At 39.7% G+C, this 71,678-nt stretch overlaps 1 protein-coding gene across 4 annotated transcripts; it reads left to right on the forward strand.

Annotated features, from left to right (window-relative positions):
• The first annotated feature begins 9,986 nt into the window (after positions 1 to 9,986).
• LOC108270339 (G patch domain-containing protein 2-like) lies at positions 9,987 to 43,440 on the forward strand. Of its 4 annotated transcripts, none has more exons than XR_006983079.2 (10): positions 9,987 to 10,039; positions 13,174 to 13,926; positions 20,340 to 20,401; positions 22,110 to 22,286; positions 24,780 to 24,859; positions 25,019 to 25,083; positions 25,166 to 25,205; positions 25,323 to 25,405; positions 31,097 to 31,178; positions 39,975 to 40,110. XR_006983079.2 is itself a non-coding variant. In XM_017476916.3 (10 exons), exons 2-10 carry the CDS (start codon positions 13,187 to 13,189, stop codon positions 40,145 to 40,147), a joined length of 1,506 nt encoding a protein of 501 aa, XP_017332405.1. In that variant the 5' UTR covers positions 9,987 to 10,039; positions 13,174 to 13,186; the 3' UTR covers positions 40,148 to 43,440. The 4 variants fall into 4 exon arrangements, 2 of the variants coding, with proteins under 2 accessions (XP_017332405.1, XP_047013746.1); XR_006983080.2 differs by lacking the exon at positions 39,975 to 40,110 and adding an exon at positions 32,760 to 32,887; XM_017476916.3 differs by having other exon boundaries at positions 31,093 to 31,178; positions 39,975 to 43,440.
• The last annotated feature ends 28,238 nt before the right edge of the window (positions 43,441 to 71,678 follow it).

The following is a 71,678-nucleotide window of genomic DNA, read 5'->3' on the forward strand; positions in this document are numbered from 1 at the left end:
ACAGACCATCAAATGGAAGAGCATGTAAATGTAGCCGCTGATAAGGATTATACAAACTGCAGCAGCGATACTGTTTAGTAACAGTTTATTTGAAGATTACCCATACAGGGCTTTTATAACGCATTCATAAGCATTTAAACCATTTAAAAAGCAATGTTGCAGAATTTATGAAAGGCATAAGTCAAAACTCGTGAGGTGACATGAAACAGAGTTAAGAGTTCTCTCTCAATTATCAATTATTTCAACTGATCTAGATTGTTAGTCTAATTTTTGTCCTTATCTTACGTTAGTTGTTTTCACTAACTGCACATTCATAACGCTTTGAAAAAGTTGTAGAAGGCATACATAGTGCTTCCATAAAAGTGTTAAAAAGGGCATTCATATGATTTATTTGGCCAGTGTACGGGCTTCATAGATGACTATCACACCAATATGTGCTTGTTGAACATCACATTCCACATTTAATCCCCCTTATTGCTGTTTTAATAACTTTCACTTTTCTGGAAAGGCTTTCCACTAGATTTTGGAGCGTGGCTGTGGGCATTTGTCCATTCAGCCACAAGAGCATTAGTGAGGTCAGGCAGTGATGCCAGGCGAGAAGGCCTGGGGTGCAGTCAGTGTTCCAGTTCATCTCAAAGGTGTTCAGTGGCGTTGAGGTCAGGGCTGTGTGCAGGCCACTCGAGTTTTTCCTCTCCAACCTTGGCAAACCATGCCTTTATGGATCTTGCTTTGTGCACAGGGGCATTTTCATGCTGGAACAGATTTGGACCCTGCTACAGCATCCAAATGTTACAGCATCCAAAGACATTCTAGTCAATTGTGTTCTTCCACCTTTGTGGCATCAGTTTACGGAAGACCCTGATATGAGTGTCCACAAACTTTTGATCATATAACATAAGTGAAGTGTTACAGTAATGCTTCATAATTCAAATGTCTTAATTATTAACAGCACATTCAAGAAATATTGATGAACTAATAAAGAAGAATTATTATGAAGCAGAAGCTTAATACTTCCCAGACAGTAGGCCACATAAATGGATGATTTTGACGATCTCAAACAAAAGTAGTAACCAAAATTGCATTTATAATTTTGTTACAAAGGACTATGTCTTCAACTTCTACAACTTTCTTAAAGTGTCAGGAATGTACTTTTAGTAACTCAAATGAATGGCAAGATGAGCATAAAAATACAGTAACTCATAATAATAATTGAGGCATCTTCTCTCTCAAGCAAAGACGAGGCAATATACTCCAAAATACTTTGTCACATCAAGGGTTTTGACATAAGCCTTACATCCTTCAGTGATGCTTAATTAAATATTTATGTAGTACATATGAAGGTGTTATGTAGGCCCAATAAAGGTACACTGATATTAAAGTGTAGTCCTGATATTTACATTTGTTCTTAAACCAATGTGTTACACTGTATTGTATGGTATTTATTTAAACTGGTTTAATAGACTTACCAATTTTTGCTAGATGTCCCTTACATATACATATTTATCTTCTAAGTAGTAAATAAGTACAGTGAAAAGTCGCACTTGTTCAAGAGCCACTACTTTTTTTTTTTTTTTTTTTGCTTTCATATGATCATATTTGTCTTTTTTCTTAAAAGCAATGACTTGTATTTAATTCAGCAGAACTGTGAGAGTGGAAGCTCTATGTAGAGCGCATGCGTCCAGCCGATGTCGGGCCCTTAGCACTGTGGCAGAGGGCTGCTTGGCCAGGGTGCTGTGTTGTTTGATTTGTTGTGAGGGTTAGAGCAGCAGGATGGAGACGCTTCCAGGCTTTTCCCAGCATGCCCATGGAGAGTGATACTTCCTCTGTCATCTCAGACTCGTGGTGAAGCTGTGCCAGCAAAAGCAGACAACACCCCACCGTCTACCGTGACCAACCCTGCCTACCGTGCAGCTCTACAGGAACACACACCACTTGCATCTGCCTCTTTGTGCATGTGTGTCTCTGTGTGTACTGAGCATGCTCAGTAATGTCTGTGTGTATGATGTGTATAGTTACTGGACTGATTTCATAATAAATGAGCTTTTTTACACAGGGAATGTCACGTGTTAATGAATCTATTAACTCCTCTTAATACATGATAGTATTTTACAGCAGACGATCACAGTCAGAACATTATATAGACAGTCAGTGCTAGAACTATTGGCACCCTTATATAAAATCAGTTACATGTACACACTGTGTGTGATAGAAAATTTTGTACTAAATATGCTGTATAGTTTACATTTGGCGGTCATACTTATCCAGACTTACAGAAGTGAAAAAAGATACATTTGACATTGATCATTAAATTTATTTATTTATTTATTTTTACTACTACTGAGCAGTTGAGGGTTAAGGGACTTGCTTAAGGGCCCAGCAGCAGCAGCTTGATGGTGCTGGGATTTGAACTCACAACCTGCCAATCAGTAGTCCAATGCCTTAACAACTGAGCTGACACTAAGACTACTAGTTTTGTTTGAATATGATTTTCAATCATCTCTTCATTTAAAAAATTACAAATAATAATTAGAGCAGTTTTTATCTAAAACACTGATTTCAGAATCCTTATTTGTTGATGCCTCCTCTGAAGTTATTTAGACTTGGATTCTTCTTTGCCTCCCTCACTATTCTCATCAAATTTCCACCTTCTCTGTACTTCAGGAACTTTTTATTATGTCCTTGATTGTAAATAATGATATTTTTTAAAAACTTCTAATTTCTATCAACTACCTGACAACAGATTATATATATATATATATATATATATATATATATATATATATATATATATATATATATATATAAAAAGAATAATCTTATTTTTAAAAATTGGTAATACAAAAAGTTCAAAGTTGCCTAATCATTCTAAATCTGTATATAAGGTATAAAACATCATAAATACATTAATGGATGAAGGCAGTATAGTACATGAGAGGAGCTAGCTGCTTTTCTTCTGCCATTTTGATCTCTGCTTCTATTTTTTGAAGGTCTCTTTACCTCTTATAGATAAAATCGTCCCCGGAGCATTGGATCTAACTGTCCAGCACTAAACGCCAGTGATTGGAAAATGACAGGGGTTTTTGTCAGGCACTTTGTGCATCTCTTATAGACGGCCATCTGTTAGAGCTGAAGAGTATTGACAGAGACTGTGTTGTAATATTAAGAACACAGGAACAGTGCAATGATTGTCTTCAATCACTTGAGAGGATCTGTGGTCATCACACACTGGGAAAACTTCCAGGCAAGGAGATTAGTGCAGATCTCCTCTACCTTCTTTAAAATGAACTTGGCCTTTTTAAATGATATATTCCATGGAAACACATGATCGTTACATTTCAATATGTTTTATTACTAAACTTGGTTTCTGGTTCATTTTGATCTCCCGAGATAGCAGTGAACTCCAGCAGGTCTGTGGCTAAAAATACCTGTTGCTAGTTGGAGTGATGATAATGACTGTGATCTCCTGTAGGCTACTCTCATGAAGGGCTGGAGAGCCACAGATTCTCTGTGTGTGATTGCGATTAGGAGGGTCAAAACAGAGAGACAAGGGCCTCAGCTCCTTAAGCACTGATGACTGATGTCAATTAAGCCTTGATTGGCCTTTTAGGTTCTCTCTCTCTCTCTCTCTCTCTCTCTCTCTCTCTCTCTCTCTCTCTCTCTCGCTCTCTGTATATGTGTGTATATTTGATGGTGAGATGGAGCAAAATATAAAAAAAAGGGCTGGGTGAATGTGTCAGTGGTTGGTCTATAAAAGTTTTTTTTTCCCTACATGTTGTATATGCAGGTATATGTGCCTCATATGTGTGATGTGTATATGTGTGAAAGATGGTCTCCACAGCTGAGCTACTGAAGGTATAATCACAGCTGTGATCACAGACAGGGAGCTCCACTCCCACCCTACCCCTCCTCCTCCCCTTTTCCACATCTTTCCCTTTAGCGCTCTGCCTTTCTCTGCCTCCCACCCTCTATCCCACCCGTGGCCCTGTGCCCGCTCTTCCGCTAACCCCTATGTTCGCAAATCACTTCTTCTCATGTCAGCAGGTAAATTGTTTTGTCCTCCCATTCCCTGCTTTCATTACTTTGTGTAAATTAAGCGATATGTCGTCCACCGGTGCGAGCCACGGGTCTCGGTGCCGCCACGCCAAAAGCATGAGATTTGGCATAATAAATGAAGACAAACTGGTGCCAGCACTGCTCCTTCTTTGCGCCGACTCGCTTTCATTATTCGCTTAACTTGCCGGAGAAAATGACTTAACCCTGACCCACACATTACGTCCCACATTCACTCCAGATAAAAGCCTTTTTACAGCAGGCCCCCCACAATTTATATTCCACCAAGGAGGCTGCTTCTCTCTGTCACTTTTCCAATCTCGGGCACCCTCAACACACGTCATTAAACTTGTCGTGCCTTCCTGTATTTGTCCATCAGTCCTTCCTTTTACATAAAAGCTGGCAGCATTATTCTTAGCTTTGATGGCGCCAACTCATTTTTCCCTTACGGAATGTTTGATTGGAAGAAATATAGCCACGCTGCAGGCCCTATCTCCTCTTCCCCTCTACTCTGGAATCATGCTCTTGATGAAATAGTGTTCCCCCAGCAAGAATAATAAAAACAGACTTGTGCATTACGGGCCGCTCTCAATCTGCCAGGCTGGGCCGAGCTGAAGCAAGGGAGAGCTGACCGAGTTTTATAGGTATATGGGCAGATAAATGGAAAGTGGTGAGCAGCTGGGATGGAGGCCGCAGCCAAGCTCAGTACGGGGTGAAGGCAGGGCCATCATAGCCTGGGTGAGTGCTCACACATGGAGTTTAAGGAAAATGGGATTCTCCATCATGTCCTTATGAGCTTCCTCTCAGCACTATGCCTATAGAAAATAGCAGTGAAATTAATCTTAGACATTTAGCACATCAGAATTTTTAGCATTTTAGCTGAATCATAAACATTGTGCTATATAGTGTTCTGTATGAACTTAACAATGAACTTCTGCTCGATTTTTCTTTCTTTGATATAAAGTGTGTAAGGATCAGCTTTATGAAAGTATCACTGCTCTCATAGCGTCAACCAAACAAGCTACTTATGTTTCATTGTGGGTCAGTCTTGTTTGCTGATAATGTTGCTCGGGTCCACAGGGAGCGTTTGAGCTTTGTGTCTTGAATCTGAATGACAGACCACACTAGGATGCATTTTTTCCCCCTCATTGATTTCATTTCTTAAGGCTTTATCTATCCACCAAAATCTTAGTTATGTAACTAATTAATGTCTAATGAGTTCTAGATTTAAAGCATGGAGTCATAATTTTCTATATTACACAAGGGGGACAAGTTCAAATGTAGGGTTCTATATGGATCTGTTTTAATATAGAAGCCCCTTTGGCTCTCTGATTCCTTAGGGTTTTGTGCGGTGGGTCCTATCTCTTCTTAACCTAGTGCAGAAATAGGTTTAAACATTATTAAATAGTTTAAGTGCTGGCACATACGTCCAAAAATGAGGTGATATATTTTAAGATATATACACATCATGTGTACTGCTTCTTTATTACACACCATATTCTTAATTCTATGCCACATGAGATTCTCTGGGCCCAGCACTATGGTTATGGAGTCTACGGTTGGGAAACTGGCCCTAAGACTAATTCTAATTCTGGATCTGAAATTCATGCTGTGACATGTGAAATGCACTAATGCTCAGCATGACAAGCATAACTTATACAACTGCAACTTTTAGCTCGGAATTTAGCCTTTAATGACATTTAGATGACATTTAGAGCATTTTCTTGCACCCCAAGCTAAAAATGAGTTATTTCAGTTACCACCTGAGAAAGCATACTGTAGCTCAGCTTTTTAAAGAACTCTCAAGCCTACTCGGCTATCATAGCAGGCATTGTCCTGGGCAAAGGGTCGATAAGGGATAAGTGGATTTTATCAAAATATTTTGGTTGAAATCATATGTTTTGTCTGTATCTACCACAATAAAAATGAGCTAGTGAAGTAACAGGAATGAAAAAAAAGACAACTGTGAAGACACTGTTCCATTTTTTACAGTACAAAAGTTTGGCAAGGTCGTTCATGTCACGTCGTTACCCAACATCTGCATACAAATACATTCACTTGTTCGAAGAGTCATGACACGGTGCCTCTTAAAATGATCATTATTACCATTCAAATAGACAGATCTATTTAACAACTTGCTTTTTATCGCATAACAGTGTTATAATAGTGTTGTGCGTTTGAAAGGGATTGAAATGCAGCTCCCCCCTTCTTGCTACGGGAACGTCTTCGCTTCGATAAAGGCTCGGAGCAATAGATGGAGCAAGGCTGACATCTTCTTAAGAGATGATAGGAGAGCCAAATCAAATAGGATGGAGCAGTCACTCTGTGTGCAGATAGGTAGTTCATTTCACCGGCTCTGTGTTTGCATCCCCAGTGACTCCCTGCCCGGGGAAGATAGCTTACTTGGACTTCATTCATTATTCCAACCCTAGCCCTTTCAGTGTCTCTAAATGCTTGCCTTTTGTTCTAAGCTAAGATGTATTTCCTCACTCTGATGAGAATCTCGAAATTTAGGTTTCCAAACTAATGCACATTATCACTGCCTTCTTTTTTATGTAAGAGAGTGAAAATCAATTATTTTTTCTGTGAGACATAATTGGGTGCAAATGAATGAGTTGAGTCTTTTGAAACAATGGATCCTTGGTTATTCTCATTAAATGTTTTTATTGCCCCCTGAGGTACAATGTGTGGGGAGGATTTTTAAACAGTTTCAAAGGAATAACTTTGTTAACACTTGTAAGTTGGATAAGTTGTGCTGCAGAATTCTCTCAAGAGCTTTCATTGATTAAATATATGTCAGTTTACTGATGCCTATTACCACAGTTTAAAGGCACAAAACCAGTTATCAAGTCATGTGACTGAAGATTCAGCTGACGTTCAGATCAAGACAGATATTCAGAAATATCTCACCGCATTTCTGTTTTTGCCGTGTGATTACAATTTTAATGCAAACATACCTCACAGTTACTCATACTGCTCTAGTGTAAACGTGTAACGTGTGATATTAGGTATCATTATTATACAATTTGTAGCAGGACTGATATTACTATATAATTTGTAGCTGGACTGATTCTCCTGGGTAGTAGCACCTAATCCAACTATTGCTTTTAGTTGCTTCTCCATTTGTTCTTCCTACTATTGTTTTGTTCTTGGTTTTGTTTCTGGTGGTGTATAAGTTTTGGATTAAAATTCTTCTCAGATAAATATAAAATAATGTGCCAAATAATATATAAATTTGTATAAAAATATGAAATGTGGCCTAATGTAAAAAACAACAACAACAAAACATATTTAATTAAGGGGTGAAATTTCATACAAACATTTTAAAAGAAATATTATACATGATAAAGGAAATACATCATGGTCCATAGCTATTTAGCAAAATTAGTGAACCTTCAAGAATTTTAATCAACATGTATGTTAATCTTTCTAAATATAATGTTTTCACTTACTTTATTTATTTATTTATTTATTTATTTTTACCTTGTATTTACGTTTGGTCTCAGGCTCATAACAGATGCTCTGGGAACTCCTCATACAAAACCATTGCTTGTATAGACCTTATTAAGCAGAGGAATTACAAAGACAATGAATGTGGAAAAAATGATCACCTGCCTCTGCCTGGTTGATGTAATGACAAGAAATTATTAAGTGGGAAGAGATAATGAATATTAAACACCTTGTGAAGCAAGCTCTGACCTGATGGGTTAAATTGAAACTGTGTATCCTGAGGGGGAAAGCTTCCTAAATTGCTAATTATTAGTCCTAAAAGGGACGTGTTTGTGATCTGTAGGCCTGTGAAACAGTAGATGTTGAATAAAGCAGCAGTGGAGGCCTCTCTATGTCTTTAGGCAGGTTTCTCCCTAGATGCTCTGGCTCGTCTTAAACAATGAGGGCCCATGAGCGTGTTGGTCCCGGGGGCCCTGCTGAGCTGAGGCCTGGGGGCTGGGTACTGAGGGAGCCACTCTCCACCACTAAATGTGGAAGGGACAGATAAGGGCTTAGCCGCTCACTGAGGCCCTCTCCCAGGAGCCCAGGGGAAAATTTGCAGTTATTAAGAGGAAGATGATAGCGATTAAATGGTCTTTGTGCTCTTGTTCACTGAGTTTCCTTTCCCATTTTATCCCCTTCTCTTATTTAGTGGGTGTATATGTGAGGGGAGTGTGGAGTTTAGCTTCATCTGAAAACCGAAAGTAGTTATTACTGCTACAGTACAAATGACTTTTTTTTCCCTGATACTTTGCTTCTATAGATACACATGTTCAAGGCAAATCTCATGAGTGTACCACAGTATGTGTAGGCTAATTTCTAGTTTCTTATTAATGAGATACACTAGTCCCTCAAGACTGTTCAGTATGAAAGGCTGTTCTACCTCTCCTACCGTATTACTTATTCTTTCAGATTATCTAACTAAAAAAATCAGCACTGGATTTGATTACTGACTGTTATTATTTGTGAGTAGCACCAATCAATTATACCAGGATTTCTTTTATGGTGGGTTGCAATTAGATGCATTACAACTGCTAGATAAACAATGATATGTTGATGTAGCTTTTAATTTATGTTGCACATGTTAAATTTGAATATTGCTTAACAAATCAACAATGAAAACCTTCACTTCTGACTAAAATGTGACCTAGTTTCATTCTTGTTACTTCCGAAACTGTACGCTATTAACTACATAGTGAGTTTTGGCTGTTTGACCATTTTGTAGCTATCAGTGAAAGCAAAATGAAGAATATTCAGTGTGTTCATGAAATCTCACAATGCATTGCTGCAGGTTAGTGTCCAGATGATGTACAGGAGAGGGTAAAAAAAAAAAAGTCAATGTGCTTTAACATGTGTAGGGTAAAGAGAATAAGTCACAATTATGGACACGGGGGATGATTTTCTATAGTTTTGGATTCACCAATAGTAACAGTGATATTCTTGAGACCTATCATTATCAATATGTTATTCCCTTTCTATTTAAGTGAAAATGCAACCTTTTATAGTTTTTATTTATTTATTTGTTTTTATAGAAGTATTATAGATCTTTGATCAGCATTTGAAATGCCCCTGCTGAAAAAAAAAAAAAAAAACCAAAACAATAGAAACCCTCATAGAATTTGTAATGGTTATAATGGGTATTGGATTTAATGGAAACTGTAATGGTCCCTGTGGGTCTCTACTGGTTATTTGTTGCCTTCTGTTAGTGGAATGTTATGTCTAGGGGATACCATTAAGCCATTAAGTAATGGTAAGGGTTTTAATGGTTAGCTGATGGTTTGTAATTGTATTTGTAGTGGAAATCATTTTAATTTCTGTGATGGTTTCTATAGTTTTTTTCTCCAGCAGAGTCTAAAGGTAATTTTTACACTTCTGCACTTGTGATTCACTTTCTGCTGCTATGGATAATGCCCAAGATTCAGGGTTTCTTCAGTGGATACTCTCCACTGCATTGTTTATTGCAGAATTACTGTACTTTTATTTACTAATTTAACACATTTATTACAGTTTGTCTTTATCGTATACAGCTGGAAAAGAGTAACGACACTATCCAGTGTCACCCAAGGATGGGTTCCATTTTAATTCCTCTCAAAGATTCTTCCTCATGTCATCTCAGGGGTTCTTCCTTGACATTGTTGCCTCTGGTTTGCTTATTAAGGATCTAAATGTGCATGCAGATTTCTGTAAAGCTGCTTTTTGACAATGTCAATTGTTAAAAGCTCTACATAAATGAAACTAAACTGAATTGAAAAGAGAAAACTTAGAGGCATAAAAATGCATGTTCTTGACGTCTTTAAAAAAAAAAAAAAAAAAGTATTTATCATTTGAGGCAATACCGTAATCTAAAGAGGTTTAAGTTTTCCTAAATACATTTTCATTATAAACATAGCACTCGATGGAGCTCTTTTGAAATGGAATGAGGCGGAAGTGACATCATCCGCGGGGCGGAAGCGCTCTCCGTGCTCTCAGCTGTCAAAACAAAAAAGCAGGAACTGCGACGGTGAGTGATAAATAACGCAGTGCTTTACCTTTTGAAAATCTCTAAAGGATAGTTTTATAATTATTTTTTAATAGTATAGTAGCGTATTAGTATAATAGCGTTAGTGGTTGACTGTTGACAGCTGATGAATTTGTTTCAACTCAGTGTTTGTAACCTTTTTAGTGTTGGACAGTGGTATTTATAAAAGATAACGTTTTATTGTTGTTGTTGTTATTATTATTATTATTATTATTATTATTATTATTATTAATACTGACGCAGCTTCTGATGGTGTAAACTGAAACACTGTCCTGCAGCATCGAGCATTTTTTTTTTTGTCTGATTCTGATGAAAAGAAAGAGGGTAGAAATGCGAGCAAATGAACCGCTCACGTTTCTCCCATTTTGTTGTTCCCGCGGATCTAAAGCGAGATAAATTACTTTGCGGTCTGTCGTAAACACGGAAGCTAATACAGTATGCAGTTGTCATATATTTTTGGCGTTTTTTAAGCGATCCGCGCTGAAGGGCATCAGTGTTATGTAATCTATATGCGGCGTGCTTTTGTTTTGCTCGTTCGCTGAGGACGCATGACGTCATAGCCAACGTCACTGATGCATGGTGCAGCGCAGAGCTCCGCATGCAGCATCTCTGTCTGTGTAGAAACAGTTTATGGGATACAGCAATGAGACTGAAGTGCAAACGTGTCTAAAAACTGTCCCAAACCTTTCCCTATATTCTTATGGCATTGGTGTGCAAAAATAAGGTTATATAATCATCCATTCGTCATATCATTTGTGCCAGACTTTATTTATTTATTTGTGCCTTTTAGTATGAATATGTTTGCCTTAAGGTTATCTATAAGCTATTATTCTCCAAAACAATGACAAAATTTGCTTTTAGAAGATATATGCATTAAAAATTTACAGTCTCACTCTACCACCAATACTGATCAACTACTCTGATGACATCATTCTGCACTTCAGCTTCTCATCAGATTTTCTGTCCAATCAAATGCTCTCTTGAATCTAAAGTGTCCCGCCCCCAACAGTTGTAGGTTTCCTGGCTTTGAGGTAAGCTAAACGCTACTGGCTATTTAAAAAGGGGGAGGGGCCACATGATATGTCCGTCCCTGACTTCCTGTTTCAGTGTAAATTACGTTAACACATTGAATAACGCTATGTGTTTCAAGCCACTTCATGGCGACTTTAGATGACACCTATCTTAAATTTCAAATTTCACTTGAATGTAGTCAATTTTCATATTATATTGAGAATGTGATCGACAAACAGCTATGAGATCATTTTTTTTGTCTACTTCATGTGACATTTTAGCAAACTTGCATGAATGAAAGTAACTGATTGCCAGAAACCCCTACACATACTATGTGGCCAGAAGTATGTGGACACTTGACCATCACACCCATTTGTGGGCCTTCCCAAAACTGTTGCCACAAAGCTGGAAGCACACAATTATATAAAATGTCTTTGTATGCTGTAGCATTACAATTATTGTAATACTGGCTGCGCACCAGGCCTTCTCACCTGACATCAGTGCCCAACCTCACTAATGCTCTTTTGGATTATTGGGTACAAATCCACACAGCCATGTGCCAAGACCTACTGGAAAGCCTCCCCAGAAGAGTGGAGGTTATTATAACATAAATGGAGGTCCAACTGCATGTCAATGCTCATGGTTTTGGAATGGGCACATATGTTTAAGATGGTCAGGTGTCCATATACTTTTTGTTATATAGTGTAAGAGAAAAGAGCTAAGAGCTCTTAGTGTGAAATCGCAGCAGATCAAACCACTGTACAAAATTAGGTAAATATTAAAGCGCCTTTATTATGCTTTTTCAGATATTACCATTCATGTAGTGTGTTATATGGCTGTTTGTGAATGTAAAACATCTGCAAAGTTTCAAAAATCAAAGAGCACGACAAACAGAGTTATTGACTCCCAAAAGAAAGAACGGATTCTGAACAGCTGAAACGAGTCGTCAGTAATTCCAGACTTACTTCCTGTACAAACCTACGTAGGTTTGTAACAAAAAACCTCACCTCTGGTCTTCATTGGCTGCTCCCGAACAGAAAAACCACTTTGCATGGACTCTCAAAGGTTGAGGATGTAAAGCGTCAGTAGTTAGAATTAATTTTTAAAATGATACCACAGCAGTTCAACTCCGACCTTCGTTTGTGTTCCCGTCATTTCACCGACGACTGCTTCTCAAATCTAGCTGAAGTCAATGCGGGATTTACGAAACGATTATTCGTTAAAGATGGGGCCGTACCCACTTTAGTTGTACTATCTTGTGCCTCTGGATCACAACCTGTAAGTATGATTAATTATTTATGTATATATTTTCTACAGAGTGTTCCAAATGCGTGGATTTGTTGTATACGTATACAGCCAGTGCACAGCTGTTAGCCTGTTAGCTTGTTAGCTGTCAGCCTCTGCTAATTGCCCATTCAGATGTGGTATTGGGCGTTTCCTTTCCAACACGTGCTGTAAGTAGTAGACCAATCACAACAGACCGGGACACCTGACTAATCAGAGTAGAGTCGTTTGTGACACGGAGAAAAAGAGTTGATGCTGCTATGTAAATTATGAGAAAATCGAAGTGTTTTTTTCCACCTTGGATGCATGTTAATCTATTGTATGAGACGGCTAAAATAAAATTAGGTACCTTTATATAGCATAATAAGGTCTCTTTAACTTATCTTATGATGCATAGCCCACCCATGAAAGTGAGGCTGAGTGTCACTTTCAACAAGACAAAAGAAAAACATTATGTGGATCACCAACAACCAAGCAAGTCGGATGACTCAGACTCTGCTTCATTCGTGTGTTTGGGGGTGTGACTTGCAGGGAACATTGAAGAGAGCGGCTGTTTGGTCACTATTTGACCAGAACATCTGTGAAGCTAACTACACTTATTCAACTGTAAAAACAGTGTTTTAGTAGTGTTCCACTAGTGTTCTAGTGTTTCAGGCAGAAGGCTAGAGCATAATTCAAACAACCCTTGCCATACTTCAATGTGTGGAGAATAATGCTTTGTTAAATATACTGTGCTTCTTAGCAATAATTCCAGGTGTAAAAACATCTCATTGAGGGATGTGTAAACTGAGTATAGCAGTAACACTGATTTGTTTTCCCAGTATCGTTACAGATATGGAGGAGCTGGTGCAGGATCTGGTGTCTGCATTGGAGCAGACCTCGGAGCAGGTTGAGCTGGATGATCTGTGGCAGGAGATGGTGCTCAGGCCACTGCAGCACCGGCGCCAGGTTCGCAGGCGGAGGGGCCGCAAACGACGCTGTGATTTTGAGCACAGCCTCTGCCTCAGTGAAGCATCTGAGTCCAGCCTGGATGAAGCCTTTGTGAGAGAACAGAGACACGGGGCTGCAGGAGCTGTGGCCATAGCAGCAGGTCCTGTGCTGGCTGCTAACCACAGTGATTCCGATGACACGCTGATTGTCAAGCGCTGGACTCCATCATCACTGTCCTTCCGTACCAGACAGCATTCTTGGCCAGAGTCAGACTCATTCACAGAGAACACACCAGGAAGACCTCTGCGCAGACGCCGCAAAGTCAAACGCATGCCACCAAACGTGAATGTAAACGTGCAGCAGAGATTTAGAGTGTGTGGATTGGAGAGAGGTGAACAAACCCATCGTCATTGTCACCACCACCATTATCATCATCATCAACATCATCATCATCATCATCATCAGAGGTCCTATAAGAAGCAGAGACTGAGCCGGCTAAAAAAGCGCTCTGGGGGCTGGTCTAAGCAGGACAACGGCTCTGTGGGGGCTGGAGTGGGAGGCTTGTCTCAGGAATGCTGGAAGGACAAGATCCTGCGCCAGGCCAAGGAGAAGAAAGAGGCGTCTGATGAGAACATGTCAGAATGGTATTTTGAAAATCTTCCAAAATTCAAATTAGATTGCTAGAAAACAAGAATAACCATGAATACACTGAAGCAAAGAGTGTAAACAAAAATAGTCTGCATCATCTGCAGTGCTGTGATCCTGACCAGGATGAAGCAGTTACTGCAGATGAATAAAAAAATGAATAAATATTGATGGAAATATCAAAAATGTACTATTAAGTGCAGTAAACAGTTAAATGAAAAAAACAAACCCTGATTAGCAGCTATAAAAGGAAATCGACTGGTAGGCTGTTCAAACATGGAGATTTGAGCTGTCTCACCTTTTTAACATTTTCAATCTGAAAATTGGTCTATTACTTAATATGTAAAATTTTTTAACAACATGCAACAATTCTTACAATGGGTTTTTTTTTTTTTTTTTAGGAAAATATAAGCTTGCAAATCTGCACTGGTCACTGTAATGCAAAATACATGAAAGAAACACGTCAACATTTTATATAAAACCTTGTAGTGACTTTTGCACAGTACTATATATATATATATATATATATATATATATATATATATATATATATATATATATATATATATGTATATATGTATCCATCTATCTATCTATCTATCTATCTATCTATCTATATATATATATATATATATATATATATATATATATATATATATATATATATATTGAGACTTGGTACCCTTTTACACAGCAGAACTGCCCCCCCCCCCCCCCCCCCCATTCATTTTAGTAATTAAGCTTGATAACAACTCTGGCAGTGATCATAAAAGTGAAGACATTCAAAACAATCTAGAAGCTCCCCTAAATCTCAATGTCAATAGTCAGTGTGGCCTCATTGCACCATCATTCATACAGGCATCAATTCATCAACTGGATAGGTATTAAAAATGAAGGCCATAAGGCATGTAGTCCTCTGTTGCTGTGGTGATCAGTCGAGGGAATTTGCTGTTGCTTGTTGCCTCTTAGCTACAATTAGCTTAGGATGCCTCCTTTCTAAAAAAAAAAAAATACAAATAAGATGTTTGGTATTGTATTGATCAGTGAGAAATGAAGTTTTAATAGAATCCTAGTTAATTAAATTTGAGGTGAAGTGGATAGCTCTCCCACCTCCCACCTGCACTGGATCCTCTCCAGTGTATCACACAAATGTCTGACGATTGACTTTGACTCAGTGAATTACTTCGGTGTCAATGGAGACCCTCAATTTACTTAACTCATTCTGTTAGAAACGTCAGAGGTGAATGAAGCGCAATCTCTTACTGAAGGAGTGACATGCGATATCATGTCTAGGACTGCAATGAAGTGCGTTTCTCTTGGAAACCTATTGAGTAATAAGCATAACAGAATCTAAGCACTATTGTATGTTTTCGTTTTTTTAAATGTATTTTTAAAAAACTTATTATTATTTTTTATGTTTTTTGCTGCTTTTCCCATAAGCATGCAACATTAGACCATATATCTCACTACTTCTTCTTCCTTCTATCCCACACTCAGACCCCTGCTCCATCTGTAGCCCTTCCTCAGATCCATGATGATGTAATTATCTGTGGGTTGGTTTAAAGGAGAGAGTGAGGCGTCAGCAGCAGCCAATAATAGGCCGACAGCCGGCTTTACATCTTCTAGTTTAATTTGAGCTGACCCCGCATGGCCTCTCGATAGTGCTTGTTTTCTTATTTTATGGAAAAATCAATACTCCTCATGACAGAAAACAGCTCCGGAGAAGAAATAAATGGGAACACTGTGTTGCCCTGTCAATCATTTCTCACTTACACTTGTGCCCCTCGTGCCTGATGGCCGTGCGCTTGGATTGGATGGGAGCGTTTCAAAGAAGTGCTTGTGTGATGTTGGAATTTAAAGCTAAGCTCGTCCAAATCACAATCAGAACTGGACACGGATGGATGTTTTGAAAGTCACAGGGCTGAAGTTGAGCAGGATAGCCAATGCATTTTAAAATGCAAATATCCCACTACCTTTAGGGTCATCACACACACACACACATACCCACACACACACACACTGCGAGGCCAGATGTTAGTTTTAAGCATGTGGTGTATGTGAGTTACAGCTCATCTTCCCTCTTGGCCCTAGCGCACAGACATTGTCCAGACTTTCCTTAAACCAATCCAAGTGTGCGTGAAGCAGCTGTTGGCAGCTCCAGCTGGGCTGAACATCCTTGATTAGACCGGCTTTGGGCTCAGTGCATGGTGCACCACCTGGTGTTCATTTTGGCCTGGCCGGAAGGCCTCACCTTTGGGTACGCACACCCTCACCGGCACTGCAACTCTGGCTCAGAGTGACCCCACCTTAATTTCAGAGAACCAGACAACTATGAATCAGCATCCTTTTAGTTACAGCTAAATTTCAATATGAATTGTCATCATTAAGGTATGTGTTTGTATGTGATGGACTGGTAGCGTGGATTGCTAGTGTTGCTAGGATAGGCTCTGTATCCACTGGGGCCCCTGACACAGGATAAAGTCGTTACTAAAGATTAATGAATGAATTCATTTATTTATTAAGCAAAATTTATCTACGACAAAGATTGTGAATTTTTTCCCTTAATAAAATTGCACTAGTTACATAGTTTTGGTTTTTCATCTGAAAATTGTGGTTTTGTTAATTTGTTGACTTTTTAAAAAAATATTTTCCTGGAGTCTGCACCGTATATGGTGGCAGCCATGTGGTTATTAAAATGAGACACACTACTGCTTCAGATTTCCCAAGCACTGAAAACTGATTCCGGTTTTCAGGTTGAGGTTGGATGGACTGGTCTAGGGTTATTTATTTATTTAGATATTTATTTATTTACAGGTTTTATTTTTTTTTAATTATTGGTTGTTTTGCTTAGGTAGATAAATGTTCAGCTTGTCCAATTAAAATTAAGCCTAAAAAAAGCAAGTATAACATATCCATTATTTATTTATTTATTCTTTCAATCATTTATTCAATCATTTATTCAGTCGTTCTTTTAGAGCCAAAGCTTCCAGATTCGTGAGTTAGACGTTAATATGTGTTGTGTTATTAACTTTCCGTAGCTACTTCCACTTGTCATTACTTTGGTAATTTTGATTTGGGAAAGTAGGCAAGGAGTTTGGGATTGTATTCCAACTTGCCCAAGTTCGTTTTCACAAATCCCTGAGACTAATCCAATTATCTATGCTGAAAGAGGCTGGAAGACCCTTTTTAATCAGACACTTTTAGAAGAGGGCATGGTGTCGGAATGGGTCTCTGTGTTATCAGCGAGACACCCCTCCTAGTTTTCCGTCTTTGTTCTGGAGTGCAGAATAAGCCAGTGCTCAGTGACTTGCCAATGCACAGTAATCTCACCCCAAACTGGCCTATTGGTCTCAAGAGGCTGGGATTATATCCTATTGATTACACCCTGTCTCGGAAGTGTGTTTTGGGCTCACCTCCCCTGGATATATGTAGACAATGAGACAAGAAGGGGAAGAGATTAGCTCATTTAAGGCAAGCTGCTAGTGAGACGTCTTCCTAGAGGTCCTGGGCTGTGTGGAGGAATTTTGATGATGAATCAAATGTCAGCATGAGCGTTGTTTGAGCATGTATTATTCATCTCTATATTTATTGATGCATAGTTCTACTTAACACAAGGCAAGACAGAGACAGATAAACTCGGTTGAAAAGTTCTCCTACTGAAGGTCATGTTAGAGGGGGAAGGGAGGCTCCTACACGCCGAAAGAAAAATGTTATTTTCAATAATGCATGGCATTAATTAGCTACTACTTAATGGAAACCGTTTCATATTGGCAGCGAGCCTCTCAAGGCAACATCACATTACACCTTTAATAATGTTTAATACTTAATGCGCGGTCCTAATTAATTGTTTATATTGCACCTATCATTCTTCTTCAAAACGAGCTCACTTCTTCCTCTTCTTTGACATCCAAGCACGTAAGCAGAGATTCAAGTTCACTTCGAATTTCTAAAGATACACTTGTCACTTAAATGTGCTTGTATCCAAAACAGTTTGATTTCTTCCACATATCTGCTGTTAATCACTCGTGAACCTATGTCAAAAACGAAACCATTAGTACTGTATAGTAGACAGTAGACAGAGAAGCTGGTTTACTTTACATTTTCAAACCCAAAGTCACCTGACTATTCGTTTCAACCAAAAATGGAGCACTGTTATGAATTAATAAAACAGCCTCTGTAATGCTATACATGTTTCTGGGTGTGACCAGACCAGCAGTTCGCCATGAGGAAAGCAGTTGTTCTCCATGCTGCTGTCTTCACAGGGCGATTAACTCTCATTATGAATCTCACAATGCCAGGATGAGCACTGGCTGTCTTCCTCTTGCTGTAAGCAAGATGTAAGCACTGCAATGCTGCTCAGCCTCACTTCCAGAGGCAAACAGTCAGCTGAGGATCGAGTGTGTGTGTGTGTGTGTGTTTGTGGCCATGCACATGTGTGTGCTTATCCAGGAGTGCTGGGCTAAGCCTGTGTTATTCCCTTAAGACCATGACCCCCCTCCCACATCTGCTTCTTGGGTGTGCGAGGGTGCAGCAGTGTGGAGGCCATCTGCTTCTAGTGATGCATGGTGTGCCGGTACGCTGGGCCGCCCGGCGCCCAATATGGTGAAGTCCTGCATCAGCAAGTGTGTGACCCACACCAACCTCTCTCCTCATGGTCAAGGTCAATTCTGATAAGCACGTGGCAAACTGCGGAGCAGATGCGTCTGTCAGCTCCACCCAAGACTTACGGCTCACCCGCTATGTCTTAGATGATACGGAGTGCGATGCATTAATTGACCAAAGTTCTTGTATATAAGTTTTGGGCTGTCAGAATTAATACTAATTTATCTTGATCTTATCATCTTTGGTATAGACATAATTGACTGGTAAAAAGAAAACAAACAACAAAAAAAACTACAGGTTAATCTTTCATTCTTTGAGATTTCTGGATAAATTGCATCAGTAATCGGTTTCAAACTATAGTACTAAAAATGTAATATACAACAGAAGTATATTTATTTCAGCATTTTCTAACTCTAATTGCATTATTTAAAAACTAGCAACTTTGAGCAATTTCCGCATTCACGTCATGTCATATATCCTTGAAAAACATATTTCCTGCTATATGTCACTTTTTTTTTATTATGACAAATGTTTCCTTTTTAAACCTTTTAATCACACATTCATTTATTTTAGAGCCAAAATAATAGTTTCTAGAATACTTACATTCATGGAATTTGCGTCTCTATTTACTCAAAACATTGATAATTATTTGGATTTATATGAGATATTTGTACTACAAAATTTAATAACAGCGCATTGTATTTTCTTAATTAAACAATTTTTCAATCAAATCACAAGGTAGTTGGTTTTATAAAGTATGCAAATGTGTGGAGATTTAATCAGCATAAACAAACGTAATTTATCTAAAAAAAACTTTTAATACAGGAAATAATTGTAAGAATATCACTAACCACCTGTTAACGATGTATTCTTATTTATTGTAGTGATATCTATTTTATTTTTTATTTTTAAATAAGCCTATTCACCTATAATGTCTTTCCATAATTTCATATTGCAAGTTTGTAAAAAAGTTACATGAGCAAAATAGTATGAAAGATGAAAAAGTCCAACATTAGAAAGTATTTTGTGTTAGACTGGGTCATTTTAACACACAAATCTCTCTGATAGCTCTGCATCCCATCCAAAGTGTTTATTCCTAAATCTCTAGGCCATACTCCCAGTGTTCCCAGAATAGGCTCCCAGATCCACTGTGACCCTAACCAAAACAAAGCTTTGATATTGAATGAATGATTGAAGGAATTGTCTGATCAATGCATATGAACTGTCACTGCTTGGAACTGTTCAGTGTCAATAGTCTGAGGTTGGAGTGAATCTGTTTCAGATTTCTGCTGTGAGCTGTTGCTCCAGGCCTCAGTGTCGCTAATAGCAGATGTTGTCCAGTTGTTGCATGAGTCAAAGTCCTGAGGCCTGAGGTCCATTCTGTGCATGAGCACTTCTCAGCAGACGGAGAAAGCAGGAGGGGGAAAAAAAAAATCTGGTGCATTGCTGTCATCCTCAGAAAAGGCTGGGCAGATTAGATTGGAGTTGACAGGGAGGGATATTCAATTAGATTGGGCATGTCAGTCAAGAGCTTCGATCCGCATCTGTACCTGCCCCTCCCTGGCGTCTTTCTCCAAAGCAAGGACCTTGTCTGCTACATCTGATCTGATTCCACTTACATACAGTATTTATTATAGTAATTTTTTAAGACACTTTTAAACATATAAACTAATGTCCAATCCTGAAAGATGTTTTGTCACTGGATGTGTACAGTGTAATGGATCTGTTAATTAAAAGGGAGGAAAAAATGATAATACTGGGAGCTAAACTAAATTTTAGGTGATAAACCATGTTCTCTGTTTTCCTGTAGTGAGACGAGTAGCGTGTGCAGCAGTGATCCTGGTCTTTTCACCAATGATGAGGGAAGGCAAGGTAGGAATATTAGTTTTCGTATATCGTGGCATGAACATCAGCATTAAAGAAACAGATAATTTATTATTATTATGAATTTTTTTTAGAATAATTAGATAAATTGTGCTGTTTTGAAAGCATGTAACTCTGTTCCAGGAAACACATACGTAGATATACTCAAGGGTTAGAAAAGGGTACACTTCTTCTGTGTTTTGGTTTGTATTTATCTATTTTGTTTGTAATTATACTCTGTAATTCTGTAGTTGTAATTGGCTGGGTTGCATTATTGATAAATGGGAATAACAATCATTGATTTGTGAAGCAAAAAACAACAAGAAACAAAACAAAAACACTATGGTGATAGTAACATGTTTGAATCTGTAGTGTTTTAAACCAGGAAATACCTCTAGTTTAGCCAAACCAGCCATACACAAGGAACTGTATCAGTTCCAAACCGATCATAGCAGAAAATGTTCTTTACTATAACAAGGAAAAACAAATAGGATAATGTCGCTGTGTAGCCTGATTGCTGTGGGTGGCACTCACCGCGTGCCCATGCGGTTCTAATGAGAGGTTGTCATGTAGTGCTAATGAGCGCTGAAGGCTTTGCTAATCTCATTAGGTGTGGAGGTGCTAGGCATCCTCTGATTTAACAGTTGTCACTACACCTTGACTGTGAGAGGCATGGCCTTGCTGTGTAGCTGACTGACAGGTCCGTTGAGACCACTATGTCTGGAAATGTGTGTGTGTGTGTGTGTGTGTGTGTGTGTGTGTGTGTGTGTGTGTGTGTGTGAGGTGGCGTCGCCTTTGCAACTCAGTTATGAACAGGGTTTCAACTAAGCCCCTGGTTGACCCAGAAGCAGCACTGAGGTTGCACTTCACTTAACATCATTTGACACAGAGGGCACATGTAGCCATAATTGAAAATTTATGATTCTCCTGAAATTAGTATGTGCTGCGGAGAATCATTGAGTCACTTAATCTATATAATTGCAGGCAGGTGAGGAATCGAGAAACATCATGGTAAATTTATATTAAGATTGATGTTTATATGAAGTAAACATCACATTCTCTTCCTAGCAACCATGTTTAATGATATTTTTTTCTGATTCATCAGAAGGTGTTGATTAATTATCTATAACGACAGCCCTTACAGTAATGTTTTTTATATAATGCTCCTGTTTTAATATGCTATAATGTCTATAGTAACACCTATAGAAGTCTACAAAGCTGTCTTATAATAAATGGCTTAAAAACGTGCTGTTATTAAACAAAGAAACGTGTATAATCATTGACATGGTTAAGGAGCATTTATGGAAGGAGTCTCCATTGTCAGAGCTTTGTATCTGTCAGCTGTAAAGCTGTAAGGTTTCTACCACGGGAATGTCTAAGGATTTGACATTTTCTCTCTAGCAAGCTGTATTTTTTTTCTGTTTGTTATATTAACTATAAGAGAAAGGGGGTGACTGTTTATAGCTGCGATAACATAAGTGATAACAGGAGGCAATTTGTTTTGTGGCTGTTCCACATTACGTATACTGTAACTATAATATAATATAAAAGTGTCATTCTTTAATACATAAATAAATGAAATCATGTTGATTATTTTCCTATAACAGCACACCCTGTTATGTCTTATTCTTTACGTACATTTCATGATATCAATCATTTAGGTATCACGACTTAAGAATTTCACTTGTTTGCTACAGTTGAATGTTTTCTTCTGCAGGTGATGATGAACAGAGCGACTGGTTCTTTGAAGGTGAATGTGCATCAGGCATTGGTGTTCAGGGCCTGATCTCCAGCAGAGAGTCAGAAACAGCCCCCAGAGCCGCTGCACTCGACGCTATGAGAGAGAACCATCGCTCGGCTACTTTCCTCCACCCGAGCCAACCCAGTCAGAGAGGTAGAGCCAGTGTCTGCTTACACTGTGCTGAAACGTTCCTAACAAAGTGACTCATTGACAGTCCTAGTTTGTAAACATCATCAGGAGTAGTTCAGATAATGTGACAAATAACCATATTTGCTTTGCCATATAGTCAGCAGATTACATCAGCGACATACATAATCTAAAATTACAATACATGTAATAGCTAAGAGCTCTTTCTAGCTTTAAGATGTATAATAGCTTGCTCAAGGCCCCAAACCACCAGGGGGGTTGTAAGAATGCAAGATAATAATGAGGTAACAGTAGTTTTCATCTAAATGAATCATTTTTGGCGATAAGGGACAGTGATACCGTGGTTATTACCATGATTCAGGCTTTTGCATGGAGCCCCCTTGTGGTCTGCAGTTTGAGAGGTATGACCAGGGTGAGGAGGTCAGGGAATGGAGTAGGATGTCCCCTAACGTTTCCAAAGGTTAAGAAACAGCTAGCAAAAGAGCGATGTAATACAGAAGAAGATTTTGTGTGTGCGTTCATGTGCTGTTGGAAATAATGTAAGTGAAATAATGAGTGCTCCTACTGCATAAAAGTATTCTAGTACATTGCATAAGTATGGGGTAAAATATGAGGGGGAGATGCTGTTATAGGAAATTAATCACATGAATTACTGTTCCAACCACAAAGTTGAATATTTTCCTATAACAACAAGCCCTGTCGCATTTTATTCTTCTACCCCCACAACTTGCCAATACGAACATTTTTTTAAAAAACTTATATTAGAGTGACACATTGTGCTTCTTCCCCCATGAATGTCACTTCAGATCAAATTACAAGTGGGAGCTTGAGAAACAATTTACATTTATGGCTTTTGGCAGATGCCCTTATTTAGAGCGACTTACATTTATCTCATTTATACAACTGAGCAGTTGAGGGTTAAGGGCCTTGCTCGATGGCCCAGTAGTGGCAGTTTGGTTGTGTTGAGATTTGAACTCACGACCTTGAATGAATGAATGAATGAATGCCTTTTATTGTCACTATACACATGTACAATGAAATTAAGAGCCACTCCTTTTTTTTGTTCCGTGCCAACATGTACATAGAATAAACAAGAAGAATAAACAGATAAATAAGATAAATAAACAGATAAATAAACAAGATAAATAACAAGATAAATAAACAAGATAAACAAGATATTGGGGCGGATGGGGGAGGTACTATGAAATGCACAGTTTTGAGACACTATATACATATGCTGTGAACTCAGTACATGTATGTGTTTAGAATGGTAATAGCTTTTGGGAAAAAACTATTCTTAAATCTATTAGTCCTTGTTTTGATGCACCTGTAACATCTCCCTGAGGGCAACAGATTGAGCAGATCAGAGCCAGGGTGAGAGCTGTCCTTAATGATGGTTTTTCCTCTTCTGAGGCAACGGGAGGTGTAAATATCCATCAGGGAGGGGAGAGGGCAGCCAATGATCTTCTGTGCTGCTCTTACTACTCTCTGAAGCCTCTCCCTGTCTGCTGCGGTGCAGCTACCGTACCACACCGTGATACAGTATGTCAGCAGGCTCTCGACGGACGAGCGGTAGAAGAACCGCTGTGATGTTGTCCGTCCAGGAGATGTCTGCAGAGATAAGGATGCCAAGAAACCGGAAGGTGTGGACCCTCTCCACACACTCACCATTAATGAAAAGGGGGGCCAGCTCAGTGTTGTGCTTCCTGAAGTCTACAATGAGTTCCTTGGTTTTCTTGGTGTTTAGAGCCAGATTGTTTAGGACCTCCTCTCTGTAGGCTACCTCATCTCCTTTTGAGATGAGTCCGACCACTGTGGTGTCGTCAGCAAACTTGGTGATAAGATTATTGTTGTGGACTGGACTACAGTCATATGTGTAGAGACAGTACAGGAGGGGGCTCAACACACAGCCCTGTGGAGAACCTGTGCTCAACGTGCGAGTGGAGGAGAGGTGGGGTCCGAGTCTCACTGTCTGAGACCGGTTGGTGAGAAAGTCCTTTATCCAGGCACATGTGAGGCGGGGGAGGCCAAGGGTGACCAATTTGGTGATGAGAATGTCCGGAATTATTGTATTAAAAGCCGAACTGTAATCCACAAAAAGCAAGAAGCAAAAACCAATCAATAGTCCAAAATCTTAACCGCTGAGCTACCACTGCCCATATAGATATCTCCATTGGAGATGCTGGGGTTTGAACCCAGGACCTCATCCAGGCAAAGCATGCACTCGACCACTGAAATACATCCCCTGCTACTTGATACTCAAGTTTCCGAATGGCAGTTTCAGCTGGTAATTCCCTTTTTTCCTCCAAACATCTTATTTTTATTCATCACCAATTACGCTGTAGACAATGCCATCTCTTATTGCTAGATATATATTTACAACAGGGATCAGTTTTAAGAAGGCAGCATAGCTATCTACAGTATTACTCTCTCACTCTCTGTTTCTGCTCTCCCATGCTCCCCTTCTGTCTGAGCATCATAACTGTGTGTGTGTTGCAGGTTGTCATGCTCGTATAAACCGTTTGCCAGGTGTGACTGCGTGCTGCATTAGAAAAGGCAGAAGGAGATTGCCTGCCAAGGTGAACTGGCATATTATAAACATTATACAAGACCTGCAGAACACATTACTTTTACAGCACGTTAATAAATCCTGACAGCGTCCTGCGGGTCTGGGGTATTGCCATGGTACAATCCTTTTTCGCTCAATACATTGAGCTTGTCTTGTGGATGTGTTGCAGGATAATAATATTACTGCTTGTGTGGACAAGCTGAGGAACTACTCACATGATTCCTATCAGAGAGAGTAAGATTTTACTGTAACATTTGTTTGTGTTAATTATTTAATGAATTACTTTATGGCTTTTGAAAATAATGAATATTTTCAGGTTTTGGCTGCCCCCCTATGGGAAGCGAGATAGAAGACAGGTACAACTGAATCTCATTCGTTTCTTCTGTGGTTTGTTTTTGAGTTTGTTGTCCATTTACTGTAATCTCATTTATTTATTTATTTATTTATTGTTATTTTTTTTCCTTTATTTTCAGCTGAAACCTTTGTGTTCATTGTCTATTGGCATGGGTCCAGACGCCTCCCATCCAAGATGCTCCATATCTGAATGTAAAAACAGGTGAGAGTTTGTCTGCTTTTCTACTCTTTATTTCCTACCAAAGTACATCTCAAAATAAAATAAATAAGATTTATCTATTAATTCTGTATTCAGATGTTTTTTTTTTTTTTTTTTTTGAAAGCCATGCTCTTCTCTAAGAATGATTTTTGTCATTACCAGAAAAACGTCTGGTTGACTTTTATTAGCACTTTTGTCCTGTCAGAGTAAAATAACTGCGCTTTGCTTTCTGTCATTCTGTTTATACGCACTAAACACTCTTCTAAATTATCATTGAGCCAAGTGACAAGGTGAAACGCTATTGTATTTATGCCACTCAGTTCAGCAAAACCTCCCCTCACTGTAGGCAGGATTGAGTTGCTTACAGAATGTGTAAAAAGATTTTTTTGTGTGTGTCTCCGGGGTGTGTGGGACTCAGCATTGAACAGATCTGCTGTCAAAGCTCAATATATTGATGGAGCATTTTTAGTTAACTTCTCCAAATGAACCGTGCATAGAGCGAAGCGGTACAAGGGTTAACCGATTTGACCTGCATGAAAGTTTTGCAGCAGGGTCAGTGTGTTTTTGATGTGTATAAAATCACTACAGTGGACAAGTCCCTCAGGACTGCAGCTCAAACCATGACCTTTGTGATCTACAGGCTTGATGTACATGATGCGTGTCTGATTTGACAATGTTTTGTGCATTTACATGAATATAAAGTGCGAACTGGGCGAAATATTTTATGAGGTAGTAAAAATCAGTTCAGTTGTGCAGTTCAGGCACAGTTAAAAATATGAAGAATATGGAACTAGTCAGTAAACTTAAATATAAACAAGAATCCAATATATTTATTTATTTTTGCTCTTATGGTATGTCAAAGGGGAGTCATGCTTAGAGGTAAATACGGGCTCTGAGGGATCTGCGTATTTATTTAGAGTTTAATTGCCCGAAGAGCGTTCGACTTCACTGCATTATGCCTTTGGTGCCTATTTACGGTGCATTCTTAATTCTCTCCCTCGCGCTCTCTCTCTTCCTCTGTCCCCCTCTCTCTCTTGGGCCACTCTAGAAAGCTCTCCTTCTATCCTTGATGAGGGGCAGAAACACAACGGCAATAAAGCAGCCACTCTTCTTAGCGCTGTCTTTCATACTCATCGCCTTTCTTCTCCACCTGAAAGGTTCCTTCAGATTGGAGTTTGAAGCATGTTGAATACTAATTTCTTTCTATTAAAAGCCCCTGGTATCTTTGCCATGCTCTCATTTGAATGCTGTACACATGGGACGCCTCTTAATTCCTTTATAGAAGAATTGCAGATCCCCTTTACTTCAAAAAGTATAAATCATACTCCCAAATGAATGAGGGAGAGAGGAGGTTGATGCTGGCTATGTCTGATGTGTCCCGCCCATTAGTAGCAGCCGCATTGAGCTCCCAAAGCTGCTGGGTTCTGGCCTGTGTGGGGAAGACATGTCTGTCCTCCTGACCCAGGCCTCCAGCAAAGCTTCAGGCGGCTACTGCGTACTGTCTACAGTTATGTGACAAAATTGTTGGCTTTTTAAAATTTTTATTTGTTAATTTTTTATTTTTAACATATTTGGATAAGCAAACATTTTATCCTTTTTGAAACAGTGCCTATTATATGAAGTTGCTACACTCTGTCAAGCAAATTCAGCCCAAGAGCAGATCTGATGCAAAAAGAAGTCTCCAAGAACCCCAAAATTTCATCACAGGATCTGCTAGTAAGTCTTACCGTTGGTGTCAAAGTGCATGTTTATACAATCAGAAAGAGATTGCAGAAATTTGACCTGCATGGGAGGCGTGCCAGGAAAAAGCCTTTGCAAGACTACAGTTTGCCAGTGAGCATATATACAAAGACGTGCTCTGGACAGACGAAGCAAAGATAGTTGTTTGTCCACAGTAACAGCAGACATGGTTGGCACAGACCAAAGACAGCTTTTCAGGAGAAGCACCTCATACCAACTGTGAAGCATGGTGGTGGAAACGTTACGGTTTGGGGTTGCTTTGCTGCCTCAGGAACTGGACAGCTCACATTCATTGACTCAACTATGATTTCTGCATCATATCAAAGAGTGCTAGAAGATAATGTGAGACCATCTGTCCGAAAGCTGAAGCTGAACCGAAAGTGGATTTTCAACAGGATAATGATCCTAAGCACACTAGCAAATCCACCAAGGAATAGATTGAAAAGAAGGCTTATGGAATGGCCTAGACAAAGCCTGGACTTGAATCCCATTGAAATGTTGTGGGGGGGATTTGAAACCGGCAGTATATGCAAAACAAGAAATAAAACCCTCGAACATCTTGCAACTTAAAGAATATTGCATGGAAGAGTGGTCAAAAATCCAGCAAGCCTAGTGGTCAATTATGCAAAACGCCTTCAAGAAGTTATTTCTGCTAAAGGGGGCAAAACTAGCTTCTGATGCCAAGGGTATACTTACTTTTTCCACAGAAGAATATCACATCTATTTATATTTCTATTGAATAAATGATTGAAAAAGCTCATTTCCCTTGTGGTTTTGTTCATGTGGTTTTGTTCACAATTTCTATGGGGTGTAGTTATTTTTTCACATGACTGTAAATGTATGTACATTGCATACACAATAAAATATTGTAGTAACAGGAATAAGAACAGATCTTCTCTATGCTGCTACTGCAGAAAAGTATTAGTTTGGAATAAGTAAAGAATAAATCATGATGGGACATCATGTTACAGGAAGATAATCACCGACACAGTGCATGATGTAATGTAGTCCAATGCATCGTTATCATTTTCATTTAACAGCATGTCCTCAGGGTGTGTATATTGCTCTCATACTACAGCAATTTGCCAATGTTGGAAGTTTTTATTCATTAAAAACAACATTTATGTTTTATCCATTTACAGTTATGTTTATCGTTAACTTCTACGAAACAAGTTCATTCCTGTTACTGCTTCTGTTATAATAGTCGTTCCTTCACCGGCTTTTCTTTTTTTTTTTCTCTCTCTTTCTCGAAGTTAATAAGACACAAAAATAACAAACATGATGTAATAATATAAATGTAAGAAAACCTCTACAATATGACAGTATTTTTTGTTTTTCTTCACGGCTGTTGGTCAATGCAAAGCTGGTGGCTTTTTAGATGGACACAAAACTTTTCACTGATTTATTTATAAAAATTTTTTTTTCTGATATCACTTTTTAAAGACGTCAAGGATTAAAAAAAAAAAAGATAATTCAATTAAATATTATTAAGCTTCTCAGTTTCACTCCTTGTAAACCGTATCAGTTGATCTTAATTATCGCTAGCAACCTGATATTTGTTTCAATTTTTTCCACTCAGTATGCTTATATGATAATCCATGAGCATGATTAGCTCCACCAGATTGTTTTGTATTGGTGAACTCCAGCTTGTACTCGTCTCTGTAATACCTCACACTGTCATGCAGTGTTAAAATGCATAACTGCGTCCCACCTGCTTCTGGCACGTGCACGTTTTCTCGATAGACTTTATTTATTTCTAAATGACATTCGGCGGCTCCAGATAAATCATAGTCCTCCACCACTCCTCTCGCCTGCTTTTCATTTTAATTGTGAGCTCTTGATGTCAGCAGTTAGTATATTGGTGTGAGTGGCCTATTGATTATTGATTTGCTACCATTGATTGCAATCCCAGGGGACCCTAATCCTTTTTGATTCATTTGAATACCTCTATTCATCTTGAGATCCTCCTCACACCTGGAGTGGCCTGTAGCTTAATGAAAATAGATGGTGGGCCAGCAGCTAGCTGTAGCTCTCACGTCTTTTTGATTTATTATTTTTAATTGATATATTTGCTTTAGAGGTGTGGGCATGCGAATGACAATTGACCCCGTTGTCAGTGTGATTTTACACTATGCCCAAGGGACCAGCGAGCACTAAAAGAATGTTCTTTTTCCACGACTCAGTCGATTTTTTGAATCAAAGTTTATCCCTTGTCTTTTTGGTAATCGGAATAAGTTTTGTTGCTTTTTTTTAGCCAGTGTTTGAGGAATACGTGGCGAAAACTTTCAAAACCCCCTTTTATGAATTCTGTCCTCCAGACATTATTAGGCCATCAAATTAAAACATTCTTTGTCACACTGACAGCTTGTGATTCAAACCTTGCGGTTTCATGAGACGTATTTATCAGATACATGCACAACCCATTCATTTTGTAATGAACTTTTATAACAGTGGTGTGCCCTAAGTGACTTTATTGAACTCTACTTGAAAGGACTGTGAGCTGTTATAGAGTATCAAGCTGCACTATGTGTTATGGATTTTGGACATCTATGTAAAGTTTATATATAAACTTGTAAATCTGGATTAAAAGTGTTTCTGTTTACTCTGTAATAGTTGGAGATATTACAGAGGATTTATAACCAATGTAGAAGTGAAGTGGAGCTGTGAGAGCTTCTCCTGGACTGATCTGTCTCTAACTGAGAGAGATCATCACAGACATAGACAAGTGAGAGAGAGAGAGAGAGAGAGGGCCATACCCCTTGTGAATTAGACACAAACGCATCTGGGTATTACGTTTAATACTGGCCATGGCAGCAGTGAGTGAAATAATGTGGTGTTTAAGCGCTCATTGATTTTGGAATTAAAAAGTTAGTTTGCAAAGATTTACTGTGGGGAGTTCAATGGCTGAGCTCTTTATCAGTGCAGCAAATGGCTGGTTATACGCTGTCCGACAGAGCCACGATTGAGGGATCGATAGATGCGTGATTTACTAACTGGGATACAGCTAATCAATAAGTATAAAAGTAAATGAAATATGCATTACAGAGATTTTATTAGAGGGAGGTAGCAGGCAGAGAATACCAGTCGAGCCATTTATTTTTATACCTATTGATTATACAACATAGAGGCTTCGCTCATGCTCTCGCTCCCCCACCCCCTCCCCCCCTCCTTTCCCTCTGCTCAGGTAGTGTGAGTATCATGTGATTTATGGCTTTTGAGGTCAGGGAATGCACAGGCAGTTAAAAGGTCCCTATCTCAGCACGAGTGAGGTGAGGGGTTTATACGGCTGCCAGAGATGAGCTGCACTCTGGCAGGTATCACACCTCCGTTGTTTTACACATGAGCCTGCATGTGCATAAAAAAAAAAAAACCCTGACACTGAACTCTCTATACAGTATCTATAACACTATTTGTGAGAATGCAGCAATTTCACAAATACGAATTATATACCTTGTGTGTGTATTTCCTCTAACTGTACACACACATATATACACACAGATCAGCTCATCAGTCCCTTCCCCCTTGGCAGTAGAGAGGACCTTGACCTTAACTTTACATCACAGTAGACACAGGTGGTCTGCAGCCAGGGTAATTTGTTTATCTGTACCCAGCAGCGACAGAGACACACGGCCCGAGCACCTCCTTTCCCTCCACTGATATTTCTGTTAAAACTCCCGCACTACATCTTACTCTTTCCTGCCTTGAACTGCTGCAGTCCCCGGGCTGTTTTTCATTCTTACAATCTGAAGTTGCTTTCTGAATAGATAATTTCAGTATTTCAGAGCGTTTAAAAAGAGCCATGAGCCAATTCCAAGGGTTTTGCATCAGTTACTCTTGTGTACTAAAGAAGATTGCGGTTTGTATTAAAAATATTCCAAAATATTTTACCATGTCCGCATTACACTTGATTAGTTACAAAAGATGATGTTTCTGTGTTTCTTTTTTGGTAGACAGCGTAGTGCACATCTAGGAGTGCTGTGTGGAGGAGACATCAAGAGGCGGAGGAAAACTGTAGCATTTCCCAATGCCACTTCAGGTATGGCCCACTGTCAGTCCAGATCATTAGCAAATCCATCTGCATTAAAAGAGTATTGCAAAAAATAGATACATTGATATTTCTAGGTAGTTTTAAAAGTTGCTTATGCATATATTGTGTTTTCAGGATCATATCAGTAAAAATATTCTTCAATTTGTGGGCATTTTTTCCATTAAAAGTCAACCAGCTGTCGACTTATCACATAACATTACATATCATACTTTTCCATTTGCTAAGGAGATCCTGAGAAATGCTAAGGAAAGAAACTTTACCAAAAAAAAAGGAAATGATATGATATCTGAACAGAAAAGACTTTTCAGGCGCTTCCTCTTCATTTAAAACTTTCCGTTGGAATATTAATCTTTTCACTTGACAGTCGACAAGTCAGGACTTGAAGGTTAAAGGTTGAGAGAAGCCTTTATATTTAACAGGGAAGCAATGTCAAATGGATTTTTGTAAGTCTGAAAAGGATTCTCAGAGCTGCCTATTCTGATTATTATTCCGAAACCATCAAGGACAGTAATAACAATGTAGTCGAATGCAGTATAGGTCACTCACGTTACCATTTTGCTAGCTTACATGACAAGGATGTCCTGTGGGTGTAGCTGATATAATTAATATGATAAATGTCCAAAGCTACATAAGCTATTTAATAATTTTAATCATGGAAATAAAAATACACTCTGACCCTCAATTGATTTGATTAATTATTTTAACTGAAGTTATATTTTAATTGCTTTGCTTTGTATCGAGCAGAGGTATGATTCAGGTGCAAGTCATCTGTCTTTTTGCTTGACAGAACTACTTGTTGTGAACTGTGTGACGTGTCTTTCTGAATCATCTGTATCAGGTGGAAGTTCAGAAGACGGTGTATGAACCGATATGTGTAGTTTGAATTACTGTACAATTTCCAAGATTTTTTTTACTGAGCTGACAGTCTTTATTCTCTTAGATAAAAATGTAAAGCATTGCTCAGGTGAAATCATCCTAAGTACTTTTTGTTTAGAATTTAGTCCTGAACCCCGCATGATTTTTGTTCGGTAGTGTACAAGTGTCCACTCACTTTTCCTAAATAGATTCGGTCATTTAGATCACACTGATTATTTTTCAGCTGTCGTACCGGTGGAACTTGCTGTACTCACAGTTGTTTCAGACATTAGTAAAGGTGTACCACAAGGCTTTGAACTAGGACTGTTTTAATTTCTTTTGTAAGAGGCTTATTATTGACGTTAGAAATGCAGTCTGCAAACTGCAATTTCATTGTTGAACCCTAAACTGCTATTAATGCATTATTTCAGTAAACCTCATTAGTAAAGTTATAAAGGGCTGAGATACTAATAATAATTAGTATTTTAAGTAAAACACACATACACATACACACGCGCACACACACACACACACACACACACACACACACACACACACACACACACACACACAAATATACGATCATGCTTTTAAATTCCTAAGAAACTGGATTAACAAACAATTAGAGTTAAAAATAAATAAATAAATAAATTTCATGGCCGATGCTTATAGAATTTATAGACCTCAACTTCTAACTCTTTTTTTTTTTTTCAGAATTGTGGACACTTGAAATACACAGCTCATTATTATTAACCGTTATTATTACACATTTCATATGCAGCTCTCAGTAGATTTAATCAAGTCCACAGTTCATTTTGGAACCCCAGTATACATGTGACCGGAAAATCCCTGACTTTTGCAAGCAGTCCTAGAAAGAGGAAGATGACGAGAAGAAGTGCGGATTGAAAACGGCGCCATTCATGAGCCTCTCATCCATTTGGGCCGACCCGCCTGCCTTTTTTCATTAGACTGATGGTTCCTGGGTTCTTGCGCACTGCTTCACAGGATTGAAATCTGAATTGGTTTGTCCGCCTCTTCCCCAAAATCTCCTCTGCCTGCGTCTCCTCCTTGGTGTGCTGTTTGTCATTTAAATAACAAATGCGCCCAGTTTTCTGATTTAGTGAGGGGTGCTGGCCTCTGATGTATATTAATATTGCCACACACTGCACTGTACCAGAGTCCATCATTCATTTGGATAAAAGAGGTGGAATTTAAAAACAGCCACTGCTGTACAGGGATACAGATTGCATCCATTTATTGCACTGAGTGATGGAATGGCCAGCCATTCTGTCCTTCACCTCCCCACGCTACCACGCTGCTTCCCATAAAACTTAAAAAAGCCTCACCCTTGCCCCTTCATCCTCGCTGTGGGGGGCAGACAGAAACCGGGTATTCCTCATTGGCCTTACCTACAAACCTGCGGAAAACAGGATTAACCTCACTTGAAAAGAGTTTTAAAATGGTTAAAGCACCTTCAAGGTACTTTTGCAAAATCAGTCGTACCTTTTCTCATCGAGGGGAAAAAGTACTTTTACAAAAATCCACTTGTCCACTGTTTTTGCCTTTTGTACTGTATTTCCATTCAGAGCATTTTAAGATGTCTTATGGCCTGATTGAACATTACGAACCAAGGCTTAGAACTGTTATTTTAAATATTAGCATCTGCAGTGTTAATGTCAAACATCACAATTTAATACTTGATTCTTTTTCAGCAGTCATTCTGTCATTATTATTATTATTATTACTATTATTATTATTATTATTATTATTATTATTATTATTTTCGCTGTTTCTTTTCATATGTCCTTGCTTTGCAGTGTATGTTTATGTCCTGAATGTAGTGTCTGGAGTGGGTCTGTTGTGATTTATCATGCAGTGGGTGTCATCCAATGTCAGTGTCTGTGGCTGCATCTGCTCTGTATAAATCTTTACTTTGGCGTCTCACAGGGCCAGCTCTCTCTCTCTGCCTGTATTAGAGTCAGCGAGTGCGGCGCTCGGAAAGATATTGTCTGTTTGATTGTTGAAATGGCAATTACTTTCCTGCTTTTAATTTGTGTTTGTGAATCCTGGCGAGAGATCTAATCAGCCAAGGGCTACAATGTGTGACAGTGTGATTTTCGAACGTGTGCTAAGCAGTGTTCCTGGGTGACAGGATGAGGTGTCTACCAGGGTTCCTCTGGGTATTGTGCTGCTTGTACCCAGCTGTTGCTCAGGCCCCTCTCTTTACCTCTTTAGCACTTAGCAGACATTGTGTTGAAGCTAGCTGTGAGAGAACTCATCAGACTGTTTGGATTGGACGAGCACTCCACTTTGCAGGTCCAAATTGGCTGCCAGAATCACATCTCACTGTCACTAACCTAACCATACGAATACACTTTTCTCTCAAAGTTCTAAACCAGAAACCATTGCTGTTGGATTGTTTATTACACCTTCTACAACAGAACTGCTAAATTCTCTGATTCACCAGAAGCTATAACAGCAGCTTTGACAGTAGTGCTGTAAGGTAAACGACAGATGTACAGGTGCATCTCAAAAAATGTTTATATTGTGGAAAAAGTTCATTTTTTCCATAATTTAATTCAAAAAGTGGAACTTTCATATATTCTAGATTCCTTACACAGAAAGGGAAATATTTCAAGCCTTTTTTGTTTTAATCTCGATGATTACGGCTTACAGCTCATGGAAATCAAAAATTCAGTATCTCAAAATATTAGAATAAAGAATTTATAGTACAGAAATGTCGACCTGAGAAGAGCTCTAATCAGCTAACTCAAAACACCTGCAAAGGTTTCCTGAGTCTTTAATCTCTCAGTCTGGTTCAGTACACACAACCACAGTCATGGGGGAGATGAAAGTAAATGATGCATTTCATTTGGAAATCAAGGTCCCAGAGTCTGGAGGAAGAGTGAAGAGGCACAGAATCCAAGTTGAAGTCCAGTGTGAAGTTTCCACAGTCAGTGATGAGTTGGGGTGCCATGTCATCTGCTGGTGTTGGTCCACTGTGTTTTCTCAAGTCGAGAGTCAATGCAGTGTCTACCAGGAGATTTTAGAGCACTTCATGCTTCCACCTGCTGACAAGCTTTATGGTGATGCTGATTTCCTTTTCCAGCAGGACTCGGCACCTGCCCACAGTGCCAAAACTACTAGTAACTGGTTTGCTGACCATGGTATTACTGTGCTTGATTGACCGGCCAACTCACCTGACCTGAACCCCATAGAGAATCTATGATAGACACCAGACCCAACAATACACATGAGCTGAAGGCCGCTATAAAAGCAACCTGGGCTTCCAGAACACCTCAGCAGTGCCACAGGCTGATTGTCTCCATGCCATGCTGCATTGATGCAGTAATTCGTGCAAAAAGATTAAAGCCCCGACCGAGTATTGAGTGCATAAATGAACATACTTTTCAGAAGATCGACATTTCTGTGTTATAAATTCTTTATTCTAATATTTTGTGGTTTCTACATAGAAAGCTGCCTTTTTTTTTTGATTATTAACTTCACGAAAAAGTTTATAATAATTTTAATAATAAAAACGATTGTTTATAGCTCTTATAATGTATTATAAGAGCTCTTATTATGTATTATAATAGATAACAGGAACTTGCACTTTTAAAACATGCCATGATTGGAAAGTATTCAAATTGGGGGTGGTAATTCATCCACCCAATCATTCATTATTTTCCTATACACCCCATCATATTTAGACATTAGATAAACAGTGCTTATTCCAGTTGCATCCTGATGACATGCATCTGTAATTTAATATTGATTCATTTAGTTTGTGAAATGATAAATGTCATTTTTGTTCAAAGAAGTTCAAATAAGTAGATTATATGCTTATAGTTTTATCATGATCTTATATTAGAGATATGAGACTAAATCAGACTATATTTAAACTATTCTTTAAAAAAAAAATTGCATAGAAGACAATAAATGGATTTTATCATTCTTTTTGTAATGATCTTGTTAATATTGCCATTTTAATAATCATTTTAAATTCTGCATTAGACCTGCATTAAATCTATGCTTGTATAGTTTGATGTGTCACTAGAGCATCAGGTTGATATCTTAAAAACCGTGAGTCTCATTAACCCACTAGCAAGGGCATACCTTTGTGCTGGAATGCAAAGCACCATGCCAGCTTTCATTTCTATTTTTGGGCTACCATTAGAGAGTGTCATCCCTCTCTCTCTGTCTTTCCTGTGCTGCCCTTTTCTACCTTTCCTCCGTCTGTCTGCCTTTACCCTTCTCTCTCAATCCCCTATCTCCATATCTTCCTTTCCCCCTCTGTCTTTCTCTCTCTCTATATCTCTCTGTCTCTCTCTCTCACGCACACACGCACACACACCCATGGTGACAGATCACCTGCGTCTGAGGCCCTGGTGTTCTTGCCCGGCGGTCCGGCCCCCTCTCATTAATGCCCACGCTGGTGCGAGGGCCATATGGCAGCGCAAGACAAATAACGCCAGCCCTCAGCCATCACTTCTGCTGACAGAAATGCAGCCCACCGCACTATTTCGCCCTCATCCGCTCCACTCTGCGTGCCTCCTTCTCCTCCTGCGTCCTTCAAAAGCCCACCACTGAGACGCTTAGTGCCTCTCGCCTCTGCTCTTCTCCCCTCTCTCCTCTCTCCTCTCCCCTCCTCTTCTCTCTTCACCCCTCCTCTCCTCCTTTCCACTCTCCTCTCCTTTTCTGTCCTCTCCCCTCCTCCTATCCTGCTCTGTCCTGTCCTAACTTCCTCCTTTCTACATTTTCCTCTCCTTTCTACTCTTCTCCCCTCTTTTCTCACTCTCCTGTCCTTTTTCTATCCTCTCTCCTCCTGTCCTTTTCTCACAATTTCTCCATTTTTCCATTCCTTTCCTCTGTAATCTCTTCTTCTATCCTTTCCTCCTGTCAGTTCATCGTCCATGTCCCTACATCTCATCTCCTCTTTCTATTCTCTCCTCTCCTTTGCTCTTGTCCTCTCCTTTCTTCTCTTCCCACCTCTTCTCGCTCACTCCTTTCCTTTTCTATCCTCTTCTCTCTTCCTGTCCATTTCTCACAATTCCTCAATCTTTCGCTCCTCTTTTCTCCCCCCTCTCTGCCATCATCTCTTCTCCTCCTGTCCTTCTCTCATGCCCCTCTTCTCTTCTTTTCTCTTCTTCATTTTGTCTATACTGTCTTCCCTTCTGTCTCCTCTCCTCTTTTCTCTCTCCTCTCCTCTCCTCTCCAGGTAAAGTCTTTGTGCATGGAGCAGCTGGTATGGTTTGTATCAGTGTAAATCGTGAAAAGCAGTCCGCTTGTATGTTGGCACACAATCAATCATAAAGCTGTTATGAAAACCTGTAATGGTTGACACACATCAACCAGGTCTAGTGATAAACACTAGCCTTAACACCTGCTGAAGTACATTAGAAAGCCACTCAGTCAGGACTTCTGCAGCTTATTCTGATCACACTGCAGGGTGGAGTCTAGTCCTTTACTCTTTCATTAAGTTATGCCCATTGTTTAATTACCTCAGCGTAGTTACTTATGTGATCTGGTATGAACAATGTATCTTATGCACTCGGTTGAATTTGGGTGTAAGTATCATCACCATGCATTATACGTGCTAACCTAAAACTCACTCTTTTAATAACGGCTGCTGGTTGAAAATATAAACTCTTGATGATGCCGGAGTGTTTAAGCATTTTAGAGCCAGCCAGTAGTAATGAAATGACACATTTACTGTTAACCATTTGCTTTATTACAACATCTATTTTATGAACATTTATGAGAATGAGCAGCCAGGGGGTTCTAACACTGCTTCGGTATCGAGTGGTTTTCCGTTTGCCAAATCTGTCGTCCTCTCCACTATCTAGTGGATGTTGCTGTGCTATATACAGTAAGCCACACAAAGGGCTAATCATTAAATAGCCATTCAGTCCTATTCATTTAAGTGCATGAATCAGGAGCCTCATTACTGTCAATGTGTAATTAGCTGATTAATAAACATTGGACGGGCAGGACTGCAGGAAGTGGTTGGGAAATAATTGTTTTTTGAGAGGCTGAACACGAGGAGCCATTAAAACATTGAAATGCTTTTATTGCTGCTAAGTCATTACTTTACAAAATCCAGTACTTCTGTAGCGGGAATCATAGCAATGCTGTTTGTGGATTCAAAGTTAAAAATCTTTTTAATTAATGCTGTGCAACATGTGACAAATTCTGTTAGCAAAATCCATATGATAAAATATCTAAAGCAAGGCCTGGGTTGTAATGAAATACTAATAACTATCAGAATTTAAGAGTCTTGACCTTTTCTTAAATATTTGAGGGTCAGCCGTTTCTCATGGTTATGTGATTAAGTGTTTGGCTTTGTTTAAGTCAAACACAGCTTACGGTTAGCCATCATTCCCTCCAGAAATATTAATCAATGATCCTGCCTGCCTTCCTTCCTGTGCTGGCTCAGTTTGGAGGGGAAGTCATCTGGAAAGAGGCACAGGCAGATATAATGGGAACTAGCAAAAGCACATGTTAGTGACGGCTGTATTGCTTAATCCTGTGAGACAGCCCAGAGCCACAATGTCAGTTTTAGTTCCCACTTTAGTCGTCTAACCCAGGAGCTCATCTCAAAATGGCTGTGTAACATGAACAAACTTCTGAAGTGACCAACATAGACAGGACACTCTAAATGATGTTTTTATTTCAGAGCGTGCAGGCAGCAATAAGGTTGCGCATTTTGGTTGTTGTGGAATGATAAGTGTTGCATGTATGTAATATTTGAATTCTGGGAAAGATAAACTATCCATTACGTCTTTGAAAATAAAATATGGAAATTGTAGTCATTGTGTTTTAACCTGTTTAATATTTGAATGCACACCTCAGGCCCTCATTTTCCCCTTTTACTGTTTAATTTTTACACCCCCAAGTCATTTCTATTGCTCCTTTTTTTTTGTTTAGAATAGTTCACCAAAACCAAAATTCCAAAATTGAACTAAAAAAAACGTTAAAAAGCTTGGAGTTTGCTATTTATAAGATTTTTATGAACACCTATGGCAAAGATGTTTCAGCATAATGACATAGATATACTATATGGCCAAAAGTATGTGGACACCTGTTGCAAACAAACTGTAGCCACAAAGTTGAAATCACACAACTGTCTAGTATGCTGTAGCATTACAATTTCCCTTCACTGGAATTAAGGAGCCCAAACCGGTTCCAGCGACAATGCCGCTGTGCAACTCAAAGCGAGATCCATGGAGACATGGTGTGGAAGAACTCGAGTGGCCTGCATAGATCCCTGACCTCAACCCCAGTGTACACCTTTTGGATAAACTGGGACGCTGACTGCACTTCAGGCTTCCTTGCCTGACGTCAGAGCCCGACCTCACTAATGCTTTTGTGGTTGAATGGGTACAAATCCCCAGAGTCATGTTCCAAAATCGAGTGGAAATCACATATGGGTGTAATAGTCAGATTTCCATATACGTTTGGCTATATAGTGTATCTCGTCACCATTATGTGACTTGGACATACCAGAAGTTACAAATATACAGCGCTACACAGTCAGTTGTCATGACTGTGCACCCAAGACGATCTGGAAATTGTCACAGAAGACTCTTCGTTACTTGTCTTGGGTGTCATGTCAACTTGACAACAAAATTAGCCAAAGCAGTCTTTATGGCAGATGATGCCAACCCTAAATGTAATATTTTAGTCATTGTTATAAATGTAATAGTTTGTTTATATTTATGTAGGTTTATGTCAGTCAAGAAGAGCTCATTTAAGGGCTAATGTTGCATTTTTTTAAAAAGTCAGTGTAAATTTGCTCATCAACTGATTTGCTCATGTGCTGGTTAATCTAGTTTCCAACAGGATGATAAAGTTAAAGCTAAAATCTTCCAAAAAAAAAAAGAAACTAATCCCCGTACTGAGATTTCACTGATATTTTTCCTTTTACAGTCTACCTCCCATTCCGTAAGGAGGCCAGACGAGAAGAGGCTAACCGATGCTGTGAGACGACTTTCTCTCCTGGAGGAGAATGTGCTCTCCCCTTGCCATCCACTTCACACACACCAGACTTCATCAAACCAGGGACTTCATTCAGCAGCCAGAGGGAACACGAGGATGACTGACACACACTCTCACATTGGCTGCCCTCTTCATGGGCACAGCTGCTCAGGGTGGAAAACCTAGACTAGCACTCAGAGAATATTGAAGTGAACAGAAAGAACTCTCTGTGACAAAACTTTCTGGATTAAGTCTTTCCAACCAAGCAACCATCTTGCAGACAAAAAAAAAATGCTAATGCAGTCAATTGGGTCAAGATGTAAGCCCAAGGCAGCTAACCCACCAGTCATCACTCCATTCATACTGATTCCGATTGAGACTGGATTTGCCGCTGTGGCTGTAGAAACGCCCACTGGGTTACAGTTTTAAAACTTTTTTTTTTTTGGTATGTATGTTACAGAAGTAGATCATCGCGTGTATCTGACTAAAGTCAGATACGTTACGCCGATGCAATGTTCAGAAGATCGACCACTGAAAGTGAAAACACCCATGTCCCTCATTAACATGAATATGAAATGCTAGAGTGCTCTAAAAACACTCATTAGCACAACAGAGCGAGTGTGTGTTCCTGCACCCTCCGGGGGTCTCCACTCCCTGCTTCACAATCCACATTCAAATGTTCATACATAAAAGTCTGGTGCAGCACAGCGCCTGCTTAAACGTGCATTTTAATTTGAAGTTATTGTTTCGATTGCTGTGGTAAAATGCAGCTGATGAGTGATGAGTCTATTTAACAGAGTCTGGGGTCAGTGTGAACCAGGCAAGTGATGATAGCACGAATTAGTGTATTATTATTATTATTATTATTATTATTATTATTATTATTATTATGAGCATGAATTGCTGTAAATAGTCTATGGACCATCTGAGAATCCTTCATGTGCTTGTGCTTTTACTATTGGAATTTAATACCTGTTGCTTGCTGGAACCATTTCTACTTCAGCAATCAGTATAATGAGACTGCGTTTTGCTCCTGTTGACATTTATAAATGGACCGGTGTGGCTGTGTAGACAGCTGTGGGGACTGTAGTGTCCCTTTTTCGCTGTGCGCTTCATCCGTACGACCGGCTGCCTTGAATTGACAGATTGCTTGTTGTATTTCCTTATCGTGATTTTCTCAATCATCAAAGCTATTGCCTCACCTATCTGTAATTAGTTGTTACCATCACAACATTACCTCATGAGCCCCTCCTTCCTTCGCATGCGTGCGGCCTGAAATGAGTTTCGTCGGTGGGGCAGAAAGTGGGCGTGGGGGGATAACATGACGCGTGCACCCAGTCAATCACCTCAGCTACAGTTAAGGAATCCAGTGGGCTGATGCTCCTCATATTTCATCCTTGGTAAAGATTACCTGTCGGCCCCAGAGGAGATGTATTGATCTGTTTTCCTTTTTTTCTGCCAGCAATCACCTGACAAAGGCACCTAGGAGTGCAGAAGTGAGTGATGCCCGTTCATGTCTCCACCTACTGTGGTATATTTTGGGGTGGGGGTAGGGGTGGGGATTATGGAGGGATTGGTGCCTATTTAAACCTGAAGATAATGTCAGCGTAAACCCTGCATGAACTTGTGCATCAAGTCATGACCAACACACTCAGAGCTATTTTACTTAGATGAAATTCAGGTTCAGTTACTCAACAGTCGGCTACAGTGGTGTAAACAGGAATTCATTTCAGGGGACCATGTGAAAATATGCCAACTAAATGTAGGAAATGGTCTAAATAAAAAATCACAGCATGTTTTTACAAGTAAATTAATACGTGTAATGCCCTTTTGCATTTTGGGTGGATGCCAGACAGCAGGTGGTAGTATTCAGAATTTGTCATTTTATTGGTAGTCAATAAAATATGATTAAGCAAACAAAGGGATGCATTTAACATCTGGTGCTGTTAAATATGGAGGAATCGTAATGATGATTCTGCTGACTTTTATGAGCATCAAAATAATACAATTACTACACAATAAAATGGTATTTGGCACACACACACACACACACACACACACACACACACACACATATATATATATATATATATATATATATATATATATATATATATATATATATATATATATATATCCACCCATGAAAAAGGAACTGTCATATTTCAAGTGGACTCCTAGAGTAATGTTGTTTTTTTAAATAGTAAGAAGTGTCTGTATCTGATTGTATCTAGTAACGATATCGAATGGAATTGTGTTAGGGTGTGTTTATAAGGACTGGCAATGATAAAAAAAAAAGAAAAGAAAAGAAAAGAAAAACAAAAGAAAATATCTGAGTAGTTGCATCCGGTCCATAAATGGTACAGTATTCAACCTGAGCGATGTAGGTTATGAAATATCATACTTAACATTATAACAGCATTGAAAAAGAAATACAATAAAATTCTTTCTATAGGAAAAGACGGTGGTACCACTACTGATAAAAAATAAAAATAAAAAATACTATTGCATGTCTTGCTATAAATGTATTGCGGTGTATACGATGCCGTAGTGTAATAATTATACATGTTTAATGCTTGCTCATTTGGATAACTGTTTTGAAATTCTGCAAGCCATCTTTACTATCAACTTTCAGGTAGATATTTAACAGATCTTGTTAAAAATGTAATACAGTACCCACTGGTCATATATTAAAATCGGATAGGAAATATATAAATTTGGGCTGTATTCAGAGTGGAGTTCTGCACGGGTAGTGAAGTTTTTATCCCTGAATTGGTATCCAGATTTAAGAACTAGTCACAAGTGATGCGAGAGTTACACATGCAGGGTGAAGCTTGAATAAAACAGAGGTGTGGCTCAGTTAAGCGTGATTCCGACCTTAAACTTAAGCTGGTTTTTTTTTTGTTTTTTGTTTTTTTGCACAATATCGGATTCACAGCTTGATATAATCAGAATATGTCATGGTGTAATTCATGTTTTGGGCTGTAAATACTCTCAGAGAATTATGACATGCAGATATTAAATACATAATTATGACAATACACCCAGAAATTCGACTTAAGAAGGCGCATAACCAGACTCCACAAATTTCCCTGTGTAAATATCCACGTAACTGTTGGACATAAACTGTCGACTCTGAATACGGCCCTTACGGTATAAACATTTCTTTTACTGAGGGAATGTTGTGTGGCACACGTGAGCAAATCTAGTCAGTGTCATCTGGGCAGCTGTTTCTTTGTATATTAAATCTTGCACAAAGATCACATGTTACTACAGTATATATGTATTATGGATGAGAAAGCATGCATATGAATCTCAGTACACTTGTCATTGTATATCAGTAAGAGCTTATCGGTAGATTTGGAATGAATCGAAGGATTGTAATGAAAAATAAAACATCTGATATGTGATTACCTTATTATGTATTTCCCAGTCATGCTTGACTCCCTGTACATTCTCATATAGTACAGTATGCACAGTTTGCAGCATATTTTTCACTTTTTTTCTGTGTGTGTGTGTGTATCAGACTTTTGAAAAAGTCCCTTCTATGCAGGATCTGAACCGTTAAGTGTTTTTGAGACCTACAGTACACATGAGCTGTAAGTCAAACTCCATCCATGTGATGTCAGATCTCTTGGTGCTTGCTTCTGTTATGAGGTAAGAGTACATTGTCTGTGCCTCCTAAATTGCCCTGACAGACAAATGACTCCAGGCTTGGGGCCTAAGCTCAATCATTAGGTGGCATGTGGTTAATATCACATCTTGGACAGCGACTAAAGACACCTTCCACCCTTTTTACGTTTACTGGAAGAGACTGCCGATTACCGTTGGTTCAGAGTTACAAATCACATCTTCAGCTGTCGGTCTCTCACTCCGGCTCTTCTCTCTCCCCGCTTTGCTTTTCTCCCTTGAAAGATTGATGGAAAGATGGAGGAAAAATCAATGCTTTGCTGCAGTGGCAGTGAGTGAGCTTTGTCATATTTAAGAGTACCTGATGTGTAGGAGTGGCTTTTTCCTGACTCGCCTCTGCTGCTGCTACTTCTTGAAAGCCGAATGAAAGTGGCATGGAGTAACAGATATGACAGAGTGGCTAGCTTTGCTTCACTCTAATCTCTGGATCTGTCTCTCTTTCTTTGACACCCTTAACCTTAGTCTTTAGTCCTGTTTTCTCCTGTCTTTACTTGTTGGTGGTTTTGAGTGGGCAGGTTTTCTACAATATGGGTAGTAGGGGTGAATTGGGCTAGTTGGGTCACAGGATCCACTGGGGTCAGTTATTGTTTTCAAACCCACTGCTGTGCTTAGCATCAGAAACTGCATTTAGAGGGCTGTGATAATTCGCTCTTTAACTAATTCAGCACTTACTTATGCCGTTGAGTTCTGTGAATTTCCTAAACGAGCCAAGTTTTTATTCTACTGATTACCCACAGATACTGATAATATTTAGCTTACCGGTTTTCCGCCCCTTCACAGGCTTATGCATTTTGTTCCTGTTTTTGCTTTCTCACATCACCCTTTTCTTTTAATCTAATTCCAATCGCTTTTCATTCTGTCTGGCATTCTAATCAGACCACGGTATGCGAGAATGTGAGGTACGCAGGAAGTTGTGCTCTCTGACAGCCAATAAAAACCCCATAATCGCCACAATTCAAGTAGGCTCATTTTTAAAAAACACTAACTAGTGCCATCATTCAGCTCCAACTTCCATGTTCTGTCATTTCCTTCTCTCTCCCTTCTTTCATTAATGCCCTTTTTTATTTAATATATAGCCCATGAAAAATGAGAGACTCCTGTCTTGGCATGTAGATATTTTGTTGCTGATGATGCGCGACGAATTTCCATCATAGCTTTGTTTCCAGCGGGCAAGCGCATAATCTTTTACAGCGTGGGGAGGGCGAGCTGCACGTCCATCAATCTCCTGCACTTATGGCTGTCGGTGGAGCAGAAGCCCAGGACACCAGCCTACCGCACACACACACACGCACACCTGGGACATGTGTACATTGCAAGTACCTTGCAAGGAAAATAAATATAAACCATTTAGCTTTTATTTAAAAAAAAAAAAAAAACTTTCTTTCTTTCATTCTTTCAGAATCTTACACATCCAGTATGCACACACTCTGCACTTTAATATTATCATAAGCATCATGCCCAAGTCATTATGCGTATAACACTAAACTAATATGGATTGTGAAGCTTACATTAAGAATAAAATCCCAGAAGAGGGGTACTGTACATTCACATATACCACACATTAGAAGTGTCTTTGCCTGAGTCATGTCCACCATCTGCTGAGGAAACTCGGTGGCTCGGGTAGAATCCTGTTCATACTGCAGAATGTGGTAGGTATCGGTTATTTCCCAGCGGTTGAGAAGTGATGTAATGGTTTGTAAAGGTGTAATGGAGTGCTGATTGGGAGGCATGAAGATGCAGTGATGTGGTTTGGCCATGTGACGGTTGTAGGTGTAATGTCACTTGAAAGTGTAATGGAGTGGTGGTGTGGCGGTTGAAAGTTGATCTTGTTTACCATTGTGATTTGGAACCCTAACTGCTCACTGCTTCTTTGCGTCCAGGCTTGTTTGGCCCCATTCTCTCTGATGCTCTGGGCTTGATTGACAGTAATGGGTAGTGGCAGGATCAATGAGAGAAAAGAGAAAGAATGTTCTCTGTGTGTGTGTGTGTGTGCTGTTCTCACCTGCGGAACAGCGATTGAAAGGTTGCTTTGGCCTGTGAATGAGGTATCGGAGGAAGTCTCTGATGTGTCTGTCACTCAACCTGGCTGTTCTTGTTTCTCTTTCAGACAGCACAGGTAACAGGGGACACATACTAGGAGAGAGGGCTTGTCATTTACTATGCCGATTTCCCAAATACTATATTAGGAAATGATCATAACCAAGGAGGGTGGATGAATTTAATTAGCTATTTGTTCCAGGCGTATGTGATTTTAGATTTTAGGTATTAATGCATTTTTATTTTTATTTCTGGGATTCAGAATTCAAATGCGCATTCATTTCTTGGTAGATTTCTCAAGTAAACCTTATTATTGTTTCCACTAACCATGTGTACAAGTATCCATGACTTCGAAAACACTACAAGCTCTTTTTGAAGATGGTTGAAGGACTGGTCCTTCCTCCCCCAGTCCAAAGACCTGCATGGTAGGCTGATTGGCGTGTCTAAAGTGTCTGTAGTGTATGAACGGGTGTGTGAATGTGTATGTGATTGTGCCCTGCGATGGACTGGCACTCTGTCCAGGGTGTACCCCGCCTTGTGCCCGATACTTCCTGGGATAGGCTCCAGGTTCCCCGTGACCCTGAAAAGGAGTAAGCGGTAGAAGATGGATGGATGGATAAAGGACTGGTTCTTGATTGTTATTGTCACGGTTTAAAAATTTTTTTTTTAGCTGTATGCATTAGCACTACATAACATGTAGAATTGAATGTATCAGGCTTTATAAATCTATCCGATCCCATTCCTCAGTGATAGCTAGGAGAACAACCCATCCTTCTGTGGATGAGCCTTTTTAGGGATTAGCTTGTCACAAGTGTTTCTCTTTTCTAAGCAAGATATGTCAGATGCAGGTTGGATAATGTCTTTTCTTATCAATGGCTGAAGGTATGTGGATATGTTTGATGTTATAGCAATGAAGAAGTGCCTGGAAAATCTGGTTCTATATATGAATGAAAAAGGTGTGTGTGTGTGTGGGGGGGGGGGGGGGGGGGGTGATGGTTAAGTGATAGAGAAATGCCAGGTAGGGTGTCATGAGAACAACCCTTTTTTAAAAATAATTGATCAGTGTGGGATACACATGAAGAAGATGTTAAGGAGAAATGAAGTCATAACAGTGAATGGAGACATTTATTACGTTGGACGTGGGATCCTCAGAAACATTGAGATTGTTTATTGATTTTTTGGTTTTGGCTGGCTGCTCCTGGACAATCACTCACCCCACCTAGGTTCATCACTCAGTCCAAGACCACATATAAGATACTTCTGTACCAACATCTCTGGGACTATGGCACCATCCGGAAATGGCTAATTGCCAAATATAAAACCTTTCCTTATTGGTTACACAGAGTTTGAATACACACATGGTAGACTGCTACACCCTCTGAGAGACGTTTTCATAAGGGAAGAAAAAATGTGCATCGAACGTGCATACCTGTGTGGTAAACAGGAAGTTGTTTTATGCTCCATTAAGGACTTCTCTCTGCTTGAATGGACAATTATGTTCTCATCTTTCCAGTAGGTCACAGATATGGTACTGTACTGATAATGTTCTTAGTCCTCACCTTAGTTGCCCTCTGTGTGTGTGTGTGTGCGTGTGTGTGTGTGTGTTGCAGACAAACAATACATAGTATATCCAAACAAAATTTCACCATTTGCACTTTATTAGATGGAGTGTTGAGCTGTAATTGGGTGTATTTTCCATTTCCTCTTCTTATCCCATATGAAATAATTTTCTCTATATTTCTGGGAGGTTTTTTAAATCGGATTTTATAGCCAGTGACGAATCCCTTCACAACAAGAGCCCCACGTTTTAAAACACAGGCCAATGACATTTTATAAATGAAATCTCTCACCTTTGCTCTGCTCCCCATCCTGAGGTACACCACACACACACACACACACACACACACACACACACACACACACACACACACACACACACACACACACACACACACACACACACACACACACACACACACACACACACACACACAGTGTGATATGAATCTGTCTGTGCTTTATTAGACAGAGCAGTGAGCTGTAACTGACTATTGTCCACAGATGGACTGGAGTCCACACCACTCAAGACCCTGCATAACCCTGCTGACAATACAATCAATAACCACACGCACATTACATGACCCCTCTCTCTCCCTCTCTCTCTCTCACACTCTCTCACACACACACATACAGTTCTCCCTCATCCATGACTTCATTCCTCTCCACATTTCATTTGACTCTATATATTATCTTCATGTATGTCTCATCTGTTCTTTTCTTCTCTGGTCTTCTCTTCTGTTTCCGACAGCTACTGAGTGCTGTACTCTTGGCTCCTCTCCCTCAGTAAGTAATGGGCCGGATCTTCAGCAGGCTAAGGAGTGGCGTACAGCACCACGCTCTCAACGTGGACCCTGGGGCCCATAAATGCTAATGCCCTCCACTTGCCTTCCTCATAAAGTCCAATAAAAGAGAGGCATAAATCCTCTCAATTAGCAGTGTCCATCAGGGCCGTTAATTGGAGAGTGGAGACTCGTTGGCAGGTGACCTTGCGTGTCAGAGGTGATGCTAATGGCTGATGGAGATTTGTGAGTGGTTCAGATTGGATTGTGAAGATGTATTAGGATGGACTAAGTCATAGGTATTTCCTTGAAAAACAAACAAACATTGTTTTTAACATTCAAAACGTATATTTAGTATCTACTTTCTTCCTCTGCAAGAGCTTAGAATGCAGCCGAGGCTCGTGTAGGATAGTGTGTCTCTTGAGCAGGTGCTCAGATTGTGATAATCGCCTGTCTTTCAGCAGCTGAAATTTCTCTGTTCAAACAAGAGATGAAGCTTTCATTCCCGCCATCCGCTCGCTCCCTCGCACACCTTTTTCAAAAACATTCAAGTTCAGAGGAAATGAACGTGAGGCAGAGATTGAAACAGGAAGACGGTAAGAAATAGATAGAGAAAATAGACCCTGTGATCATGCCTCTGCCACCGGTAGCCTCTGCTCATCCTCTTCTCTCAGCAATCTCTCTTCATGTGGATAATTCATCAAGGCTGGGTTAAGCAAGAGCAGAGGGAGCACTGATCTGCCCACCACACTGAGAGGACACCGATATCCATTTCCTCCCCAGCCCAGCTGGAGATAATTCAGTCATCAGACTTTGAACCACAGATAAGCATGTTATAGGATGGGTCCAGTGATGCCCCTTTGTATGTCTGCGTATGTGCTTGCAGAGGTATAATTCTATATATGTTAACAACAGGTGCTGAGCATAGCGATTGCACTTTTGTATTATTCAGCTTTGAGGAATTTGGCAAAAATAACTATGCCTAAATTGTCTAGATAGGCCAACGTCTCTGCATTAGGTCAGAACACGACATGGATCCAAGATGAACTCCTCATAGCGGTAGCTTCCTGTCATAGGTAATCCTGCACTGATTCACTTTACGTGATCTACCTTTCCCCTGGCACATTTTATGAATGTGAAAACGATGAGAAGACGGCAAGCGGGAGAGGAAATTAATTTGCAATAAACGTCCAGTATAGAGTAGCTTTTGTTTCAGGCTCGTGGCACGTGGTACGGTATACCTGCCAGGTGTTGTGTGCCGTGACCCGCACCCCTGTGCTCCAGGGCAGGCAGGAGGTGATGAAAGACCCCGGGCTAGCCCCATCAAAAGCCCCATTCAGGCAGAGCCATGGGCAGCACACAGGAGGACAGTGTCAGGGCTGGAAACGTGACACCATCTGACAACCGCTCTGCATGGCTTTGCTCCACAGCTGCTGACAGTCACCAGCGCTGAGAGCACGGACCTGCAGAAACTAGCAGTGTGTTAGGAAGGTGAATGGTGCTTGGGCTTGTGGATAATTTGTACCTGTATAGCAAAGCCAGTGATGGGGAGAGTAATGTAAATAAATGAAAAAGGAGGAAAACCATAATAGGAGAGAAGAATGAAACAATAAAATGAAGGCTCTGAATTGGTTATGTACATGATATGACTGGATATGGAGCTACAGTGAGACTTTATATATTATAAACTGCAATTTGTTCTGCAAAGTGCAAATATGCATTTAAACATGCTTTGGTAATAATTGAAATACAACTTTTATTTTTAGCTTAAGTGAAAAGTATAAATGTACAGTAAGAAAATACAAGGATCCGGTTTAAAATATTATAATGTACTATATTATATTAAAGCCTTGAGTCCTAAAACAAGTTCCAGACCTATACTGAAGAGAGCAGCTGTCTGATTTTCCACCTGCATTCACCACAAGGTAAGACGCATCATAAATTCTGCTCAGTGTGTTAAATGAGTGCTGGAATGTTCCGTGCTTCAGAGGCGAGATCCCACAGGGTTGCTCACTGTGCCCTGTACCACAGGATAGACTAGTATGCAGGGACACAGTGCTTTGATCATGGCTGCCCCCCTGTGTAGAGGATTCTCTCCCTAATCTCCTCAGCACGTGCTTCCCCACACTTCCAGCACATTTCCCGAGCCGTCCCGTGGCTCGCTATACCTCCAGCATAGCCGTACCACCTGGCTGTGCATATACAAATCACAGAGCCTTGTTAGCATAGTTTAGTGAAGATGTCAGCTTTATGAGGCCTGGGCCACACAGCCTGCACGCACTGGTGATATGTGTGTGTGTGTGTGTGTGTGTGTGTGTGTGTGTGTGTGTGTGTGTGTGTGTGTGTGTGTGTGTGTGTGTGTGTGTGTCTGTGTGAGCAGAAGGGCATGACCCATGTTTGGGGGTGTTGAGGCATATCTGTGGGGGGGTTGGTACACACAAAAGCTTCTGACACACACTGTAAATTTAGGGATGCGACATGGGCCCCATGGAATAAAATAACAGCCTGAGTCTTCATATAGGCTTTTTGCTTTAGTGATTTAATAAGGTGGGGAGAGGGAGCCATAACATATGCAGACAGAATGAAAATAGGATAAATGAATCTGCCTCAAAACCAGAAGATTCATTTGCCTGAGAGCAGACCTAGTTTACCTCTGCATGTACTTTTCGAATGAAATGTTTCTATTCTCATAAGTCTTAGCTGTACAGGGGGAAAAAAAGAAAAAAAAGAAAAGAAATCAAATGTCCATATCTGAACACAAGGACTTTCTGTGATTGCAGCAGAGCAGCCAGCACACATTAATAGCCATCACATTGGTTTCTCTCTGTGTCTTGTTGTGATCATTAGCTTGTTAATCCAATTTCCCTTTCTGGTGATTGAAGGCCGCTCGCTGCTCTTACTTTATAACGCAGATAAATCTGCAGCCTGTCGTCCGAGGAAATGTAATCTGTCACGCGTCAGCCCCGCACTCGCTCACCTGATGGTGGCTAATGATGATGTCGAAGGGCAATGGCGCTGCTCGCCTATCCGCAGCCTTTGTTTGCCTTTACCAACACCTGATGCTGAATACATTAATCGTTTACAATTAGCTCTCAGCATGGCTGTGCCAGTTGAGCTCCTTAAAGAGAATTATGGGCCATTAAGAAGCAGGGAGGGACTCTATTAGGGCTGACCTTTTCCTTTACATTACTGATATTTGAGATTTCATTCTGAATTCAATGAAAACTTCATTTTTATTCTTATAGCACAGGCCTTTTTAGTTGCCACATTAAAATGGGGTGCTCTTCTGCCTGGAGGTCATTAATTATGATCTTTATAAATTAAATTAAGAAGATGTCAGTGCTTTTTTTGCTCACAAGTTAGCGAGTGGGCAGATATTTCCAGTAGCATGCAGTGTCCATACTGGGATAACAGAGAGACTTCCCCAAACCAGATTTAATCTGGTATTAAGGCAATCCATTAGAAATGTAAGTGTTAGTACAGATATAATCTACTTCAAGCAAATGAATTTCTTAAATAACAGTTTTAAGGCTCACTTCTTTAAGTGAGAAGGGAATATTTCCCAAACCAAGTTATTATGCATGTAGCATAAGCGTATGCATATTGATACAGTATATTAGGCTACTAGATGACAGTCATGTTATTTAAAGATAACTTAGAGAACTCTGAAGCATTTAAAAGGCTGACTTTGAGAATTTGTGGTCATTTTTGAGAGGAAACATTTTTCACAGAAGCTTCCGCGGACGTTTGATACACCACCTCACCGATGCTTTCTCTTATTAATAACTATCACTCTCTCTTCTCACCAACTAACAAACTAACACACACACACACACATGCTCTTCCTCCAGAAGCCTGACTTGCATGCATTTATTTATTCGTTATATTTCCTAATTCAGTTTGACGAATGAGTGACAGGTTGACACCTCATTCGGCAAGATTAATAGAACGACACAATATTTACGTCGCCGAGACAGCCAATTATCCCACCATCTATCACCAAGATTATCTTTCTGATTGAAAACTACTCGTCCATGTAATCGGAATTATTTGGAATTAGGAGGGAATTTATGGCTTCTTGTGTCGCTTTTTCTGGCCGGTGGTAAATTAGAAATATTAGATACATAAAAGAAAGTGCAGGGATGGAAGTGTATAATCCACACAAATGAATGTCATTTGTTTTTATTTCATTTTATTCCAGTAAAGATACAGTATGTTCTGGGAAAAACCTGGTGTGTGACAGTTTGTATGTTGAATGGTGTGAGTCTAAACTGAGGGCATAAGGCAATCACAGAAAAGAAAACAACAAAGCAGTAATAATGTTAGCAAAATAACTGAATATTAATCCTAAAGAATTGGGATTTTATTAGTTTAGTGATTGGATATAACACACTCATTCCCTATGCATGCAAAATTTCATTGAAATAATGAACAGCTATATATAGTGTTTCGCCTCTTATGCCTCACACGCTGTTTGCTGAACATCTGTTTAGCAAAAATGATCAAATCATACATGCCACTTTATTAGGAACACCAGACTAATGCAGGTTTTATTGTACCTATAAAGGGATGCATGTGGTCAGCGACAATATCCAGGTTGTGGAATTCAAACAATGCTTTTGGATTAACAGGCCCAATATGTGCCAAGAAGACATTCCCCACACCATTACACCACCACCACCAACCTGGCCTATCAGCCAACACAAGGCAGGTTAGATCCATCGTTTCATGCTATTGCTTTAAATAGTGGTTAATTCAGTTAATATGGCCTTCCTATCAGCGCGAACCAGTCTGGCCATTCTTGTCTTACTTCTCTCATTAAAAAGGCATTTTCTGTGCATAGAACTGCTCCTGACTGGATGGTTTTGTTTTTCACACCATTCTTTGTAAACTCTAGAGGCCTCAGTGTATGAAACTCCCAGAGCAGCAGTTTGTGAGATATTCAAACCAGCCTGTCTGGCACCAACAAGAAAGTAAGTGAGATCACTGAGATTTTCCCCATTCTGATGTTTGATGTGAACATTAACTGATGCTTTTGACCTGTATCTGCATGATTGTATGTTTTGCACTGCAGCCACATGATTGGCTGCTTGGAAAAATACATGAATCGGCAGGTGTACAGGCTTTCCCAATAATATGACTGATGAGAACATAGTCCATGAATAAATTATCCAGTTAGATATTGTTCTACTAAGTTTTTCATTTGTGATATTTTGATGATCTTTTAAAACTTTCTCTGGACTCCACTTCACTATCATGTTATAAAGTGCTATTGGTTGAGGGACTATAAGGGCATTTCATTGAATTACCTTGCATGACTGATCAATAATAGCAAATAAAAAACAACTGATGATATGGCTGACTGCAAACAGAGGTGCCTGTATTTCACTATTAGGTGAATTGCTTCTTCTTAACTTGTCTTTTATAATGAAATTTGAATCATGACGTTTGATCCTCTTATCCTCTCTGGCACCGAAAAGCTTTCGGGTGAAGCGAACCTTGCTTTTAAAAATAGTGAAAATTGTCACATCTAAGCATGTTGGTGTCGTTCAATATCATTGGCAGAGATGCATTCAGACTTGTAAACAGGATTAGCCTGTCCTGATATAGAGCTTTCACAACTAGCTTGGTTATTTTTATCCTCTTATTAGTAGAGCTGTATCCTTAAAGGGTGCCAAAATTATCCTGTAAATTGCTGACAATGAAAAATGAAAGGTCTCTCGCGGTTATTATAAGCAATATGTCTACGTTGTGCTACAATGTGACTGCTGTGCTTGCGATACCGGTGGGGTGACCTGAGAGGGGGTGGGGGGTCCATCTCCTCACACCCTGTACACAGTTGTCATAGGTGACTAACGTTTTTCTGTAAAAAAAAAAAAAAAAAATGTATCACTGAATAGTTGAAAACATGAAAATGACTACAGTTTTCATCACTTTGGATTTTGTGGCTTTTTATTACAACATAATCTGTGTTTAATGTATCTGAATATCTTTTGGCCTAAGTGCACCATAATACAGTGCTGCAGGGATGACGTACAGTGAGGGAAAAAAGTATTTGATCCCCTGCTGATTTTGTACGTTTGCCCACTGACAAAGAAATGATCAGTCTATAATTTTAATGGTAGATTTATTTGAACAGTGAGAGACAGAATAACAACAAGAAAATCCAGAAAAACGCATGTCAAAAATGTTATAAATTGATCTGCATTTTAATGAGGGAAATACGTATTTGACCCCTCTGCAAAACATGACTTTGTACTTGGTGGCAAAACCCTTGTTGGCAATCACAGAGGTCAGATGTTTCTTGTAGTTAGCCACCAGGTTTGCACACATCTCAGGAGGGATTTTGTCCCACTCCCCTTTGCAGATCTTCTCCAAGTCATTAAGGTTTCGAGGCTGACGTTTGGCACCTCGAACCTTCAGCTCCCTCCACAGATTTTCTATGGGATTAAGGTCTGGAGACTGGCTAGGCCACTCCAGAACCTTAATGTGCTTCTTCTTGAGCCACTCCTTTGTTGCCTTGGCTGTGTGTTTTGGGTCATTGTCATGCTGGAATACCCATCCACGAGCCATTTTCAATGCCCTGTCTGAGGGAAGGAGGTTCTCACCCAAGATTTGACGGTACATGGCCCCGTCTATCGTCCCTTTGATGCGGTGAAGTTGTCCTGTCCCCTTAGCAGAAAAACACCCCCAAAGCATAATGTTTCCACCTCCATGTTTGACGGTGGGGATGGTGTTCTTGGGGTCATAGGCAGCATTCTTCCTCCTCCAAACACGGCGAGTTGAGCTGATGCCAAAGAGCTCCATTTTGGTCTCATCTGACCACAACACTTTCACCCAGTTGTCCTCTGAATCATTCAGATGTTCATTGGCAAACTTCAGACGGGCATGTATATGTGCTTTCTTGAGCAGCGGACCTTGCGGGCGCTGCAGGATTTCAATCCTTCACGGCGTAGTGTGTTACCAATTGTTTTCTTGGTGACTATGGTCCTTGCTGCCTTGAGATCATTGACAAGATCCTCCCGTGTAGTTCTGGGCTGATTCCTCACTGTTCTCATGATCATTGCAACTGCACGAGGTGAGATCTTGCATGGAGCCCCAGGCCGAGGGAGAATGACAGTTCTTTTGTGTTTCTTCCATTTGCGAATAATCGCACCAACTGTTGTCACCTTCTCACCAAGCTGCTTGGCAATGGTCTTGTAGCCCATTCCAGACTTGTGTAGGTCTACAATCTTGTCCCTGACATCCTTGGAGAGCTCTTTGGTCTTGGCCATGGTGGAGAGTTTGGAATCTGATTGATTGCTTCTGTGGACAGGTGTCTTTTATACAGGTAACAAGATGAGATTAGGAGCACTCCCTTGGAGTGTGCTCCTAATCTCAGCTCGTTACCTGTATAAAAGACACCTGGGAGCCAGAAATCTGTCTGATTGAGGGGTCAAATACTTATTTCCCTCACTAAAATGCAAATCAATTTATAACATTTTTGACATGCGTTTTTCTGGATTTTCTTGTTGTTATTCTGTCTCTCACTGTTCAAATAAATCTACCATTAAAATTATAGACTGATCATTTCTTTGTCAATGGGCAAACGTATAAAATCAGCAGGGGATCAAATACTTTTTTCCCTCACTGTATTTTGTAGGCCAACCTGGAAGTTCGCATCACCCTGGTTCCCTCCAATAGGATTTTTCCATTAGCTTTTAGATTATTGCAGAAAATAAGCTCTGTGACCAACAAAGGTTTATGATTCTTACATGTTTTTTTTTTAATCAAGATAATCTTCCCAAATGAACACAACTTTTATGAATTTTGAAGCCTAAATACAATCGCCAGAAGTGAAAAGATAGAAAAAGTTAGGCTATAAGAAGAAGTTAGGCTATAAACGAACCACATCTCGGTTGCATGACTTCAACTTCACCACCACTAAGCTTTCAATCTTTCAATCTTTATTTAAAAACCACTACAATTGGAAAATACTATAAATTAATACCATCTACAAGTTTAAAGCTCCATTTACAACTTTAAAGCTTGCAGGAGCGCGAGTATGTTCGGCATGATGACGTTTAATGTCCCCGACAACATCTGTAGTCCCATTTAGCCACTTGCTAGCAACTGTCTTTTTCAAGACACATAAAAGCTTTAAATAAAAAGTGAGTGGGGTATTACTCAAATATTTTATGTTATAGAATAAAACGTAAAAAAAAAAAAAAAAAAAAAAAAATCTTGAGCTTGTGTTAACCAGAGACATTATTTCAGACCAAAACCAAAAACAAAAGTCTGTGGTTAATTAACAGTTAATTTTGCAGAGTGTAGACTCATACTGTCGTTCAGATGGTGTTTACTTGGTTTATACATGCAGGTAATTTACATGATAATCCTCACCTCAGTTCATATGTAGCACTGATGGAGACTCAGTACATTGTTAGTCCACTCAGCTCACCACAGGACGACATTAAGAGTTTCCCCACATGTCTTGGTTTGCCCTCTTCTTGCCCTGAGTGACATTTGTATTCTGACTGGCCACGTGGCTGCGGCGGCTGTTGAGGCTGAGAGACGCTGCTAAAGCGTTGCATATGTAAATGGTGTGGGCTGTGCGAGGTGGCACAATCTCCCGGCTTGCTGAATGAAGGCTTCCTGCAGCGTGTAACTGAGACTTCCTGGTGTGGTTGCCACATTGAGGTCACGACCCCAGAACATGGCACAGACTCACGGTCCTGTCTGCCTGTCTGCTGAGAGGAGTCGGGAAAAGAGACAGGGGGGGGGATGATGGGAGGAAGAGTTGTTTTACTTATTCTCACTTGTTTCTGATGGGAGAGAAAAGGGGGAGTGAAAAAAAAAAAACCTAGTATGAGAAGGTTCTGCATTATCGTTGTGATTTATAACACTGTTCCAAAGCATAATGATGCATAGACACACACATGGAAATAAGTCTCAGAAGTTCTATGATGTGTATTTATATAAGATATGAAATACCAGAAGAGCCTGATTGAAAAACAATTACAGGTAACATTTAAGATTGTTTTACACTGTTGAGTTACCCTTACTTAACATGCACTCAATTAGTGGATGTGAAATGTTCACACCTACTCTTTCTTTACAAAGCTCAAAGTGATGTCTCAATTGGTCAATGCCTACAATGCATGCTGGCAGTATGGGGGGAAAAAAACTCAATCATCATTTATGTTGCACGAGCATCCCTTACTGTGTCGAGTCTGCTCTGTGCATCAGAATGTGGCCCGAACGATTACTTCTAAGTGTTAAGTTGTAGGAATTTTTCTCTTTTTCATCTCGTAGCCTGGGGAATCTCAGTGGGTAGGAGTCTCATTTCCTCATCAAACACTAGGCGAGTGATTTGGAATATTTATGAGGGCTCCAATTTAAGTTAAACATTTAACAAAAAGCATCCGATTAAAATTATACTCCTGACAGAGTTAATGTCCCTGTAGGGGAGGGGGGCCTGGGGTAAAAAAAAAAAAAAAAAAAAAAACTAATATGAAGCTGGAGACAGGTTGCATTAAAGCAGGGTTTTAGGAAGAGAAGCAGTTATTCACTGTTATCTTTATCATTACAGATATAGAAGATGTTAATGAGTTACTATCAGTGTAAATTGCTTGATAAATGTAACCCTTAAAACGATTCAAATCTTTTTCATTTAATGGTGTTTGGACGGTCAGATGGTATCTTGCTGAAGGGAATGTGACTTCATGATAAGATCAGAGCACAAATTAATCATCATCCTGTTTAGAAATAACTGGCTTGCATTGGTATGTAGAGGAAGCACATCATGTCAAAAACTAGGGCTGGGATTTTTAAAACACTATATAGCTCCAGTCATTTCTCTTCATCATTGTTGCACCGTGAGTGGGGATACTGTAGCACTTGTGACTTATGTTTGCTCCAGTTTTAACACCCCGGCCTGGGGGAATTCTCTGGCTCTATTAACCAGGTAAGCGAAAGCGCAATCCAGCTGGTTTGATCACCAGGAAGACAGATGTGCACTTTGGCCAGAGTGTGGGATACATAAATAACAGCATGACTTGAGACTTTGTTATGTAAGGAATAAAACCCAATGGGGCATGCTGTTAGAGGAAAATAATCAACAGCAGCACTTCCTGAAGTGTTTTATCGCTTTATTACTTTTATGACTATTGTACTAGAGCAATTTGCCAGTGATTAATTTTTAAAAATGTATTAAAGAACAACATCCATCCATCCATCCATTTATTTTCCATACCGCTTATCCTACACAAGGTCATAGGGAGGCTGGAGCCTATCCCGGGGAACTTGGGGGACACCCTGGACGGGGGGCCAACCCATCTCAGGGCACTATGGACAATTTGGTAGCGTGAATCAGCCTACAATGCATGTCTTTGGACTTGGGGAGGAAGCTGTGCTAACTGCTAAGCCACCATGCCCCCCTAAAGAACAACATCATACTTTTTATCAGTTTATAGTTACATATATTGTTGCGGATGGTCCGCGAAACAAGTCAGTTTGTGTTATCATTAATGTTGCAGCTACAAATTGCCAGTCTTTATCTCTCTCTCTCTCTCTCTCTCTCTCTCTCTCTCTCTCTCTCTCTCTCTCTCTCTCACACTCATTCTTGTCATGTTACTGAGAAACCATAAATTCAAACTCCTCATGTCATGAAGACTCTCCCATGGCCAAAAACATACTGACTGTTACAAATCATTGACACTGGAGACTCCTTCCAAAAATAAACATCTCCATACCGTCTTTGATAAGCTTCAGCATATCAAAGCTGATTTGTTTTTGTGGAGTGTCTACCATACAAGCTTCTGTACGCTGTTACTATCGAAACTCTAACGCACATGAACAAACACATTACTATAAACTCGTCATTCGAATTATAACCGCCACTATTGCCAGAGCTGTCGTTAATGGAAAATTAATCAACACCTTCTGATCAGTTCCAATCAGCTGTTTAGAATTCAAAAGTGGTATAAGAGATAATTGTGTGCGATGGAGGGCAGTGAAATTTCCACACTTCCAGCTGGGAGGCATGGATCTGTGAAGGCGTAGGTTGAATTTTAAGTACATGGAACGATAATCAATCAGAATTCAAAGTGAATTTTTACAACGTAGTTGCATTTAGCACTGTTTTTACAAGAAGTTTAACCTCTTATAGGAACAGAGATACATCTACTATACTGTCAGTTACAAAAGAGAAATGCTGTGCTGTTGTTGGAATAAACTCAGTGTGCTCTGGATTCTCCTCACAGAAGGAGTTCACCTTGTGTTTGTATTGAGTGTGTGTGTGAGAGTGAGTGTGTGTGTGCGTGTGTGTGCGTGTGTGTGTGTGTGTGTGAGAGAGAGAGAGAGCCTTCAGGGCACTGACTGATGCCTACTCCACTCTTCTATAGCCTCAGGGCATCATATGCTGCCCGCTATGGCTCTTGACCTGAATTGTGTATGAGTGTGTGTGAGTGTGTGTGTGTGTGTGTGTGTGTGTGTGTGTGTGTGTGTGTGTGTGTGTGTGTGTGTGTGTCGTCGCATGTTTATCTTCCTTTGCATCAAGTGCAACTCGTCTTCCTTATGACACAGATTTGTCAGTTCCCCAATGCACCTCCTGAGAGACAACTTACTGCAGTTTCTCTGAGTATACACTCACGCCAACACAATCATGCTGCACTAGTAAACGTTGTTTATGCTGTGCTTCCTGCTGGAGAATCACACACACGCGTAGTGTGAATACGGTTTGCTGGAGGGTCGAGGATGTTGCTGTGTTTCATGCAAGAATATGACCTAAAATTCCTGGAATTGTTTTGCGTCAACTCATACTCTGAATTGTTTGACAACTGGATGTTTTCTCTTGAATTAAATTAAAGACATGCCAATTGGCCGTCTCAGGCGATATATAGAAGACATATTTTTACATTTACGCAAAATACATCTTTATATAGGAGTTTATAGATGTAGACCAGCATGTTTTGTTTTGTCCATCATCCTCAGTCCTGACATATTCAGTAATGCCCTGATGTCAAAGTGTCAACACGTGCACATAAACAGTAGCACAACTAGTAAATAAAGAGTAGTTGCTAACTGATTAGTTACTAACTGACTACTGTAACTACTCACTAGATTTTACAACTAGTTGTAAAGTAATAAATTAAAAGAAAATTTTCCATAAATCATATCTTATATATATATATATATATATATATATATATATATATATATATATATATATATATATATATATATATATGTGTGTGTGTGTGTGTGTGTGTGTGTGTGTGTGTGTGTGTGTGTGTGTGTGTGTGTGTGTTGATAAGCTGCATCTGCTTTGACGTTAATGAGAGTTAAAAATGATTTTATGGCTCAATATCTTAAAATGACCAAATTGTCATAACCTTTGAATTCCAAAATTCAATGGTTATTTGTACATTTAGTACATTGTAAATACAATTCATGCATTCCTTGGTATATCTTTGAATGGTTTATAACACAAGGTAAAGTGTGACCAGAAAGATTGTAAAGCACATAATAACATGTCCTAATTATGTAACTACAGTATATGCTGGCTTGGCTTATTGGTTCAAATTAAGCCATATGCTCTAAGCCAAATTGGAGGACATCCTTTAGACCAAAATGGCAAGATGAGTAGATTTTAGACCTCTTAGACCCCTGGTGACCTTTTGGCAAGACTGCTGGAGTTGGCCTGCATGGCACAGATGTGATTAGCTGACACGGCGTGTGGGTTTTGCAAGCTGTCCTATTCTGGGACAGGACAGACAGGCTGAAATGGGAATGAAGGTATTGATCCTTTGGCCTGGAGGAAAATGATGCACCACAAGCTATTTTGGTAGTAGAGGAGAATTCGTTGTCTTTGAGTGCATTATGCACTATGACGTAGGTAAGCTCTTGAACACAGCTTTATGATATTGGCACTGAAACAACATGGCTGCCTTTTCACATGACCTCTGTACATGCTGATCCAAAATAACTGTTCCCTTTGCCCTGGTGTTGTGAATGAGAGGTGGCTATATTCTTTATCTATTTATATAAACCTTAGCCAGCAAAGTAAGCACTACCTGTAGACAGCCATTGCTATATATGGCATTTTCTTATATGCATGCCATTAACTATGAGCTGTACTACATCTCATCAACCATCAGCCATAGTGAGTACGTATGCATTTTCTGAATTTGCATTATATTCTGCTTACTTGTTCCATGTCTTGTTGACTCAAAATTTGGCAATTTTAAAGTATTGATGTTAAATAAAGAGTAAAACATTACAGGACAATAAGCAATGACAGGGTAATGGTATGCCATTATCACCCCAGAGTCGATTTTTTTCCAATAACACCACATCCTGAAGTAGTTTATTCTTCTTACACCACAGCAGTTTGCCAACAATTACAAGCTTTAATTTATTAAAGAATGACATCTTACTTTTTTAATTTTTTTTTTTACCATTTATAGTTATGTTTAATGTTATGATAGTTCTGTGAGACAAGATAGTCCCTGTTATCACTTGTGTTATAGCAGTTATAACCCAACATTCCCTCACCAACCTCTCTTTCTTCCCTCTCTTGAAGTTAATAAGACATAAACGCTGCTTGTCGTGTTACTGAGAAACCAGAAAATGCTAAGTGTTTTGCCCTGAAGACTCTCTTGTGGTGGGAAACTTATTGACTGTTACGAAGCACTGACACCTAAGATTCCTTCCATAAACGTCTCCTAACAGAAACCTTCACGGTAGCAATGATGATATGTTTTTCTTTGTTGTATTGCATGTTTTTCTCAATCTGTTTATAATTAGATTTAGATTACGTTGCATGTCTGCCATACAAGTAAGTATGAGTATGTACGTATGAGCTGTTACTATTAGAACAAGCGCATTAATATAAACCTATCATTTAAATTACAACCTCAGAGCCATACTATTGCAGAAAATTCATCAACACCTTCTGACCAATCAGATTTGAGAATTCAACAATGCTGTGGTATAAGGAGATAATAATTGATTGCTTTTTTTCTAAATATGGAAACAACCTTGTAGGCTTAAAACTACAAATCTCAATATATTTGTCCTCGCACTATGCCTGGTGGTTGACAATGATGAATATTTAGCCAAAAGTTTGTGCTCCATGTAATGATTTTCCTTAATGAAAATGGATTAAGGCAAGAGGGTGTGGTTAATGTGTGTGGAATTGTGGGTTGTGGGCTTGATAGGGTTTACAACACTCTAAAAAAGCCATGCATGGATCAGTGCACCATTCAGACAAAAAAAAAAAAAAAAAAAAAGCATCTATTTTCCCTATTTATAAATGGCGGTGTGTTACAACAGCTACTTTAGACAGTTAAAAGAATATTGCATTACATTTCACAATATCATACTGAAAAATCTGTACATTTTACCAGTGACCTAAGATTATGCACGTGATTAGTCGGTAGTGCGACAGTTCTAGCCAATAGCAGTCGTGTCAACAAGCCGCAGTAATAGCAGATGGCATCATGTGGATTTGAAAAACGATGGCCTCCAACGTGCCTCAGGCTATCCCAGAGGTCTGTGCACCAACCCCCACCCCACCCCCCCTCCACATGTGGCTGCCCACCGCAGACATTATCTAGTTAATGGTGTACTAGCTTATTGATATCACACGTGGAGTTTTATGGAGCACATCCACTTTTTTTCACGTGAATGCCTGAACCTCTACATTCGCATTTAAGCCAATGTAAACACATTCATACACTTTTTAAGGCTTGACCAAACATTGAGTAATGAGTCATGAGAATAACCTGGGCCTGTATGAGCTCATTAGGAAAAAACTTTCCACATTAACACTAGTGTAGCATTTATTTCTCTGTTAAATATCATGTGTTCCCAGGTTATTTATTTAACTTTATACACTATTTCAACCCTTGGGCCTTCATCAAATATTCAGTTCATGAACAGCGGTGAGGTACTAACATTACTTCCTTAAACATATTTTAAATAGAATTATAGTAGTTATACCTTTATCATCGGGTTCATGAAGCCATAATGCCTTATACACTTTAGCTGTCACAGTCTCTACATACTTTTCCTTATTCATTTGTCTGTTTGTGGTTTCCTCTAACTGAATTGCTAACTCCGCAAAGAGGGACTGTATTCAAATGAAGCAGAATGCTCATAAAAAAAACAACAACAACCTGACCTTAAGCAGAAAAAGAAATACTGACAATCCCTTTAATAGTTATCTGCTAATGCGTTATAGTTATGATTAATACATCAAATACGGATTACACTGACGGCAGAATAAGTATTGTGAGCAACTTTTTTCTGTGTGTTAACTATGAAAAAAAAGAGAATGAATTTAGTATTGTTTCATTTTCATCAGGTTTTAAGTATATTTGTGCACTCATAACAACGATAATACAGTGGATATCCAGATGTTACTCAGTACTGGGTTAACCAGATGCTTTCTGCCTGTAATCTTTCATCATTTCATTTTATCTGAGACTCTTTAATCCCAGATTGAAGGCCCAGCACTGGCCATACCAGTCAGAGTGGAACTCAGATAGAGAGATAGAGCAGCTTTAATATCCAGCTTGCTCTGTCTCTAATACGCAAGCTGGCAGAATGCTGAATGATGACAGCAAGACCGCTGAGCCTACTGAGGTGAACATGACCCTGAGCCCTGGGCACAGCGCACTCCGCCTGTCTCGCTCCATTCACCATGCTGAACACTCACACAGCTCACTCATAACTACTGCATTCAAAAAAAATAAAATGCAATGAAGAGAAGCGACGTTCAGACTGAGGCCTGCTTTTGTGTCAGTTATAACATTAAGATCTATGTGAAATTGCTTGTACAGTGAATATGCATTAGCCATATAGTAGTTCTATACCAAAAGTTTTACTACAGTCAGGCTACTGTACATACCATAAATACTCATTTTATATAAATATAATGTGGCTTTTGCATAGATTAGACAATAATATCCGTTAGGTTCTTGCACTATGTTCAAAAAATATTGCAAATATTAATGTCCATTACCCATTTCATTTCGTTTGAGCATTTACGCACCTTACAATAGAAATAATGTATCTGCAGCTACACTGAAAGCCATTTAACCACTTTAGAGCTGGCTCTGTAATTGGATTTTAACTGCAGAACCTATGAAATGCCCACAGTGACCATCATCTCCACTACTGGATTCTTCCAATACTTTTATGCATCAGGTCCTCGTCTGTATTCCTCTCCCTGTTCAAATGACATGCTTTTTAATCAGGGGCTGTGTAAAATGTCCATATGAATTGCACTCATCAAACCTGGACACACACGCTGAGCAGTCCATTAGCAGGCCAGACAGAAGATTGTCTCTAAAATGAAGTCATTAGTTACGCAAAGCCCACGACCAAGTGCTTGTTTGGATAAATCGGATTGATCTGTCTCTCACGCTGGATGGATATTTTAGCCAAAATGAAATTTAAACGCATGGAGAGAGAAAAAAAAAAAACACGCCAGCCAAACAAACAACGGTGAGGACAAGCAGGGGTAATGTGGGTGGGTGGGCGTTTGGATTAGAAGGAGGATGGTGGGTGCAGGCAGGGAGGTGGAGGCGCATCGGTCCCCGTCTCAGAGCTGCAGGAGGAGGATTACTCCAGGTTGAGTCGGCAGGGCTGATGATGAGCCACTGACGGAGGCTGCGGTCTGAATGCTCCCAGTTAAAGGAGAAATTACGGGCCGCGGAGAGGGGCTAATAACTGTTATTAACCCCGCGCGGGCGTCGCCGTGGAGAGAGAGCACCACGGTAACGAGGGCCCGCTGTCAGGGCCGTGAGGCGCGTCGTCGAGCCGCTCGCCCCCTAGGAGACGCTAACTTATTAAAATAATGAATTAGCCCAGCAGATTACTGCAGCCTGCGGCAAAGGCAATTATCCCTCTCCAAATCCCTGGACGGGGCTCCCCGGCACAGCCATAAAACAAGCGCTTGCACAGAGCAGCAGTAGAAAGCCACACTCCAATGAAAAAGGCTGTTAATTAGGATCTCTCCCACTGCGGGCAGCCCTTTACTTCAGCCATAACACAGGCCCGCAACAGAACAGTGAAACAGAAGCGTTGAGAGAGAGCAGAGGAGTGTGAGATACAACAGTAGGACAAGAGAAAGGGGGAGTTATTGCATGAAGCAGAGGGAGAACACTGTCCCTGGAGACTCTTACAAAGTGCTTCTTCAGCTTGTTCTCACAGAGGAACGGTTCTGGGGTGTCGAGTAGAACCTTGTCTCAACATGAGCTGACACTAAGCGAGTCCCTAAACACAATCCATGGCCTAAATGTTATGAATTTTGTCATATTATATTTTGACGAAACCCAGGAATGCCTTGTACATAAGCATTGATGAAAGATTGACATATCAAAACTTGCAACTGGAAGGAAATGAAAAAGGGATAAATGTGTGTGTGGGGGTGGGGGGGCGGGCATTGAATAATGTCACTCTCTTGACATAACCAGGGGAAAAAATGCTATAAGTGAACACACAGTATTTGTGGCTAAGTGCATGTTTGAGCATAAATGGCCGTATGAACACACATATGTGTGTGTGAGTAGCCTACAGCCTCCATTCTCAAAATGTCACAAAGTGGTTAAATCTCCCTTGTGTATCGTATGTGCTTTATCATGGTAGTAACTTCTATGCTGTGACTGAAATAAGTCCTTAAGGACTCCACCGCAGTTCTCTGATGGGCTCAAGTCAATTCAGTTCAACTCGATTGTATTTGTACAATGCTTCATGGAATGTCCTTCCAAAGGGTGGTTCATGAAATGCTGTGTTAAAGCTAGGCTTGCTGTCTGCACCTGAGCGAAGGCCTCAGTACTGAATGTTTTGTCTCCCTAGCCCTTGAAGGTGAGAGGGATATCGGTCTAAGAAAGTCAGGCAAGACTAAGTGACGAGTGAAGTAGGCCAGTTGCAACACTGATAAAAGGGTTATGCTGCACACTATGACATATATATACACCTATTAATGGTTATAAATACAAAACGTATCACATGTTTGACAGTGAATGAACAAACCAGAGTTCTCATTCTCTATCGTCAACACAAGCAGAAGTTTTGAAGGCTGTGTTCACCTTGTCCTGTATGGAAGTGGAGAATCATGAAGTGTTGCATTACTTGGTGCTTTGTAAAGACAATGCAAACGAGATCCAACCAGTAATATATAGTAAATGTACCAGAATGTGCTATTGTATTTATGGGCATATACATTCATGGAGTTATCTAAGCATCCAATCATGTGGCAGCAGCACAATGCAAAAGAATCCCGCAGATACAAGTGAAGAGCTTCAGTTAATATTCACATCAAATATCAGAATGGGGGAAAAGTGTGATCTCTGTGACTTTGATCATGGAATGGTTGTTGGTTCTAGAGAGGCTGGTTTGAGTATGTCATAAACTGCTGATCTCCTGGGATTTTCACACACAGCTAAGTCTCTAGAGTTTACTCAGAATGGTACAAAAAAAAAACAAACGTCAAATGAGCAACGGTTCTGTGAGTAGAAATGCCTTATTGATAAGAAAGGTCAGATGAAAACAGCCGGATTGGTTTGAGCTGCCAGGAAGGATATATAGTAGTAACTCTAATAATCACTTGTTATAACCGTTGTGAGCAGAAAAGCATCTCAGCATGCACGAAACATCAGATTTTCATGCATGAGCTACAACAGCAGAAGACCACATCGGGTTCCACTCCTGTCAGCCAAGCCAAGAACAGGAATCTGAGGCTATCATGCGCACAGACTCAACTAAACTGGACAGTTGAATATTTGAAGATCACCTGGGGTTTTTTTCCAGTCTTCAACTAGTCCAGTTTGGGTCAGTCGATGTCCATGATAGCCTCGAGTTCTGGTTTTTGGCGTACACGAGTGTAAGTTGATGTTGTCTACTGTTGTTGTATTGTAGCTCATTCACCTCATTCAAGGTTTGATGTGATGTGCGTTCTGAGATGCTTTTCTGCTCACCATCGTTATACTCTAAAGAGTGCTTATTTGAGGTACTACAGACTTCCTGTCAGCTCAGACCAGTCTGGTCATTCTCCTCTGATCTCTCTCATCAACAAGGCGTTTCAGCCTGCAGACCCTCCGTGCACAGGATGTTTTTTGTTTTCCCACACCATTGTGTGTAAACTCTAGAGTCTGTTGTGTGTGAAAATGCCAGGAGATCTGCAGTTTCTGAATTACTCGAACTAGCCCGTCTTGTAACATCAATCATTCCATCAAAGTCACTGAGTCACTTTAAAGTCACTTTTCCCCCCTTTCTGATATTTGACATGAACATTAACTGAAGCTCTTGAATTGTAACTGCAAGATTTTTTTGCATTGTGCTATTGCCACATGATTGGCTGATTGGATAACTGCATAAATGTGCAGTTGTATTGGTGTTCCTAATAAAGTGGATGGTGAGTGTAAATAAACATTCATTCATTCGTCTTCATAACTGCTTTATCCTCGTCTGGGTCATGGTCTATCCAGAGTCTGTCCCAGGAACCCTGTGACGCCAGTTCATCACAGTATACATAAAAATATGGTATTTTAAATTGAATTGAATGTCAGTAAGTGAATTGGAAGGAACAAATTTATATAAATGTGATTGGAATTACCGCACTGCTGTCAGTGTTATAGAAGATCAACTAACACCTTCTGACCAGATTCGAGAATTCAACAGTACTGTGATATAATGAAATATACTCCACAATACTGCTACATCAAATTTGCTGTCTGTCTGCTGGTATTGAAAAATAATCAACTTCGGGGTGGTGAAAGTAACACTGCTTTGCGTTGGGCTGCATTACACAACCCTGTCATTGATTATTTTCCTAAAACACACACTGCCCAATGTGTTTTACTGAATGAGATTTCTTTATCTAAAGCAGACAGACAGAGCAAATTTGATGTAAATGACAAGATTATGACCAAAAAAAAATGTTTTGTGTTAAGATCAGGAAGTTGATCACATCAGAACATGCCACAACATTAAATATAACTATAAACTGATAAAAAAAAACAAAAAAACAATATGTTGATTTTTAATAGTGGAGGAATAAAACATGATGTTATGTGCAGCGGCAATGTGGTGGCTTGGCGGTTAAGGCTCTGGGTTACTGATCGGAAGGTCGGGGGTTCAGGCCCCAGCACTGCCAAGCTGCCACTGTTGGGCCCTTGAACAAGGCCCTTAATACTCTCTGCTCCAGGGGAACTGTGTCATGACTGACCCTGCACTCTGACCCCAGCTTCCTGACATGCTGGGGTATGCGAAGAAAAAAAATTCACTGTGCTATAATGTATATGTGACAAATAAAGACTCATTATCATTATTGGAAAATAATCAACTTTCATAACTCCACTTCACGCCAGGCTGCATCACATGACCTGTCCTTGATTATTTTCCTAAAACAACACACCTCATTGTGTTTTATTCCTTATAACACATACGATTTCCTCTATATGAGTCGCAAGATCATAAAAAAAAGACCTCCTAATACTGTTCAAAGTTCAATCACTTGAAATTAATGATGAGACAAATTATTCAGTTCACTCAATGCTTTCACAGCTCAATTTCCATCCAACACTGTCAGCATTTACATATTATGAATGCAGGTCCGGCTTTGCTTATGCATGAACGGCTTGTTTGCACGACCTAGAGCTAGGTGAGATTTTGACATGGACATGGCATCAAGATGCATAGCGTAGTGCTTATATGGATCACTATGCTAGCGAACAGAAACAGCAGGCTCATTTCTAGAACTCCTGTAACATGACTGACATTTTCGTACATCTACAATGTACATGTCCATATACAATGACCCTATTAATGTTTCATCCACGATGCTCAAGCACTCAGAGAAAATCTGTGCGATTCCAGTCGCTCCATGCTCTGTGACACACAGACTGCCTGTGAAGAACAATCAAACAGCCCCCTACCCCCCGCTATTTATCACTTTAAGACATTAGCAAGACATGGGGGGGAATATTAACGAGTTCCTTTACCGCCAAGTCCCACACCAGAGGCTCTGCATGGTAACATCCATTTTTAATCAGCGGGGAGATTTAATTCCGTGTGTTTAACACTCCTTTGAGTCCACCGCTGATGCTTCTGAATACCTCAAAGACTAGTACGCTGATTGTGTGTGCATTCTCTTGAAGAATTTTGCATTGGAAGATCAGTCAAGCACAACCTGTGTAACTTCAAGAGGTTAGTCAGAGGTAGAATTGGTACTGTCATCTAGTATAGAGATGTCAAACTCCGTCCTAAAGGGCCACTGCACTCTAGAGTTTAGCAATCTACTTCATATAAAACACCACGAAAGCTTAATTAATCAGATTTGGTGTGTTAGAAGAAGGACGATTGTGGCCCTTCATGACCAGAATTTGACCAGTGGAATTTTCTTGTGGTCTATATTTCTCTATATAAACAAATTAAGTTGGATTCTTGCAAACTTTGACCACCACTTGACATACCTTATGTCCCGTTCTGTTAAAATCAGACGGTTTCACTCCATTTCATTCATTCATTGGCATTTAGCTTAAATTGATACAACAGAAGACAGAATGAAAACAAATTCAAAAGCTTGTTACTGAAGACATCCAAACATCAAGAAATTATGACGTGTATATTGTTGAGACCTGAAAGCTACAGGATCTCTGAATCGATTCTGAGATCAGGTTACTTTGTGTGTAGAGTTTTGCAAGCTCTTCCTATGCCATTGTGGATGCCACTGTCATTAGCTCTAGTTCTGAATGTGTGTATGGATAGTGCTCTGTGATGGACTGGCATCCCATGCAGAGTGTATTCCCGCCTTATGCTCAATATTCCAGGATAGGCCCTGGATCCACTGTGACCCTGACCAGAATACAGTGGTTACTTCAGATAAATGAATAAATGAAACAATGGTTGAGATACTACCATCAGTGGAGAGATAAAATTGTTGGATTTTCATCATACCAACTGGCACTGATGACTAATAAATTTTAAAATGTGACAATCACAGGAATCAGCTTCATTTTTGTTCATATTTACAGTGAGCTTGTCGAAGGACAATGTAGATTCAGTGCAAAATTCAGCTTTCACGTCAGATTAAGTCTAAAGGACCACATTGTTTGGAGGGGAAATGATGCAAATCGGTTAAATTAGGTAAATTCTAAAGGAAGGGATGCTTGAGAAGCTTCTGTAAGCACGTATCAATCTCAATCCATCTCAAAGCCACACAAATTAAAACTAAGAAAGGCATTTTGTGCCCAATGGAAGTTTTCCTTTGGAAACTTTGCATTCCATTAAGAAGCAAATTAAGTACTGGGCCACTGCTCCAACTTCTATTAACCCCCCTTCCAGGACCTCCTCTCATTCTCTCTCTCACACACACATGATTAATTTGTGATTTATTAAGTTCCAGTAACAACAGGATTGGCATGATGGAAAGAGTGAGTGAGAGTGAGAGAGAGAGAGAGTGAGAGAGAGAGAGAGAGAGAGAGAGAGAGAGAGAGAGAGAGAGATCTCAAGTCCTTTGTGGGAACCAAATGTCCAAATGATATGAATACAGTTTTGACGTTGTGCTATTTACATATAGTAATATACAAGTCAGTGGAAACACAAGACTTAATGTGTGTGTATGCAAACATTTGCAGAACTTAAGAGTTCAAATACGGAAAAAAAAAGAGCAGAGCCATCGTTCATGTTGATAGCTCAACGCTGCATGTGACATGTTCAGTGACCAGAAGCAGACAGCAAAGGTCAGAGACCAGCAGTCCCTCTGTCCATTCAGTTTTCTACCCTCATCTCTCTCTAACTATTAACAGAGGACTATATATACAGTATTTCAACCCGAACTCTCACTCATTCGTATTGACATGGTTGGATTTTGCTTATACACGTCTACAAATTTAGTTGTGCAAACTGTTATGACCTGAAAGACCATGCTATATAATTTTCATCCCTAGCAGTGAAAATGCAAGTCTAGATTATATGAATACAGTTAGAATAATATGCTTAATTCACTGTAGTTTACCTAAGGAATAAAACATGACAGGGTGTATCGGTATAGACAAATAATCAACAAAGGAGTGGCATCACGCACACCATCTAGAAATGCTTAATTTCTCTTATACCACTGCAATTTGCTGAAAAGAATGATTTATTTATTTATTAAAGAACTTCACGTCACATATTTAAAATCCATTTATAGCTATGTTTATATATGTTTAATATAGTTTAATATATGTTTAATATAGTTTAATATAATATATGTTTATAGTATCTTTTTTTTAAAAGGTAAGACAAAAATGCCGCTTGTCATGTTACCAAGAACCTGCAGAGCTCTCTGTCCTGAAGACTGTCATGTGTCATGTGAAAACTTAAAGCAATAACTATACCTCCTGAATATTACAATGCACTGACACTAGAGACTCCTTCCGAAAATAAACATCCCCTCAGAGAGAACTTCACCATATAAACAATGACATGGTTTTTGACCTGACGTCTTGTCCCCTTGTGAATCGTTACTATAGAAAAATAACTCATTAGGACGAGCGCAACAATATAATAATATGAACCTTGCAGTTAACCTAGTGACAGAGAAGCTGTTATAGGA

Source organism: Ictalurus punctatus, chromosome 9 (assembly GCF_001660625.3).
Source record: "Ictalurus punctatus breed USDA103 chromosome 9, Coco_2.0, whole genome shotgun sequence".
NCBI classification, from domain to species: domain Eukaryota; kingdom Metazoa; phylum Chordata; class Actinopteri; order Siluriformes; family Ictaluridae; genus Ictalurus; species Ictalurus punctatus.

Excerpts from the sequence above, each read along its gene's own strand:
- LOC108270339 (XM_017476916.3), top strand. The coding sequence starts at position 13,187 with ATGGAGGAGCTGGTGCAGGATCTGGTGTCTGCATTGGAGCAGACCTCG. Across the intron at positions 13,927-20,339 it reads GATGAGAACATGTCAGAATG|TGAGACGAGTAGCGTGTGCA; the intron begins GTATTTTGAAAA and ends GTTTTCCTGTAG. Across the intron at positions 20,402-22,109 it reads CAATGATGAGGGAAGGCAAG|GTGATGATGAACAGAGCGAC; the intron begins GTAGGAATATTA and ends TTTCTTCTGCAG.